The sequence below is a fragment of the Pangasianodon hypophthalmus genome, chromosome 1, assembly GCF_027358585.1.
Source record: "Pangasianodon hypophthalmus isolate fPanHyp1 chromosome 1, fPanHyp1.pri, whole genome shotgun sequence".
Lineage (NCBI taxonomy): Eukaryota > Metazoa > Chordata > Actinopteri > Siluriformes > Pangasiidae > Pangasianodon > Pangasianodon hypophthalmus.
In genome coordinates this window covers 3,578,544-3,650,632 of record NC_069710.1, presented here as the reverse complement: position 1 = coordinate 3,650,632, position 72,089 = coordinate 3,578,544, and the positions used below count along the sequence as shown (strand labels likewise).

Genomic DNA, 72,089 nt, shown 5'->3' with positions numbered 1-72,089 from the left:
TTTAAAGTTTGAAAAGCATAGAAGATATTAAATGCATACATAAATTGCGTAAAAAGTGCATAAAAGCTGCAGGCATGATTCCCATTCCTTGAAGGGATGGGTGGGGTTTATAGCTCCTCTGTAAAGATCTGCCTAATGGAATAGGGACTTTCCAGAACTTACCCAAAAGTAGAGCTTACAGGAACTGGACTCATCCAAATGACTCCTTATTACACATCAATAATACAACAACCATTGTAATAAAACACATAGTAATACAACAACCACGTAACTATGATTGTTCATCAGGGCTTCGTGTAACTTTATCTATCAGAAACTCTGTTTCTACCATGATCATTAGTTACACAACTGAGCTTCAGCATGAAATTTGTTTCTTATGTGGAGGTAAATACATATTGTACACTATATAAGAGGAAAGTCTACGTTACGTTATGATGGTGAAAAAAAATCACAGCTTTTGCTGAAGCAATTTGTTTGGTCAGTTGTTTAAAAAAAATCAACTCTGTTAACTTTCTATTCTCTTTGAGTGTGAATATATTTTCTCTCTTTTTTCTTGGCAGCAGCCATTCAAAACAAGCCTGGGGGCATAAACGAGCATAAGCATGGCAAACAATCAAAAGCCTTTAGGTAAATAAACAGCAACCATCTGGTGAAAGCAATAATTGAAACCTGTAAGGACACATTTCACTGGCATTTAAAAAATAATCAGAATCCACTGGACATTCCCAAGAAAGAAAAGAAAAAAAGCTAATAAACACACAAAAAAAGAGGATGGGCTAATAAAATAAGATTAAAAGAGAATAAAACACAGAATTAAAAATAAGCATGTTCTAAAATAGTAAATAGACTAAAATAAAATAAGAGAACTAAAATGAAATAAAACTCGCCAGCATGACACAATGGACCTATATTTACTCGAAAGCTTGAGAAAATAGAAATGTTTTCAAGTTGGATTTTAAAATCTCCATTGAGCTGGAGGTTTTAATTAAAAAGTGTAGGATATTGCACAGACGAGGAGCAGCGACAGAAAAGGACCGGTCACCCTCATGCCTCAAATGGGAGTGAGGAACAGTTAAAAGTAGCTAACATTAAAAGTAGCTAACAAGAGGGCCTTAGCATTCTGGAGGAAGACTGAGGGTAAATAAGGTATAAGATATAGCTCAGGCCAGCCTGTTTAGGGCATTAAAAAATTATTGTTTAAAAACAAAACATTATAAGTAAGGCCAGAGTCCTCAGTCCCCCTTTTTTCTAAATCCATAATCTTAGTGTTCTGTGTGTTAACCCCTACTATAGACAGCTGAGCTTCACCAAAGCACCTGCTATAAAATATTGCTGGGACCACCATTGTTCATTCTGACTGTTAGCACTCTACAAAACTTTATTAACTTTTTTATAACATTAAGAACCATTAATAATATACCACAACCTTCATTAATCCTCTTTAACCACTTTCAGGTTTATGGTGGATCTACAGCCGATCCCTAAAATTCTGAAAAGTTCTAACAGCAATTGAACAGTTGCATTGTTCCATGCTATTGTCCGGGTACAGTGGAATGTTATTTCATAAACAAACACACGTTACGAATAAAAAAACCACACTAACCTTCGCTGCCTCTCCGGATGGCAGAGACTTTGAAATGCAGGGTGAGACTGGTGGAGGAAGAGTGTGTGTCTACATGACAGTTCTGCAGTGAAAGATTGAAGGAGCCCTGGTGCTCAGTCAGCTGTGCCTCGCTCAGTTTTTTCACCATGGTCCTGCCATATAGCTGGTACTCCATTCGTGTATCTCTCGTATCACACCTGGGCACGGTGTAGTTCAGTATACGCACTGTTGAATAGTACTTGTATGGAACTTGGAAGGCCCATGTGATTAGGTCATCATCAGGAAAGCTCTCTGGGTAGTTTGGTGAAAAGAATTCCTGGGACGACGGCTCCTCCGGCAGAGTGACGTTGATAATCGCAGGTGCTGTTGAATAGTAACCATAATGATTATACTGCAGCAGTACAAGCCAGGTGAAAAATTAACTAAACATTCACATATAACCATCATATAAAAGGTTCTACTGGCTGTTCATTTGTACTACTACGTCAACAAAGTTCATTGTGTTTCATCAAAACTTATTTACATATTATTTCCAGTCCTGTTGATACACCAAAGCTCACTGCATTCAGCTGTTGTTTTCCAGGAACCTGCAAAGACACAATGCCTTCCCGAAGCACCTGCATGCTTCTGATGGTGCCCTGACGGCAAAACTTCCCAATTTTGACTGTGCCTGTAGACACTGTGTAGATGTGTTTGTCTTGACATTGCTCTGTAGGTTGAATCTGCCTTAAACCAGCTCTGGTAAAGTCCAAGCTGAAAGCCTTGTGACCCTGGACTTTCACGTTCCAGGTAAAGGTGCGGTTAAAGTTTTGAAGAGAAGGGTAGTCCTCTGGGGTGATCGTACCATTACACGTAGTGGTGCATACTGCAGGAAGAGATAAGGTCAGTGTTGGCCAACTGTAGAATTAAATATTTTATTGCAAAGTATAATATTTATACCTATAATACAGAATAAGCAGTACCTTCTAAGACCTAAATATAAACCTGCATCTTTAAAAAAGTGTAATAGTAATGTATGTAAAAAAAAAAAAAAAAAACCTGAAAAAAGATTTCATCCATTTTTGTATGCTTTTGAAGCTGTTTCTTGGTATGTTTTAAACAGTATTTGTAAGTATCAAACTGTGTAGTAAAAGAAGGAAAAACATGGTTTACCAATGTGTCTAACAATCTCCACCATGAAGACAGCTTCTGGCTGTGAACAGCTGAAGACTACATCCATGCGTCTACTGAGCATCAGAGAGGACTTGCATGAATTTCCAGTACAAACTTCACATTTTAACCTCGAAGCCGTACTCCTATTTATATGTATGATAGAATTACTGGAAACATTTATGGTAAATGCTGGACCTCCTGAAAAAAAATTAAAGGTGTAAGTGTTGATCAGAACCAAAATACCACTCTATGAGTACCTCTAAACCACTATGTAGATATTATCCATAATACCCCTTTAGATGTTTTATATGGACTTCGGTGGCAAGTAAAGTCATTCTCCACTAATATCCAATACAACTCATTGTGTGTTTTCAAGTCATTAGTCACAGCTGTCACATCCACAGCACTTCCCTGTTTTCTTAAATTCACAACGGGGTTTTAGCAATCAGGTTGTATGGCGCCAGACACCACCCAGAACTCCAAGTCAAAATACTTTTAAGTTCTCTGTATGCTTTTAACCTTAAAGCCCACAACATTTATGCAATACTTCTTTTCATATGTATTTAAATCTGTTTCCTTGTGACATATTTCATGGCCGTGAAAGGAATGGAGTTCAATTGTATTTATATATGTATTAATACTTTTTACAATGTTGCCAGACAGCAATTTTGGGTGACCTGATTTTTATCAGTCTCTGTAATACTACGGTTTGTCTAAACAAATTAAAAGGATGAATGAACAGTCTCATTACAAGTCTCTATCTGATTGGCACTGATTATATCATGCCTAAGTGTTTACACTACAGTAGTAACAGTACATTTGTGATAAACAATGATATGTCAAGCAGGGACGGACTTAGCACTAGGCAAAGGTAGGCAATTGCCTTGGGCCCCCAGAAAGTCAAGGGCCCCCTAAAAATGTAAATTATATATATTTTTAATTATTAATGCTAAAAAACATATGCTGAAAATTTAAATATCAATTTTAAAACACTGAAATGATTCATATTGCTGTTATCACAACAGAGAACGGAAGCTCAAGGATAATCGAGGCATGTTTGTGTAATTGAATAGGGCCCCATTCCTATATTTTGCCTTGGGCCCCCAAATAACTAAGTCCGCCCCTGAATATAGCCCACACCAAATACAACATATATAAATGAGTTACTAGCTATAGTAGCTCAGTGGTTAAGATGTTGGACTACTGATCGGAAGGTCATGAGTTCATTCCCCAGCACTGCCAAGCTGCCACTGCTGGGCCCTTGAGCAAGGCCCTTACCCTCAACTACTCAGTTGTATAAATGAGATAAATGTTAGTCGCCCTGGATAAGGGCGCCTGCCAAATGCCGTAAATGTAAATATCATCAGCACTTTCGTCCATTCCATTTCTATTCACAGTAAAAAGCAGCTGATTGAGCATGAAATTTTTCTGAACATAAACATTTCATTTTCCCTCCTTCACAGTTTTTAAATTGTTACCGATCAGGATTTGTTTAAAGATACAAATGCAAACAGTCTTTAATTTACTAAAAGGCCTATTTTACATCCTTGAAAGTGCAAGTACATTTTACACCAAAAAGAGTGAAATCAAATAATATGTATCTAATAAAACAATCTAGATATTATCAAAATTATACTTTTATTTAATATTATATAAAAATGACTAAACAAGTTTGGAAAGCTCAAACAGAGACTTACTAACACCATAAAAAAGATTTGTGTCAGGAGTACAGCAGGCTTTGCAAATGCCTTAAAGCAACTGAGATGATAACTGGGATGATAAGTTATAAAATCATATTTCTAAAGAATTTTTTGAGGTGGGGAAAAATATTATTTTAATTTTGTGACTCAAACTGATCTCAATTCAGGTTATTTGGTATTATTACAAGATCAAAATAATCTGCCTAGGAAATGAGAACCCAGGAAATCATATGATATAATTTATGGTAGAAATGAATCATATAAAGTGTAGTAGAACAACAGCAGGTTAGATATTACTCTAATACTGCTGTAGCCTAATAAACCCAGCCCCTCTGGTTTGACAATTCCTCGTTTTCTCTACAAGTTGCTCTGTTATTAAAATAACTTCTATAAAATATAGATATATCATTGAAACAGCTACTGTTAGGTTTTATAGGCTAAAGCATGTTTAGGCACGAGGATCAATGGAGACGCCAAATACGTACAGCACGAAGGTAGGCTAATTTACCTGAGACTGAGATGATCCACACCGACCACTGAAACACTCCAAAAAGAAACAGCATGTCGCCCAACAGCCCCATGACTTTCTCCTTCCGTGTGGGTTAGGCTAACTGAGTAAAACTTTAGCGTCTCTCCATCGACTCCAACTCCTTTTTCCCCTGAAAATGCGTTTGACTTCCTGGAATACAGCCGTTACTTCGGTGTAGTTCCCTCAGGTAGGCAGAGGGACCCGCCCTTTCACAGGCTCTATTAGCGTCAGGATTATGGTAACGTCCTAAACCACATTCTACCGTATTAACTAGGCTAGTGTGCTAAAAGAGTACGCTGCTATAGGTCACATCAAGTATTTTATTAAGGTGTTTTGGACCCAGCCCCTGTGAGGCAGATAAATTTAGGTGAGCGGTGAGCAATGGCTAGGTGGGCCTAGAAATAGCCCCTTTCTCTCTCTCTCTCTCTCTCTCTCTCTCTCTATATATATATATATATATATATATATATATATATATATATATAAACAAATACCTGTTGCACAAACGTTTTATGCAATAAACCTAATTAGTATTCGTATTTTCCACAAATGGACTTCCACATTTTATTAGCTCTTACAAATATAAATACAGTTAAGCCAATGAGGACAATGTTTTTTTTTAACGTTTCTGCAGTCTTGTTCTTAATAATATGAAGAAAGTTTAAGATAAAAACAATACAAACATTTTAAGACAGCTGAGTAAAACATTGGCTAATACTTAGGCCTACTCTCTATTAGATTTATAAAACCACATTCAGTCTAATATGCACATTTTACAGATTTTATAAAGACGTTTTTACTTTTAAACATCATACTATTAGGCCTACTATCTGACAAAATATCCTATATGCCAGTTCACTAAGCTGGCGCCGGGTGCAGTGAGAAAGCCAGTTTGGTTAGAGAAGGCTTTATCTGGGTCTCCGCTGCTCCATTCCGTTGGGCAGGAAGCCCGCGATGATGGGCACCGGCCATATGAGGGCAGCCACGCTCCATATGATTATGACCAGAGTCATGAAGCAGGCGACGAGCGTGGACTCGATGGGTTTACGATTCAGCCTCCAGCTCCGGTCCCCTTTGAGTTCGTCCAAGGCGAAGTCAAGGCAGCAGAAGTGCACGCTGTCCGCCGTGTCCGGTCTGGATCGGCCGAAGCGCCTGAACCGGGAGAGACCGCATCCGATGCACAGCCTGAACTCCTGCTGCGCGCCTGCGACGCCCACGTGCTCGATGAAAACGGGGGGACGCGGCGCGGTTGAAGGCGGCTGAGAAAAACGCCTTTCCGTGGCTGTTGGTGGTGTAGACGAGCACGTCGCAGCGCAAGCCCAAGTCTCCGTCCCAGCGTGCCACCAGCTTGGCCGGCAGCCTCTCCACGCTCACGTTGCACCTGGACGACGCGTCGTCATCCTCGCTTGCTGCCACCGATCTCTTCGAGTAGCCCACCTCCAAGCTGGCCAGAAAGCCGCTGGTGGAGTTGATGGGCGCTGCCACGAGCTTGTCATCGCTCCAGGCACCCGAGCGCGGCGCGAGACCCGCCACGGCGCTCAGAGTAAGCACGAGAGCGGCCGAGCGGCTCAGCATGATGGCGCGCGCCGTGAATCCGAGGGCATGGCGCTCCGGACCGGGTGCCAAGGCACAGTATTTAACTTTAACAGTTTTGAAGACGTCAGGTGCGCACAAGCGCAGAGACGTCAAATTTGAGCCACATCTCAAACGAGTTAGTTTTGCGGTTGATTTTGCGGGTGTCGTGTGTGCAGACCCAGTAAGAGCATCTGTTTCAGCCCCATTTGAACGCACCTCCGGTGTCCTCCAGCCTCCAACGGCAACTCCAGCGCGGTGGACCCAGAGTGTGTGTGAGTGTGTGTGTGAGTGTGTGGAGCGCGAATCAGAGAACACAGCCTACGAAGGGTGGAGGGAGGCGGAGGAATATAAAGAAGTGCTCAGCTACATACATCACAGTTCACCTCCTGACGAGTTCTCTCTCATTCTACACGAGTTCTCTCTCATTCTATACGAGTTCTCTCTCATTCTACACGAGTTCTCTCTCATTCTATACGAGTTCTATCTCATTCTATACGAGTTCTCTCTCATTCTATACGAGTTCTATCTCATTCTACACGAGTTCTCTCTCATTCTATACGAGTTCTCTCTCATTCTATACGAGTTCTATCTCATTCTACACGAGTTCTCTCTCATTCTACACGAGTTCTCTCTCATTCTATACGAGTTCTCTCTCATTCTATACGAGTTCTCTCTCATTCTATACGAGTTCTCTCTCATTCTACACGAGTTCTCTCTCATTCTATACGAGTTCTCTCTCATTCTATACGAGTTCTATCTCATTCTATACGAGTTCTATCTCATTCTATACGAGTTCTCTCTCATTCTACACGAGTTCTCTCTCATTCTATACGAGTTCTCTCTCATTCTATACGAGTTCTATCTCATTCTATACGAGTTCTATCTCATTCTATACGAGTTCTCTCTCATTCTACACGAGTTCTCTCTCATTCTACACGAGTTCTCTCTCATTCTATACGAGTTCTCTCTCATTCTACACGAGTTCTCTCTCATTCTACACGAGTTCTCTCTCATTCTATACGAGTTCTATCTCATTCTATACGAGTTCTCTCTCATTCTACACGAGTTCTCTCTCATTCTATACGAGTTCTATCTCATTCTATACGAGTTCTCTCTCATTCTACACGAGTTCTCTCTCATTCTACACGAGTTCTCTCTCATTCTATACGAGTTCTATCTCATTCTATACGAGTTCTCTCTCATTCTACACGAGTTCTCTCTCATTCTATACGAGTTCTCTCTCATTCTACACGAGTTCTCTCTCATTCTACACGAGTTCTCTCTCATTCTATACGAGTTCTATCTCATTCTATACGAGTTCTCTCTCATTCTACACGAGTTCTCTCTCTTATACTGTATGAGTTTTCTCTCATTCTCTACCAGTTTTCTCTTATTCTACATGAGTTTTCTGTTATTCTACATGAGTTCTCTCTTATTTCATGATACCGTCAAAGCCACTCCTCTTATATCCACAAATCCTGTTCAAAGCTGAATTTCTGAGTCGATTTTAACTCAGGAAACAAATAAGTGCAGCAGAAAGGTGCTGAATAAATACCTACAGAGTTACCTGTTAAGGTTTTCAGTGGTTTCCAGATGGAGTGGACATGCAGTGGATTCAAGCCTGTAAGTGTTAATCTAACACTGTGAATTTAGCTGAGAACGACTTTATTTACCAAAAGAGCTACTAATGATTCCTTTTGCTGAATTATTCAAGGAAAATTAAAAGAATAAATCATCAAATATTTATTTATTTATTTATTTTTGTTTACTAAACCTTAATACTTTAGGTCACTCTAGAATGTGTTTAAATGTCCACTAATAGCTGCATTTGTCCAATTTTCTGCAGCGGCATGAAAAGAATGGAATATAGTTTTTGTTGTTTGCATTAATAGTACTATGTCACTGGCTCTGAAGTTCAAGATGCCTATGTTTCTTGCGTTACATGCTACTTATTTTATTTATTTATTTATTTTACCATCGATAGCCTTTTTTTGTAATAATGGATTCATCTCAGATAATCTTGTGCATGCAGTAATGCTGATTTGTGGAAAAGACCTCAAATGCATTCACTTTTTTCCAATCTTGATGCCCATTCATTGCAGAAAATGTATTTCACTTGTTTCATTATAAAGAAATATTTGTGAGTGTACTTATATTACATCAGAAGCATTAGAGTAATGTCTGGTATTACCTCACAGAAAATCCACCATCTATCCTCAAAAATCACCACATTGTAAAGCCATGTGCAGACCAATTTGCCGCAATTACTGCACCAACAGTTTGTGAAGTCTCACAACAGGCCAGTGTCACTTCAAAGCAGGTGCTAAAAATGAATTTGTTTGTGCAGATGTCAGGTCAGATGACCTCAATTTTCTAAGTGAATTTGGTCTAAGTGTTCTCTATGTCACCAGAAGCAGGCTCTCTACGCCAAAACCCAATGAGTCTGGAGCAGGTGGCCACTTTGAAACACTTTCACATCAACTGCCTTTCAGAATTCCAGATCAGATACATCTGTACTATGTCAATATCCTCCACCTTAAGGCAAAATGAAACTAGATTTAAAACATAATTTAAATCGCAGCACCTTGAAGAAAGACCTTATTTTTTTATGCGGTGGCTTTTGAACCACAGAGGAGATATCTTTGTCTGGACAGATCACATCATTTCTTCAATGTTCTTTTTGTCTCAAGGTGAAATGCCTCCTGGGATCCCAATGTCTGGCTCAATATCTGAAACTCATCTCTTGACAACATCTAACCACCATCTGTGAAGAACTTTATTATCAACTGAAAGACTGAATCTTATGAAAGACCCAGAAATAAAAATATGAAATCGTAGCTCCTTTTAGATATTTTGACATATTTCTGATTTTAACGAAAGTTGAGTCAGAAGTCAAGTGGGTTTTTAATTGTCATGCCTGACAATTAAAAATACATTGGAACTAAATGTTGTTTCTTTAGGGCCATGGTGCAATACATAATACAGTAACACATTACACACGACTATATAAAGTACAGATACATGAGAATGGTGCAATATATAATATGTACACTGGAGAAAATCACTTTATGCAAACGTGAGAACAGTAAGCCCTAGCTTTCATGTTGCCTGAGGAATATGTATGACACCTGAATGAATTGTTTTTCTCAGTGCTGCTTAAATGGCTTAATTTGTGCTGGAGTCCTGCCTCCCATCGTTTGATGTTTAGGCCAACTGACGTGAAAGACATGGGTCACATTAGCTTTCCATTTACACCTGAAAGAAACTCTTTTCTATTTATCTCTGTTGTTTATCAAATTACTATTCATTATTCCTTATCTTAGCTCTTTACTCCCTGCCATCTTAACCTCTCCACTAAAAACTCACACACATTGTTCAAATTTTCAGTTTCTGATAGGTTCAGACACTGAGGCAGCCAGCAGAAGAAAAATGTAAATGACTTTCTTGTTCATTAATTATGCTATAAAAATGTAAATTGGTTCAGTGCCAAAAATGCTAATGGAACAGAGATAAAAAGTCTCTTGTGCCAAGAGAATATAAAAGATTCATTTTCCTAAATGTAGTTCTGCTTTCAAGAAAAAAAGACCTCATGGCTTCGGTGGGTTCCAGTGACTTTTAGAGCAAGGCCACCTCATTCTCAGCATAGCACACACAGACACCTGTCTTTATTAGATTCAGGAAACTGGAGGACTAAAAGCTTTTTGCTCCAGTGTAGATGAGGCTTTACAAGTTGACTGATTTTCTTCTAGAATTTGTTTTGTAGTGACAACTTCATTTCCAATACCATTTTCGGACTGACCACTCGACCACTCGGTCACACGAGTGGTTATACCTTTAATGCACGTATGTAGTTAAGAATTTTTGTTGTTCTTTAAAGTTTTTACAGCTTCATGGGAATTTGATGTACATTTATAAGAACTGATGTTTCAGACTTCTCTATGAAATGCTGTTAAAATGTCTATTCAGTGCAGTGTCTATTCAAGTATCAGAACGCTGCTTAGTTACATTAATTAGCAAAGCGGCCCTGTTGATGCGGACCGTCGGAAAGGATGGGGCAGGAAGAGAACAGGAAGAATTCAGAGCGCTGGGGAAGTGTTTATCTCTCTCAGGAGTCCTGCAGAGCTGTCAGCCGGATGAGTCATCACAGAACACACAAGTGACAAGTGGCATCAAAAACACTGATTACAAACAAACTACACTGACAAATGGCATGCTTTAGTCACGTAGGCATCCTTTAGATAAGAAAAAAAATTAAAAGATGTAAAGCAAATGAGCATCAGTGTTTAATAGAGAGCAATAACATTAAAAAACTATCATTTTCCATTAGATGAAGATAAGCCTTCAGTTGGGTCTTTCAATAACATTTTGGTTGAAACAACTTTTTACATTGAATATCAAAGCTGAAAAGCAAAACACAAGCATTTCTGAGCTTCAGGTAAGAGGCTTGTTAACGCCTCACCTGTTTAACCATAATCACCCTGTCAAAGTTTTATTTCTCATAGCAATAAACAATGATTGACTAAAATAAGTCTTTATCTTTCCTCCCACTTCCCTAAAACATGCTGATTGACTACTCTGAATTCTACTCTAAACACCTCAGCTGGTGTTTTATTCCATGCACAGTGCCTCTTGCATGGGCTCTGGATCTCCTGTAATCGGTTATCAGTGAAGCTGAAATAATAAATAAATAACAGTGTTTCTTGAAATATGGTTTCAAAAGGCATTGATACCTGTCAGGCTTTAATCAACGAGTCAATGTACTATGCCTGCCCCCGTCTGTGATTCTGTCTGTACAAGAGAGGAAAATGTAAAATGCTGGACATGACAGGTCAGGTCATGTCCATTTCCACAAAAATCCCACCTCTCCCTCCAACACGTTTGTGTCCCATGTGACTACCCACATCAGGTCTGCGCCACCCTTTAAAAACACAACGAACCTTTCGTGTGTGTGCGTGTGTGTGTGTGTGTTTAGATTTTTGACGTCGGAAATAGAGGCTGTTTACAATACATGCCCGAACAGATTTCAGGTCTATGAGATGTTGCGAATAGAAGCCTTTCAGAAAACATGCCTCAGCACAGATATTGGGAGAACAGTGTTTGATTAGATGAAGAGATGGCAGGCTGCAGCTCATTAAGAAGTCATCATAAGAAAGAAAAAGAAATGCTCATTTGCAGAGGATGCATGCTCATCAGAGGGAGTGTAATCATTAAGATGAGCATTGTAAAATGTTATTACTGTAAATACAATTTTGAAGAAGCTTAACAAGGTTAAAATAAAAGGGCCTGTCACTGCACCAGGCTAAGCTGATAATATGCTTCCATCACAGCACAAGATTTATGATGATATCCTTTATTTTCTAATTAGGCATTAGGAAACAGTTTTGCCCTCCTCTTTTTATTGACTGGAATCTTCTGGACACATCAGTCTGACCCTGAGGTAGTGTGTTGACTCACTGTGTATACGTGCCTTAGATCATGTGATGTGCTTCATGTTTCATCTGGAAAAGTCAATTATCATGTTGACTAAGTAAGATGCAAGGGTTCATAACTGATTACATCATTTTCATTTTATTTTTTTCACTTTGTTCTGCCACAACCTGATAAACCTGGAGTACAGCACAGCTGGATGCATTTTCCTTACACTTGATTCAGGCACATATCAACCTCAAATTTAGTATTGACTGACCACTGTCCCACACCATCGAACATTTTTCTATTTATAACCCAAAGGTGAACAGTCAGTAATAAAGACTGATACCAGAAATAGACTTTTGTTAGTGGCCTAGCTTGAATCCATTTGAATGCATGATGTCAATAATGCTGAAGAGCAATTTTCCAACCTTGGTATTTCAATTGTAGGTAGGAAAATGTCCTGGAAAAAATGACTATTAATTTTTTTTATTTCTGAAATTAACTAAATGAACATGATTGGATCAGATGGATAGGAATCTGAGGTGTATTGGAAGGAGGTTTGTGCTGTTATATACATGCAATTTTCATATATCAGTGTCAGGAAGGGTGCCTTTGATATTACATTATTTGCATGCATAAGTTAAAAACACTATGTCAGACATCATTCATGCTGTTACAGTATCATAAAATTACATTTTACCCTGTGGTTGTGACTGTTAGGACTGTAAATTCTGTAATAATAATGATTGTTGCATCAACATGGGGGACTATTTGGGCATAATTATGTCAGAGATCTAATTCCTTCCTCTAGCTGTCCTAAGTGCCATTTCATATTGAGCTATGGGTATCTGTGTGCTTTTTACTCTGATGTATGATATGTGAGCTGTGCCTCAGGTTCAGTAGGCTGATGTGCAAGCTGTAACTGTATTTGTGCCTTCATCTCCATCTTTTCTTCTCTGTTCATTTTTCCTGTTTAACTGTACCACGTGTTGTAGTTAGATGAAGATGGCAGGGCTGGGCTTTAATTCACATGAAAACAGGCAAACAGAGATTTCCCACTGAATACACTGAGTAAGCAACAGGGTGGCAGACACATAATCATAACTGCAAGGAAAAGCACAAATAGAAAATGAAAAATTCTGTTCATGGCCAAAGCCTACTCAAGATCTTACTGATGTTTTCAGTAGGCTTAGCTAGATGAAATACAGGATCACACCGAATACTGGCTTAGCTCTAATAAAAACTTTTATCTCAAAAGCATAGGTTTAGATTTGTGTGAGAATGGGGGCCTCATTGCTATGAGTATGCTGAATGTCTCTAGCTTTTGCTCTCATGTGGTTGCTTCTCTTCAGCTTTACAAATCTAAACCCTTCAACTGAAAACAGCCTGGTGTTGTACAGATAAAAGGGTTGCTAAGGTAACAGTCCAAATTGTCCAGTGTCAGATTTTCATGCCTGGCGGATATCACACTGAGCTGAACATGAAACAAACCTGACAAACTTCATGTTGAAGTATTTTGTGAGTTGTCAGTCATACATGCCTCACTACAGTGAGCATGATATAGTTGGATTTGTGGACAGTTGTTGCATGGAATCCAGTGATTATCACTGTAATCTATGCCATTATTTTCAGGCTGCTCTGCACTTAATGGCACTCTACAGCCTGCACATACTATTTGCTTGGGAAATTCTGAAGTTCTGGGTCATTTTATAATTAGGGGTATATTTGATCTGGAAAAAAGTGTGACAAAAATGTTTGGGTTTCACAGGATCATGGGCACCCAAGACTCACTGATGTGCGTGGAGAGCGAAGGCTAGCCCGTCTGGTCCAATCCCACAGAAGAGCTAACGTAGCAGAAATTGCTGAAAAGTTAATGCTGGCTATTATAGAAATCACGTTTTCTTTTACATCACATGGACGGCCAGGTGCATGTACTTCACTTACCTGGGGAAGAGATGGCACCAGGATGCACTGTGGGAAGAAGGCAAGCCGGTGGAGGCAGTGTGATGCTCTGGTCAATGTTCTGCTGGGAAACCTTGGGTCCTGGCATTCACGTGGACATTACTTTGACACGTACCACCTACCTAAACGTTGTTGCAGACCAAGTACACCCCTTCATGGCAACGGCATTCCCTAATGTCAGTGGCCTCTTTCTCAGGAATGGTTTGAGGGACATGACAAAGAGTACAAGGTGTTGACTTGGCCTCCAAATTCCCTAGATCTCAATCTGATCAAGTGTCTCTGGGATGTGCTGGACAAACAAGTCCGATCTATGGAGGCCCCACCTTGCAGTTGATTTGAAGGATCTGCTGCTAATATCTTGGTGCCAGATGCCACAGCACACCTTCAGAGGTCTTGTGGAGTCCATGCCTCGATGGGTTAGAGCTGTTTTGGCAGTACAAGAGGGACCTACACAATATTAGGCACCTGGTTTTAATGTTATGGCTGATCGGTGTATCACATATGACCATATTAATTCATTAATTCACATATGACACAATAATTCATAATAAATATTGTCTCAGATCTTTCTTAACCATCTAACTCTGTGGAGCTGGCCACGGTTGAGACCCAGGTGAGGAAATAAAAGCTTCAACCTGCTTATTCTTTACTGCACTCTCAGTAAAACTGCTTTATTTCTCCCTTCACTTAGAGTCTGTACTTCTGCACTATCTCTCAGCACTGCTGGCCTTTTAACAAAACTGACTGCCATTTTATAGGGTCAGCAGCTCTCCAAGTCCAGTAAAATTGTTGCTTTTCCCAGAAACGAAGGATAAAACTTGTGTGTGTGTGTGTGTATGTGTGTGTGTGTGTGCTTTTTTTACTCTGATATATGATGTTTGAGCTGTGCCTCAGGTTCAGTTAATGAAAGCTCTGATTCTGTTTGTGCTTGTAGTTATGTAAATGAAAATGTCAGACTGTGCTTTGATTCATATAAAAACAGTCAAGCAGAGAAACCTCACTTAATACAGTGAGCAAGCAACAGGGCTGCAAACACATTCTCTTAAGGATCTTCTTTTCTGCAGCAGACAATCATGTCCAATCTCATTTTTTGGGCACACAAATAAATTCCAATTAAAAACCAATTAAGATATTATGGAATGAAAGCTGCTGTTATTACTTGTAAATATATAAAATATATAATTTTAAACATACAGCATTTGTACTTACCAGATGATGTAGGAGGTAGTCATTTTTATATTTTTTGGGGAAAGTCGAAGACAGGACTTGATAAAAAAAAAAAAATATTGGACAGCTGAAAAATAAATGTTTTAGTTCTATCTATATTATTTTTCCGAAAGCTTATATTCATTTTCCTTCTGCTGTTACTGCTGGGGAACTTCTCAATGCCCAACAACAGATTCCAGCTCCTCCTGGGGGATCCGCAGTCGTTCCCAAGCCAACTGTGACATATAATCTCTCCAGCAGGTCCTGGGTCTGGCCGCAGGTCTCCGCTCAGTGGGAGATGCCTGGGAGCCAAGCGGGGGCATACTTGTAAGCTGCCCAAACCACCTCAACTGGCTTCATTTTTTACCACCTGTACTCGCAATTTTATTCCTTTGGTCAGTATCCATAGCTTGAGACTAAAGATGAAGTTAGAGAAACAAATGTCAAGGCACACAAACACATGACACACAACCCCTGACAAAGCTGTGCGAGAGTAAATAGCTGGTTGACTGTTCCACAGCCTCATTGTTCCTCCTGAAGTTTCCTCCTAGGTTCAACTATCAGATGGATTATCCTCTCCAGAATCCTGATATAGACTTTCCCGGGAGGCTGAGCAGAATTATTTTGCTATAATTGGAACACACCTTCTTGTCCCCCTTTTTAAAAATAGGGACCACCACCCAAGTTTGCCAGTCCAAGGGCATTTAACCACATATTTACGACCAACCTCGTCCAGTGCATCCAACATCTCGAGCCAAATCTTCTCTACCTCTGCAGCCTTGCCACTATGAGTCCAGAGATGGACTCCAAAACACAAGAGCTCTTGGGCTCTGTCTCCTGAAGGTCTCTCTGTCTCCATGTCCACTGGGTTAATGAGTTCCTCAAAATGATCCTTTCATCCCTCAAGAACATGCCCAGTATATTTCAACACTCCACCACTAGCTTGTGTGTGTGGTCTCTCCATCCCAAGGCACCAAGTAACATGATTTATCATGATTTATTGGCACTTCAGAAGAGTTTATAACATTTTGTTTTTATATGTAATCATGTTGTTACATGGTAAAATATCAAGTAGTAAGATTTATGCAGGTCCATCAAGAATGTGCCTCGTCTCCACTGCTATTTGTGGTTTTCAGAATCAAGGTGCAGCCAAGAATGGAGAGATGTCCAGTATGGAGGTAACATCACTATTGTTTACAGATGATGTTCTCATGGCACCATCCAGAGTGAACCTCCAACACACACTCGATTGGTTCACTGCTGTGTGTGAAGTGGCTGTACTGAAATTTACATTTACAGATCAACAAATCCTCTGCTTCAGAGATACCTCAAAATAACCGATCAAAATTCTGAGACATTTAAAAAGACATTTTTTGAACAAAGTCAGATCGAACCATTTCATTCTGTAAGATCAGATTCTGTTTTATAAGGTCGTGTCTGTGTCTTAAAAGAAATCCATTAACCTTATTAAATATCGAATAAATGGTAATAACCTCAGCAAAGGAAGACATTTTGAGACAAAAGACATTTTGCCTATTAAGACAAAAGTATGAGTATTTATGCTTATATCCTGGTAATGGAGTAATATAATAATAATAATAATAATAATAATAATAATAATAATAATAATAATAATAATATTCGAAGGTGTATTCCACAGAAAATATACATGATTTAGCCAGAGGTAACATTTAAAAGTAGAATAATAAAATAAATAAAAATACTATTAAACTATAAAATATATAGTTTATAGTTTATAAAATTTTGATAGTATAAAATACATTTCTTTACTATCCTTAGACAAATGTCTTAAAAAGACTTTTTTAATTAAACATAAGGTGTTACTCAATAGCTGAGTCAGATTTCCAGCATCTGAGACATTAAAAACAAGCTTCTTTGGAAGATAAGAAGGAACGCCCCACACTGCGGTTGTCTTTGTAACGCAACTAATAAAGTTTTATTTGAACAACATGGCGGCGCCCTGTTATCGGTGTGAGTACTGTCTGCTCAGCTGCTGAGAAAGATGAACCGAGCGTGACATGGACTGGACATGAATTAATATTGTCTACATGACTCAAGATATTCCTCGGTACTGCTGTTATTGTGAGTACGGAGGTCTGTTACCTTGCCTTGTTTATTTGAGGACTGTTTTGCACTTATGTAGCTAGCTCCAGTGGCTCCTACTCCTGATCCTGGAGTCTTCCTGCACTGCACTTGAGGGTTTATTTCTTTGTTTGTTTGTTTGTTTTTCTTCTGCAATTAAATGGGAAACCTGTCAAAAACAAATGGATGTGTTGAGAAGCAGGGAAACACCAAAACGTGCAGTATTTGTAGTATAATATCAGAATAAGAAAACAGTGACTTAAGCTATAAGCTATGTTTTTCATGCTTTATTTTAAAATGTCACTTTCAAATATGCAGTAATAAATTTATGCTTAGTTATCTGTGTGGTCCCTGCCATCAATGTAGCTGTCAAGCCATAAATGAAAATAAGAAAGCAGGAAGGCTTTCCATATTGAAATGCTGAGTAACCTTGAGCTTCTATCCAATGATAATACCTTCAAAAGTCAAGCAACTATGACAATTACAGTCCTTTTGTGTGTTACTGTGGAAGAGATTCATGTCCTGATGCTGCTAAGCTGTTGTGGCACATCATCAGTTCAATTTATTATCTTTTTAAAGATCTGTAACCATAGCAACTCACTCTCTCTCTCTCTCTCTCTCTCTCTCTCTCTCTCTCTCTCTCTCTCTGTATTTCTTTCTCTCGTTCTCTCTCTTTTATACACACACACACACACACACACACAGAGCAACACATTTTCTTTATTTTTTTTTCCCGTTTTGCTCTCTTCCTCCCGCCCTTTTTTCATGTTACAAAAACCGGCTGGATCACTCCACTGTGATGCAGAGCTGGGACTCAAAGCTTGTGGGCGTTTGGTTGAGAATCGTTGCTGCAAAACACCTTTATCCTCACTAATTCACTGCTGTCACAAACAATCCCAGTGAAGATCGCTGGCGTATGTAAAGGCAGCAGAGAATGTCTGTGTGTATAAAAGGAACCAGGTGTAGAGGATCTGGGAGTTACACTGTAAGAAACTACACCATGGGTCAGGCAGTTTGAACCTTATTTGGACAAACAGAAACAAAATGCTAAAACTGCATGTAGTGACCAATTGAAAAAAAGAAAATTAGTCACTACTGTGGTTCATTACTACCTTTGAAAATCTATTGTTTCTGCTTTATTATTTAATTTCTAGTTTCCAAGGTGATTGCTTAATAATCCCCTTACAGTATCTCATGTTGCCATAGTGACACACAGTGATGAGGCTGGGTTTGGTGCCTGTTGGTTTAGCGTGTTGATGTTTTTGTGATGGTGAAGGATTTACAGTGCAGTAGTTCTCTCTCCATGTGTTTCTTGTTGCTTTTGTAGAGTCTGACCATTAATTTTTGTAAAAACTTATTGGCTGTTTGGGTGACAAAGTGACAGACAGATGAGATCGTTAGAGACTATTTAACAGATCAGGCCAAAGTACGGGCTGATATCAATCTACCAATGCAATCTACCATCAACTCAGTTACTGATAAATTATGTATTTGCAAGTGTTGCTTGTAATATACAATGAAAAGCAATGAGACTTTTATACGATTAATTTATGAAAATGACTCTTTAATTTGAAGCTGATGAGCATGTTTAGTTCTGTGGTTTGCCAAATAACACTAATTCAATGTCCATCAACTCTGGATGTGTTGAAAAACTGGCACCATGTATAGATTATAAGAGCACCTTTTACTTCCTAGAAAGCACCACCTAGTCAGTTATACACTTTTGTACCTGTTTGGGATCCTCCATGGGTCCAAATAACACAACAGTCATCTACTACTACTTCTACCATAATGTAGAACTTCTACTTCTACTTCTACTGTAATGTCACTTTCTACTTTTCACTCTACGTTTCTACTTCTCCACTTATTTTTTATGTACTTCCTTATTTTTTACTAAAGTATCTCACTTTTTTGCTTTTCTATTACGCACTGTGGTTATTTTTACTACTTCATTCATTACTATAATGTCTTTTATTCCTACATTGTTGTGCTATATCTGTTTGAGCAACCTCTGGCACAAGAATTTCCCTCAGGATGAATAAAGTTATCTTATCTTAATAAAACATGATGGCATAAAACATGATGGAATGTGCTGTTATAGAAAAATAATCAACAGTGGGGTGGTGTGATATTGTGTCAATACAATAAGTGCTTTATACCACAGCAATTTGTTGTATAACAGTTGCATTTTTATTAATTAAAGTTTGACATGTCATACTCGTGTATCTGTTTGTAGTTATATTTAATGGTGTGCAACATTAGTAAGACAAAAATCCCCGCAGCTTGTCAGGTTATCGAGAAACCAGGAAGCGCAGAGTCCTCTGTTCTGAAGACTTTACTGAGACGGAAAACTTACTGACTGTTACAAAGTGCTGACACTAGAGACTCCTTCCATAAATGTTAAATAAGCATCTCCTTACAGAAAACTTCACCATCTCAGTGATAATACTTTTATTATTATCAGTGATAATAATTTTCCTTGATAAATAATAGCACATTGTAACCCATTTATAATTATAATTAGATTACATGTAATCTAATGATAATCTAATAAATTACCTGTAAACCTAATAATCTGTTCTAAGCCATCCTTCATATCCTTACGTATGTCCTAATGGCTTTTGTTTTCTCTTTTCTAGGTGCATGATGCATGAAACTTGTCAATTTGCTGTGTATTCTTTGGGACTGCTGAAGCGGGCGGGATGCCTACGTCCTTGGTTCGTCCAGGCCACACCCACCATCAGGTCTGGCATTCGGAGCGTGTTCAGCGAAAGCGGAGTGTGGGAGAGAGATTACAGGGCAGACACCAGACGTAGGGTGGAGGCATGGTGGCATCCCCGCATCCAGGAGCAATGGCACAAGGACATGAAGGAGCAGGTGAGATGCTGAATTGCATTATATCAGCAATTGTCCTGGTTATAATGGAAGGGAATTCAAAATGAAGCCTGTAAGTAATCAGGCAAAAACTAGCTTAATTCTCGAACGGATTTCTTCCTCAATCTGTCCTGCTTGCTCATGGATTTGTGCATGCACAACATTGTTCACACAAACTCAGCTACAGTTTTATAGTGTGAATTTGCACTTCCAGTGTTGGAAAAGTGTGTGCACATTACACTTTCACGGCCCGATTGCTTTCTCCTTACTCTTGTATTTTCAGTGCAACTACACTGACAAAACTCATTAACCAGTCAGAGTGGGTTGCAAGTTTTGACTGATAACAAGTGGGGAGTATGTTTGCTCATCCTGGAATCTACTGCTAGCCTTTTGGGTTGTGAAATGGGTTTAAGCATACACTGAAACAGGGGTTCTCAACCTGTTTTTGTAGCCAGGAACCCCTCTAGCTGTAAAATAAATACTACAGACCCCCTCACAGATTTACAATGGATTCAGAAAGTATTCAGACCCCTTCAGTTGTGCGCATTTCATTGTGTTATCGATTTAATTTAAAATGGATTCAATCAGATTTATTTGCCATTAATCTGTACACAATAATCCATAATGACAAAGTGAAAACATGTTCTTAATGTATCAGGGAGTTGACCAGGAACCCAATGGCTGCTCTAACAGAGCTTCAGAAGTCCTCAGCAGAAAACCTGCCAAAAGAATAACCATCTCAGAAATACTCCAGCAAATCAGGACTTTATGATAGAGTGGCTAGATGGAAGCCATTTCTGAGTAAAATGTATGTGACAGGCACTTAAAAGCAGGTGGAAAAAGATTCTCTGGTCTGAATAGAGAGGTCCTTGAAGAAAACTTTCATGAGACTGAAGACAAGGCTGGAGTGACTTCACGACAAGTCTCTGAATGTCCATGAGTGGCTCAGTCAAAGTCAAAGCCCAGAACCCCAGAGAATATCTGTGGAGAGACGTGATGATGTTCATAGTTCACAGACGCTTCCCATCGATTCTGATTGAACTTGAGAGGATCTGCCAGGAAGAATGGGAGAAACTGCCCAAATCTCGGTGTGCAAAGCTTGTAGAGGTTTACCCAAGAAGACTCAAAGCTGTTATTGCTGCCAAAGGTGGTTCTACAGCACTGAATAAAATACCTGAGAGACAAAGAAATTTCAGTTTTATTATTTTTAATAAATTAGCAAAAAAATGCTAAAAGCTTGTTTTTTTTGTCATTATGGGTTATTGTGTGTAGACCGATGGCAAAAAAGTAATTTATTTTAATTAAATCTATAACACAACAAAATGTGCTAAAACTGACGTGGTCAGAAAACCTTCCAAACCCACTGTATGTCATGGATATTATTAAATGTGTACAATAATATTTTGTCCATTTATTTGAGCCATAGATCTTTTTATTCCCAAACTTTCCACTGATGCATTACATCTAATTTGACTTTATTTATTGGCCTATTTGTTTTGCCAGTCAAAAGGCTAATAACTAGGTGGGTTGCGATTTCCACAAATGAGATCAAATGAATGAATTAAAAAAATCAGACTTGGCTATGCTTCACAGAACCCTGGGGATTCCCAGACCCCACTTTGAAAACCACTTCACAAGTGCATTTGAAATTCATTCATTCATCTTCAGTAACTGCGTCTACTGGGCTTGAGGCACTATTCACATACATTTATACTACATGAATACATGGAGAACATGGGAAAGTCCATAGAGATAGTTACCTGAGCTCAGTATTGAACAAGAGACCCTGGACCATGGACCTTCATTCAAATTTCAATCACTTAAAATATTTAATATTCGAATATTACACAGCCCAATTTTAAACAATTGCTACACTACGTCTTTGAAACATGTCTCAATATCAAACTCACAAGGACGAAGTATGATTTTTATCAAATTACCCACAGTAATGATCAAGGATTAGCTAGACATTGCATTTTTCTTGTGCTAAAAATCCTCTTTCTTCATCACACAGACAGGATAAGTCCCTCACTATATATTCTCGCTACATAGGGCATACCATAATGGTGTTCTAAAACTATATAAGGCATGCACTATATGCTCAAAAAAACAACAATTTGAGATTCTGTCACAGAAAAGGCATGACTCCCTGTTGGGGATTGCTGCTTATCTACAAACATATGCATCATTTATTCATGCATACTAGAAAATAAAGTATACTATAAATGGAAGGAATTTATTCAGGGCCCTTTTCTGACATCAGGCAAAACTTTTTCTCTTAAAGCATAGAAAAGTACTAAATATTATGACAATTCTAATTTATAGGATTAGACCTAGAAAGCACACTGGACAATACAAGCAAGCACCAAGTGTACGTAACATAAGCCATCTTCTGCCTAAGCTATACTGCTTACGTTCTGCAGTTCTGATCGGAAAAGTGTATACATAGAACAGTCTATAGTATGTGTCTGTAGTTTCTAGTATGTGAGGGTTGAGGACAAGTTCAGTGGCAGAGAACGTCTAGTGGTAAGTATAACACATTTAAAAATATCACATGAGACATACAGCATATTTGTGTTTATTCTGGTTCTCCATGCTGGTGTAATGAGTATCATTACCGTAAACACACTTTGCTCTGCAATTACAGGCTGCGTAATCAGAACTCTGTTGTAGATTATGATTGTAATGGGTTTTGGACGGATGAGGGCCTGCTTTTACATGTAACTCATGCATCTCACAGGCGCATGTTGGTTAAAATAAAAGCATATACGTTACATGAAATCCTTTTGGTGTAATAGATGTGGATGTAGATGGCCTTGATAGATGTGTATGTAGAAAGTAAACAGGTTCATGATCTGCTCTCATAAGGCATACCTTTACAAGAACAGCTAAAAAGGAGTAGAGCAATGGACAGTGAATATACCTTAAAATTCTGCCTTGATGATGTCCCTTTCCTTGTATTCATTTAATTCATCATTCATTTTTTAATACTTCACTCATCTTTCAAAAAAAATGTCCTAAACCTGTCTGTAAAAGATGAATAGATTTTCTGTAGTGTCAGTCTGTAATTAATGTTTATGGGCACTCCTTTTTTCTAAAAATACATTCTCCCTTAAAGCCATGTCCAGAGAAAGGCCTCTGACATATATAAATGGTTCTCTGGTCTACCTGTGCTGTTTCATTTATTTTGGGTAGTGCAGTGTGCTTTTCTCACTGCATGTGGAAAGGAGGGATTAATCTAAAATGTGTGATACTATACTACAAGATACTGAGCCATTATCTCTCAAATTCTGAATGAACCACTGTCAAATGGCTTAGTCACACTTTCAGCCCACATTTAATCCTAAATTGAAGTGTATTTTCCCCTATCACATGTAGCATTTTGCTGGGAATTTAGTGCAAATCTTTTGGAAAGGTTGTGCTGGAGCAGTTTTACTGTCGTTTTAGCAGTCTGTGAATAATTCAGGCTTCTCATGACCTGAGCTGATTAATGCTTCCTGAACCAGCAGCCTTCTTCAAGCCTTTATGAATCATTAAAAGTTCTTAAAGTGCGTGTGTGTGTGTGTGTGTGTGTGTGTGTGTGTGTGTGTGTGTGTGTGTGTGTGTGTGTGTGTGTGCCCGCCCATGCTTGTGTGCTCCTGTGTGTGTGTGTGTGTGTGTGTGCGTGTGCATGCACAGTGATGGTTGTATCTTGTGTAGGATAACATCTATGAGCATGATAACACTATTTTGCAGATTTGCATTATATAAACACGTTCATTTTTTTAGAAATGACAAGTTATCACATCACAGATTTAAATGAACAAGCTATGAATAAAGTGAAAGTAAAATTCAGGACACTTTTTTTGACAGGTTTTATGTATGTTGATGAAAAAAGTTTGTTAAATCTCCATTTGTTTGCATGACGTCTGCCTTCATTTCAACGACTTCATCCTATATCTCAGATACTCTTTAACAATTTCTAATAAAAATCCATGTCTAGGTTTGCTGTTTTGGCTTATTTTATTCACTATTCCTAAAGTAGTCAGGCAGTCAGTTTTCCTCTTTATGCTTTACTTTTGGAGTTTAATATAACATGTTTGCCAAAGCATGACATGGCTGCCGCCGGCAATATATAGGGGCTTTAAATTTGCTTGCCTGAATAATGAAAACACTGTTAGGCTTTAATATTTTTTATCTTTTGTTATTCAGTGCACCCAGAAGAAGAAGTTTTATGTCCTGTCCATGTTTCCTTACCCATCTGGACGTCTGCACATGGGCCATGTCAGGGTCTACACCATCAGTGACACCATCGCCCATTTCCAACGCATGAGAGGTCATAAGGTAGCTGCTTTACTGAGAATTTCTCCAAATCCTTATGTTATTTATACACCATGACTCACCTTTTAATGCTGGTCAAAGAGGTGTTGTTTCATCTTTGCGTCAGAAGAAATTTCATTATAAGCAATCAAAAACCATTTATACACTGTCAACAACCGACTTATCAACTAGCTCTAATCAATGTTTCAGCAGTTTATGGTTGTTTGTGTTTAGTAGACAATCTATGCACCCTATAAACTATTAACTTGTCCGTTTTTTCTTTTTCTTTATTTGGATAATTCAGTTAATGGTTTCTGATAGTCTATAGATGATCTACTAAACATCAGCTCATCCCTATTCCTCCTGCCATATCAATTTCACGTTTCGTGTTGACTCTATTGGTACATTTTCTTCCATGTTGAAAGATGGATAAACATCACTTCACTTGCTGGTCAATAACAGTTTAAACAGCTTGTAGAGTGTCTAAAGTGAACGAGCCAAATAAAATATTACCAGTTATAATTATGTACATCATGTCATTAGGTATTACTTCTTTGGAAAAATTACATAAGTAAGGAATAAAACACAACAGGGCATGATTTTATTGAAAATAGTTCATCACAGGATGGTGTGATACTGACACAACAGATTGTACTTTTTATTAGTTTATAGCTGCATCTAATGTTGTAGAACGTCTGTGTAACAAGGCAGTTCCTGTGATCACTTACATTATGGCAGCTCTGGTCTCTTTTTTTCTCTTTCTTGAAGTTAATAATGCAAAAATACACAGCTTGTCATGTTGCATAGAAACCAGAAACAGCAAACCCCTCCATCCTGAAGCCCTTCCTAAGGCAGATAACTTAAAGGAATTACACATGATCCTCCATACAAGTCCTTGTGAATGAGCCATTCCTATAGAAACACTAATGTATTAGAATGAGTGCATTAATATAAACCTGGGATTTTTTTTTTACTTGCAACTGGCACCAGTGTCTGAGCCACTCCGTTACAGAAAAATACTCTGTACCTTCTGACCAATCAGAATAAAGTATTCAACGGCATTGAGCATTGAATAAGTATAAGAAAGGAATAACACATCCTAAGTGCTGAATCGTCATTTAAATTAACATTTGCATTACAATTCTAACATCATACTAAAATTGCAAATTAATATCATTGGCGTATATTCTGCTGTAATTTCTTTAAACTGAGCTTGGAATTGACAGTCTATATTTTTGTGTAGATGTCTCCTTGGTCAATTTCTCCTCTTTATTATCATTGTGATTTCAAGTTAGAGGCATCTGAGTAGAGGGAAAAATGTGAACTCACATTGAATGACTGAGCTCTAAAATCTGTAGCAATCGTTAGTGTAATATACAGTCCCCTCCAAAAGTATTGGAACAGCATTTGAGCTTTATTTTCCTGATACTTATAACATACTTAGAACATGGCACATTTGTTTGAACCCAACCCATTTTTCAAGTGATTAAAAATATTGGAACATGTGACTTGTAGGTGTTTCTTGTTGCCCAGGTGTGCCCTGGTAGAATGATTGTTTAAATAATTAATAGCTCTGAATGTTTGCTTTTGGTTTGAGCCCTGGGATTTGCCTGTGAAGACTGCATTTGTTGTTAAAAAGGATAAACCAACATGAAGACCAGAGAGCTGTCTATAGGAGAAAAGCAAGCCATTCTGAAACTGGGAAAAATGGGGAAAATTGATCAGGGCCATTGCACAAGCATTGGACATAGCGTCCCCTTTTCTGTAACTCAGTCTGTTTTACCATCACATCCTCTGTGTGGCCTTTAAATGATCCCATTATCCAATGCTGTCCTCTCCATGCTCATGTCAGAGACATGCAGCAGCTGCTGGGTTTTGTAAACGCAGCTCTTTGTATAGGTGATGACTTAATGGACCTGGGCTGAGTGTCAGCACGGTCACAGTGGCAGCAGAAGCCCCAAAGCCACTGATCGAATTGGACTCTTACATTGCTCAATCAGATTTCCTTATTACGGTAGGTTAGCAAGGGAGCAAGAGAATGGCTGAAGGGCTTTATGAACTTAATCGTATGATTATGATCAAGCACAAACAGGGTTGTTTTGAGACCAGTGTTTGTGCTCTGCTGTAATGTCCCATGACTCCATTTGAAAAACAGGAATATAGTAACGTTGCTGTAATGCCAAACATATGCTGGTTTACACGGCTACCAGATAGCAAGCTGATGACACTTATTAAGTGATAAGTGTAACTTGTTAATGGAAAAATCCACACTAAATGACAATATTTCTAATTAATATGTGATCTGTATTTGTAAAAGATTTATTTTATGATTAAATTTTGAATTAAATTTTCTGGGTTTAAACTTATTTCATTGACATGTTGGTCTATTTTCACATTGGTTAAAAACAGTTTCCTACCTTACCCATATTGTCTGACTACCTGCTAATAGTGTTGTTACTGGGACTTCGCCTCAGCTAAAGAAAGAGATGCAGCAGCACTTTAGTCGTTTAGTCTATCCAGCTCTCTCACCTCCTTATCCATATACTCTGATCAAACAGATCCGTTTCAAAGCTTCAACTTTTATGCTAATCCTACTATCAACAGCATCATACTTGTCATCGCCTAGATCGCTAACTACCTGAGTCGAACCTGCGGTAACTCGGCACAGCTGTCGTACAGCTGCATTGCTGTATTGTGTCATTTATATTTATGTTAAATTTCATTGTAACTGTGTTAGCAATGTCCTCCTGTGACGTCAGTGCAGCACGCAACCACTAACTTCTCTCAGGAATAACGAATATACAGCACCAACCAAGAAATAAGCAACAAAATCGCTAAGCACATCACAAATATTTAATGTAGATATTAAATCTGTTCAGTCACCTGGAACCTGGAACTGTGTGATTCACAGCTGTCTTGTTTGCCTTGTCTCAGAGATTCAATTTGCATCACACACATTTACTCGCATGTATTAAAAGTTCCAGTAGTAGTACAATAAGGAAATTATTCTTGTTGAGACATGAAGGCCTTTCGCTCTGGTTCTAGCTCAGGCATTTTTATCTTTAATTTAATTTTCTGTTCTTTTGTCTTTCCTTATGCAACAGATGGTGTGGCTTTTTCTTTTTTTTTTTTAAACGAGTGTTATATAAAATGTGGTGTGAATACATGCGAAAGAATATAATGTGCAGACTGCTTAACTGATTCCATTTCTGGCTTAACAAACCCTCTGCTGCTGCTATCTCTTAACATGTTGGTGGTGTGTTTTGTTGCTGTGTGATCAAAAATTTGGCACATGGCCCATGACAGTGGGCCTGATGCTTTATGTGGAGTCCTGATGTGAGGGTGAGTCAACTAACAGACCCAGCAGGAAAAGTGGACCTGATGGAAGGTACCATCTCAGTAAAGAACAGTTTTGGAGGTCATGAATTTGGATGGATTAGCAGCATGTAGAGATCCCTTATCTTGATATAATGATGATGTAACTGGAAATTGCATTAGTATCAGTAGCAGTTGATGTGCTATGACCTGCAGCACACCACCAAGACAGCGAAGTCCAGATAAAGAGGCAAGAATCTCAGCGTGAACAAAATCAACTGCTTGATTTCCTTCAGCTCACACTTACCCTTCACACCCTGTAAAGGAAACTAAAGTCAGTCAGCAGAAAAAACAAAAGATGAAAGTAGCTGCAACGAAGCTAGGGAAAAAATACAGATGGCCCTGTCACATCACTGCATCACATACTGAGGAGTGTGTGTGTCTGTGTGTGTCTGTGTGTGTCTGTGTGTGTCTGTGTGTGTCTGTGTGTGTCTGTGTGTGTCTGTGTGTGTCTGTGTAACTGAACTTAGGGATGATTTCCAGCAATAAAGGCAACATCCTGATTTTTAATATTAGGCTTCCACTTCCACTCTTTATTTTTATTCTTTATTTGAATTCCATCATTTCATTTGTTCACTTTCGAGATTTTAATAATAATAAGTGAGACAAGTTAGCACCTGACTGCACGTTTGCTACAGGTTGTTAATTTGTTTGTCCTAATGACTTTGTCTTGTGGTGGTGTTGCCATCTCCACCCTAATCTAATTAGCAGGCTCATATTGCATTATATTTTTTCATGTTTGCCTGTCCTTCATACTTCTCGGTACAGTGGAGTTTTAGCACCCTCTTGGCTTCATAGCGAACAGCTTTGCTTAACAAATGAGGTGCAGGCAGTTACCAAGGATACTGATTCTCCTCCGCTTCAGCACGAGTGGCAAACCTTTCAGAGGCGAAGTCTCCTCTCTCTCTCCCTCCCTCCCTCTCTCTCTATATCTCTCTTTGCTTCTCTCCTTACCTTTTGCAAGCTTTCTGTTTTTTCTTTCCTCTTTCCCTCTCTTTCGGCTTCTCTCAGTCTCTCTGGATCAACACGATTAAAAATAGAGCTCTACTCTCATTGTCTACGTTTAATGGTAACAATACACAAAGAGGACATTTTATCTAATGGACAGAGAGAGAGAGAGAGAGAGACGGGGGAGAGGGGGATAAGATTTGATCATTGCAGGGATGAGACTAATGACATAGTGTTATATTAATGGAAAACATCAAGGATTTTTTTTTTTTTTTTTTTTTAAATGACGTTATTCATTTGCATTGTTCAGTACTCACTGACAGTTCTCATCCAACCTGCGCACCTTTTTTATGCTGTGCCTGACAGTGCCGCATTCTACAGATCGCAGTTTTACCTCAGGATTTCTAACGGGGAACAGTATTGTACACTGTATAAGACTTAGTACTGTGTGACATGACACTTGGCTCCTAATAGATATCTCCTATATTACACTATTACTTCATGTGTTAGTGACAAATGCCTTTCATAAGGGCTTTATTTCATTATGCAGAAGGTTACTCCTCTGAAACCCCATAACACAATAATAAGGCGTGAAGCTGCAGATTTATTGGCAGGATATACGGTAGCTGTTGTGAACCTTCTGCCTTTGGACAAATCCTCAGCTCTAGCACCAATAAAAACATGGCCTCAGATCAGAGTCATAGAAGGCAAATGAATCTGGATTTGCCTGATTTTTGGCTTAAGTGTGCTTGTGTTCTTATGGCAGGTTCTGAACCCGATGGGCTGGGATGCCTTCGGCCTTCCTGCTGAGAACGCTGCCATCGAGCGTGGCCTTGATCCTGAACAGTGGACTAAGAGGTAGCTGTGTACACTCTCTTTTCTCATCTGCTTTGTTTGTATTTTCATATCCTGTTTGTCATACCATGGATGCTTGTGCAGTGTCGTTTGCCTTGATAATATTTGTAACGTATTTGCGTGTGTGTATTTGTATGCTCGTGTACATAGAAAGAGGTCAAATATGAGACAGAGCCTGGTGTTACTGCTGATTGCTAATCTGTAACAATAGAAGTATTCACTATTCCCTGACCTTTTCTATCTCCATAGTCTCTCTCTCTCTCACACACACACACAAGCTGTCATTCTCTCAGACTGTTGTGTCTATGGCATGCCCAGGGATGTCATTTATGCTAGTGTAGTGAGTGGCACAGTCTTAGGAATGAACTGTGTATAAGCAAATGCTGATAATAACATAGACAAACACACAGTTACCATCAGAAATCATCCACCTACACACATCAAGCCATTAGGTCTTTGCTAGTCCCTGACCTTTACTTTATATTCTCTCTCCCTACAGTAACATCCAGTCCATGCGGGAGCAGCTGAACAGCCTGGGGCTGTGCTTTAATTGGGACAGGGTGAGTAGGGAGAAATCTGACACGTGTGTTTCTCCACAGGTGAGGAGCCACACTGCTTTCAGTACAGTCTGCTAATCTTGCATCATTTCATCATCCCATCTACTGACTCTGAAGCTCTGAGTTAATGTTGCCATGATGCTTCCTGAGGCACATGTTTGTGAAAGTGACTGGTTACCATGTGAACAGACAGCTGGTATTCCCAGTACTAACAGAAATAATGTCCCATTCCTCCAGAGCTGACACTTCGCTTTACCTGGCGCACGTAGGATCTAAATAAATCTGTTTATTTTAGTGATATTCATGCCAGCACTGTGTACTGACTGCACTGATTTACATTATTGTTTACATGTACAAAATACTCAGGCAACTACAAAAAAGATCAGGCTTTGTTATTAATTTGATCAATACTTGTACCTGCACTTAAATAATCTGATAATCTGATAATGGAAAAACTCTAATCAGATTCTGTAGTGTCACTGTAAGTAGCAAAGCTGTTTACTTTAACTACATTTCCCACTAGTGAGGTGATTCCATCACTGCTATGATACAATTATATACAAGCTCATACTAAGTAGCTTGTGAGTAGTTCAGTTATTTTATTGACCAAGTAAAGAAGCATTGTTGCTAATTGGGCTGCCAACAAATCAGCTGTCAAGTCAGATTAAAAAATAAGTATTTATTTGGACATGTTTTTGGTTGCAAATTGCACATAATGCTGTCTATTTTGATTCAAAGACAACCTTTTTTTCTTGGTTATTTTTGTCCATATGCACATATTTAGAAAAATGTAAGATTTGTGTTAATGCATTTCAAGTGGTGAACACTCTGCTTTTAAAAAATCAAATGTCTTGAAATCCGATAACAGCTTTAAACTAGTATAAGTTACTAAACTAAGCTGGTTACGTGATCATATGAATGATCTACTAACCTGCTAACTGCTGTTCCATGGATTGTACATGCACTCATTGTGTAAATGAAAACATAATCGAAGTTGCGCAGAAATAATTTTTTTAATTCCAATCTGTTGACAGGAAGTCACTACTTGCTTGCCTGACTATTACAAATGGACTCAGTACTTGTTTGTGAAGCTTTATGAAGCAGGACTGGCCTATCAGAAGGAGGTAAGATATGATAGCTCTTTGTCCGAACATGAAGTGTTACCAACACAGATGTATTAAATCTTTTGACTTTAAAGCATAAGTACAGTTTTGAAAAACAGACTGTACTCTAAACACACATGTATGAGTAATAGAGAGATGCCACAAAGGGGAGCTGGCACATACACTACCAGTTAAAATTTGGTCACATGGCTCATACTGGGGTTTTACTATTTTCTACTATTTTAGAATAATAAATAAATAAATAGTGATTTTTAAATTCTTAGCAGTATTGTAATCAGTAATCTTCTTAACCAGCTTCATGAGGGAGCTGCGCCCAAGAGGCTTTTTAAACTACTTGTTTATGGATCCAATTTAATATTTAGCAAAAAAAAATTCTTGTTTTAATTAAAGATTCATAATACATTTTGAGTCTGAAATATATTTATATATGGGTATTAACTTCACTATTTCATTTGTTTTAAAAACTAATTTCAACCATAAAACCTTTTTTTAATCTCTTTGACAAAAAGAATTATATATTCAATTGAGTATGTCTAAGTATAGTGTGTACATTGCTGGAAGAGAGAGAGATGGACACATGGTGAAAGTGTGAATTTCTATCCTCCGAGACGTAGTGTGTTGTTTACAAATTAAGAGAATGTGGTGGGAACATTGGACAGAACCTACCTACTAGAACATAAGGGACTATTGTCTGAAAAATAAACATGGAGTTTTTTTGTATATCGTCAAGCAAGATTTCCAGTGAATCTGTCCGTCCCTGGTGTGAGGTTCACGCAGGCCTGTGTGTGAAATTGTGCTTGTGTGGTATGGAGTGTGCCTGCATTAGTCAAGTAGCCTTTATTGTCATTCCTCTCACCACATACAGATGTAACGGTGTACATTATGTATATTAAATGTAGATGTGAAATCAGAGCCAGGAACCATGAGCTCTTCTAGTTTTTCTCCAGCGCAAAGGAAGAGTGAGAAGCTGTTCTCTCCTGCCAGGCTGCATTTACATCCTTCCTGTGTGCTGTGTTTCTGGCAGTTTTTCCCTGAGCACAGGCACACATCTAGCGTGTCTTTAGTTAGCGCACAGATCTTTGCTCACAGAGTGATGAAATATAATTAATACCAAAGTGTGTGTCTCTTTAGGCGCTGGTGAACTGGGACCCGGTGGATCAGACAGTCTTGGCTGATGAACAGGTGGATGAAAATGGCTGCTCGTGGCGGTCTGGTGCCCGTGTGGAGCAGAAGCTCCTCAGGCAGTGGTTCATCAAAACCACCAACTATGCCAAGGTGAGTTAATACACAACCTGGCCACTTTCAGCCCTAAAAGAAACCTCAACTCAAAGCACTGCCTGAGGACAAAACATTTGTAGTGCTTTAGGAAGCCTGCATTTAACAGTGTTTGTACGTCTGTAGTGTACGGGATGATCACAGACATGAATTTTTCCGAGAGGAAAAAATTATTTACTACGGGCATATTTTGGGCATATATCATCATTAAACATTTAAAATATGACTATGTGACAAACTATATAGTATGCATTTGTAGAAGAAGAATGTTTTTTATTCCTGCTATCTGGTGTCACCTAAAAGAACATGAAGAGAACAGAGTGTTCCTCTGTGATTTTTTTTTTTCCGTCCACCTTGCCCATGTCAGTGTTTTCTCTCTCTCTCTCTCTCTCTCTCTCTCCTCACCTGAGAGAATTACAGACCTGATTACTTACTTTTTTCCAACTTATTTCAGACACATTTAGACAGACCCTTCTGTGATTTTTCCAACAGATGCTATGTTTTGCATTGCGGGAAAAAAAAAAGTTTTTGACTGCTCCTACTTGCTGTATTTAGTTATCCAAGGCATGTACCTGTATTAAACACTTTCTGCATAGAGAAAGCAGAAGACTGTTCTCATAGGCTGATTAAAGGGGTTGTTATACACTTCATATTCACATATACCACAATATCTTGTCTTTTAGTTTTCTAGCAATAATAGAATGAGTAGTTGTATTGCTCTCAGCTCCTTAAAAATCTAACCTGAGATTCTGCCAAATTAATAAATATAGTCATGATTGTTCCTATAATTTGCTCTACATTCAACGCAGACAAATGCCTTGTGACCAGGCATCACAAATATCCATGTTCATAGGAAAACAACCATGTGGAAAGCTTGGTTGTCCCATAATTTATTTCCCATCCAGACCATTTTATATCAAAAGTGTTGTGTAAAAATATTATTATAGATGTACAAGTAATCACATCCAGATAGGGCTTAAGACAATGGGCCTCATTTATCAATCTTTTATTAAAGTTTTGTGTAAATGTTTGTGTAAGCCAAACTGAACTAACTGTTCTAACTGAACTAACTATTTTCTGGCAGATTTACAAAAAATTGTGGATTTTCTTAATCATGCTTGCACCCATAAAGTGCAAAGCACGTTCCTGAAACAGCTCATGTTCATGTAGTGACGCCCACAAAACTTCATAAAAATTCAAGTGCACAGACAGATGGGAGCACAAACTGAATGATCAGGGTAAAACCTGAAGGGCAGAAGTGGAAGTTATTTTGACTAACTTCCATGCCAATCAAAATATTTAATAATAATGTAATATTAGTATTAATAAGCGAGCACTAAATCTTCCTTCAGCTGAGGCATTACGGTTTACAGCTATGCGCACACAGACCGGCCCATCCTCTGTTTATACAGCACCACTTCTTTTTACTAATTGAATGATTAGTTTTATTTGTCTTAGTTTATGGGTTATTCTTTAATTAATGCCAATATGGTAGTCTACGTCCCTGTTTTGGTGAACTAGCTTGAGGATGTGTGATAGAGACTCCAAAGCACTTGTTTAAGTCGCTCTGGTTAAGGGCATCTGCTAAATGCTGTAAATGTAATGAAAATAAACTCGATAGTATATTCCATATGTAAATGTGCAGCACTTCATGTATATTATATGATTTGAAGTCGATCAAGTCAAGGTTTACATTAGTTAGTCTTCTTATATGTAAATTTACACACGCTTAAGAGCACGAGAAGGATACAAACGTTTTTTCCAAATTCACTGGATTTTCCTGAATACCAAATTTCTTGCGTAAATGAACAACTGATAAATAAATCCATCTGTATCCAGCTTGATAAATGAGGCCTAATGTTTGCTAAATCTGTTCTTATGTAATTTGTTTTTCCAACTTTCAAACACAATAAAAAATCTGATTATTCACACTTTATTTAAGGTTTTTCTGCATTCTACGTGTGATCAGATTCACTGTTAGTAATGCATAACCACAGATTTTGCCCTCTGAAAAAGTAATTCCATCTTTGAAAGGAGGACAGATACAGATTTAGAGCTTAATTTACAAATACGTTTGACTGAAGAATTCATGATAGTGTTCTACACTTTCTACAGAGACATATTTCACATAAACATTCAGGGATGCCCCTAAGTCTCCTTAGACTTCCACTGTATATTTCAAGTAAAAAATTTTTCTTCTTCTCTCAGTACAGAAAAAAATTTTAAATTCTTGTCTGTGGTAATTTGACATATACTGTTATTACATATACTGTTATTATTGCAATTTCAGCTCCTAAAGACTGTAGTTTAGGACAGATTATAATGATGCAGTGTTCTGTGCTTTGCATTAAAAAAAAAAAATCGAAGCCCGGGCACTTTGACGAAACTGCTGAAAGATTGTGAAGCATCCTGTTGGCCTGAGATCAATCTGGCTGTTACGGAGATCTGTCGTGTTATAGCTCTCTGTTCCTGCTATGCCTTTTAAATAGTTGTGGTGCCAAATTGGAACACATCCTTCGTGTGATTTTATTTATTTATTTATTTTCCTTTCTCTCTCTGTGGTCAAGCAGCCAGTTTCACACATCTTAATTGACCATGTCCATCCTTTGCCAATTTTAAATGAGGAAATGGACTTATGCTTCATGCTACTAATGTCACCTTTTTATGAAGTGGTTCCTCTGATGAACATTAAAAGCTGGAGCTGTGGGTGCAGTTTTTCTCCTCGGTATAAAAAGTGTGACTAGAACTCATTTTATTGTCTGTTATTTTAGACAGACAGACAGACAGACAGAAAAGCTCTGTGTGGCTTGCTTCAAGAGTAAAATATAAACTTGGTATCTGGCATATTCCTCTTTTGGCCTAGTTGCAGCGATCGAGGAAACTAACTCTAAAACCTTGAAAGGCCTCTTCTGTTCCTGGCCACCCTGAGTCATGTCTGTGTGAGCAGCTCTCTAGGGTTTACCTCTTTTGAGTTGCTGTTTGAGCATCATGCATGGGTCTTTCTCAAGATAGCCAAAGCCAGAAGGCAAAATCCTACCTTTATAAAATTCTGGATAAAGTTTTTCCAGAATTTTATGGCTTGTGTAACATAAATTTATCTAACGTGAATGCTACTAATTTAGTTTGTGTAGTAGTTGCTGTTGTTGATTTCCTTTCTATAGCCTAGGGAATATGTTAGAAGTCATTTTTGTTGCATGTAAAATCTAAGAGCATGAACGCTTGACTTATTTTTGGTTTTCTTTTGAAACTAAATTACTTGAAAATGAAATCTTGAATTTTTATGTTTGAGTCTTTCACACTTAGAGTAATAAAATAAAATCCAATGCATTAACCCCTAAATAGTTTTTAAGATACAATATATTTTTCATATGTTAATATTATTTACATTCACTGTAAATAAAATCGACTTGAATGAAATTCACATCATATCATTAAGATATAAATCATTACAGTTGAGATCTTTTTTTTGTTTTGTTTTATTTATTTATTTTTCTTACTTCTGCATGTGATGACTGTTGATGGGAATTTGTTGTGGGGCATTCATTCGGGGCGTCTTTGGGACGTGTTGCTTTCTGGTGTATTAGAAGTGTAAAATCCATTCCTGGCTCATCAATAGCAGTGTTTCTCCAGAAGTACTTGCACAGACTCGGCTTCTTCACTGAACTGAAATGACCATGCTCTGGCTGAATAATGGAGAAGTGGACTAGTGTGGATTTTATATTGCCAATCAGTACTTGTTCCTGCAATCACATACAGAACTGTGGCTCATGCAGGTCATCTCTCTTTCAAGCAGCACCGTTCGAGTTGTCCTGATTATAAGGTCTGGACATTTCCCTTTCCCTTTCTTTTGCGCCGTGTTAGATCGACCCTGCCCTTCTCAGCTCCAGATCTTTCCATCTGAAAGAGCCTGCGCAGCAGCCAGCTGATTTGACTGGGTCTTGCTCCCTGATTGCAAGTGTAGCAGGATGTCCTTGACGTGTAGATATGAGGCTGGGACTCCATAAATCTCAGCTAGGATCCTTTGTCGATGAGTGGCACCAGTTCTTTCACAATAAAAGGGTTCGAATTACATTAATGTCCCAGCCCTGCTACTCAGTATCATTTTGGGCCTGAAAAACTGAATCAATTTGGAATGGATGATTTATTTTCCAATCTGATCCACTGATGGTTTTTGTGCTGTAAATGGGTGTAATTTTATATTTAGATCGATTTTAATTTTTCTTTTAATGCATAGTAGTAGTAGTAGTAGTAGTAGTAATAATAATAATATTTATTTATTTATTTATTTATTTATTTATTTATTAAGTATGCTAAATATTATATCAAAGAGAATAACAGCAAAGGAGTCATCTGCCTATACCTACCTTTTAAACAGCTTCTGCATCAATTTAACCATCAGTATTTGATTAATGTTGGGTATTGTTAGTTTTTAATAAGATATTAATAATTAATTAATAATAATTGAGCAAATGGGATCAGTGCAACTGTAAATTGATCCTTTTCTTTCAGCAGTGTTTGGAGGCTTTCTTTGGCATTCTCTTCCACATGCTCAGATGGTAAACTTTTCATGGTGTAGGAGTGCTATTAGAATATAACTCTGCCTTTATTATGATGCTGACAGGTAGAGTCAGTTTTATTAGAGTAGACTGATGTTAATTTTTGTGGGACATATTTTCTGTGCCTGCTTTTGTTTTCCAAACACTACAACCGTGTCTGTGTTATGTGGATGTTTTTCTCTGTTGTCTCATTGTCAGATGTTTGGCAGGTCAAGGTGGATCAGTTTGTTCCTGTGATTTCACAGATCTTCTCATTTGCACAGCAGTAGAGCTCTGTGTGTGTGTGTGTGTGTGTGTGTGTGTGTGTGTGTGTGTGTGAGTGACAGAGTAAATATAGTTTGCAGGGTGAGGGAGAAATAAGGGAAGTATCATTACTCACTTAATGGTCTGAGCACTCATTATTGAACCACATTAATTAGTGTGTGTGTGTGTGCGTGTGCATGCTATTAAAGAGACACACATGCATGCAATGAGAGTGCGGCTTTAAAAAAAAAAAACCCAGTGGCCCTTGATGTACTAAAAGACACTGCTGATATGGATGTTGATAACTGAGGTTGAAAACTTACTATTTTATTGTCAGTTTTATACTCCACAGAATCAATAGATGAACCCAGCTCTCCATGAGCCTTACGCCCAACAGGACACTATCAACAGTTTTCTCCTTAAATATCTTTATTTAAAATTACACTCTAGCAGAGAGGAGAGAACAGAAAACCTGCTTACACAAGTCAAGTCAAAATAAATCTGCTTTGTCGTCACCGTGTGTCGTCATCACGGACAGATTAGGATTAAAGCCTCGCTCCAGGCTCTGTTTAACAGAAAACTGTAACAGACAGGGAGATTGGAAGCAGTGATACAGTGCATATTCAATAAATACAGACAATAAACTGTGCAAAAAACACTATAATAACAAATGTTCGCAAAGATGTAAACTGTGTAAGCAGCAGTAAGATCTTATAAAGTGACTTACCCATGTGGGCAATACTCAATAACAGAAGAACAGGTGATGAATTCCGTCAATAAAGGTTTAATAAAACACTAATTAAAGGTCATAATTATTATACAGTAACAATAAAAGTTTTAGAATGAAGCAAACATGCAAAAATGTCTGTTTGAATAAGGTTTTGTGGTATCCATGTAGAAAAAAAAGCACATGTGTCTATATCAGTAGCGCATAACCACACATTCATTCTTCTGCAAGAGTAATACCATCTCTGAAAGAGGAAAATATACAGAGTTAGATCTTAATTTGGCAACTGGCTTTGACTGAAGAATTTATGAAAGTGCTTTATAAAAACGCATTTCACATAAACATTAATTAAGTACCCAAGAATATTCCACTAGACGTCCACTGTAAGAGAATTGTAAGCGTTTTTCTGTTGTTTTCTCAGTAAAGGAAAATGTATTGAAATTATCGACTGTGGTAATTACACATACGCTATAGATGCAGTGGACGGAGCACACTTTCACTGTCTATTGCGTATTGATCCACTAAAATATGTACACTTCTCCTCCATCTGACATCCTAGATGAACTCCACTGCTCTGCAGTTCCATTCAGTTTATCCCTATAGTGCTTAATGGCTTTGTGTGTTTCCATAGAGACAGTTTGTGTTCTCAGATGTGTGTTGAAAATCCCACTTGAAACCGCTTTATAAGAAAGTGCGGATGTCTTTCATTTAGAGAAGGACATAGATCAAGATTGTACTTTGGGTTCAAGGCCACTGAGGCTGGCTTAATTTGTTTTTGACACTCGATGTGCAACTGAAGTGTCTGTTTGGCCACATGGCCAGATTCAGCTCTGACTGAAGAAGGTGTGAGAGGTCTACAGAGTTACTGAGCTCTTGTTTTCATTTTACATAACTTTCATTACCATTGGTGAGTCCAGGTTGCATAAGTGTGCATACCCTTTTATAATGGGGAATGTGACTGTGCTCAGAATGACCCAATCACATTCAAACTCGTGTTCAAAAGTAATTATTATACATCTGGCATCAATGAAGTGATTCTGATTAACCCCAAATAAAGATCAGCTTTATTTGGGGTTAAACATTGCAAAACATTAAATGTACAATGGAACACTGTGACAGTCATCATCCACAAGTGGAGAAAACGGGGCACCAACATGACCAAGAACAGGACGTCCCTCAAAAATTGACAAAAGAACAAGACAAAAAATTATCAGGGAGGCTGCCAAGAGATTCATGGCAACATTAAAGGAGCTGCAGGAATATCTGGCAAGTAACTGGTCTCTTTCTGCATGTGCCAACAATCTGTAGTATTCTTTAAATGTCTGGACTGTTGGGTAGAGTGGGTAGACAGAAGCCCTTCCTCATGAAAAAAAAATCCGAAATCATCCAAAACCATGTGGCAAAATGTGTTATGGTCTGATGAGACTAAGGTAGAACTTTTTGGGCATGATTCTAAAAGATATGTTTGGTGCAGAAACAAGACAGCTGATCACCCAAAGAACACCATCACCACGGTGAAGCATGATGGTGGCAGCTACTATGCCTCTCTTCAGTTGGGACTGGGGCTCTCAATCCTAAATCATCCCAAACCATGTGGCATAATGTGTGGTCTAATGTAGGACTTTCTGGGCAGAATTCTAAAAGATATCAAAAACATGACATCACCGAAAGAACACCATAACCACGGTGAAGCATGGTGGTGGCAGCATCATGCTATGCTTCTCTTCAGCTAGGACTAGGGCTCTAGTCAAGGTAGAGGGAATCATGGAGAGCTCCAAACGCAAATCTATTCTGGCACAAAAAATTCTGCAGGCCACTGTTACATAGCTGAAGACAAAAAATTTCACCTTCCAGCATGATGATAACTCAAAGCACACATCTAAGTCAACAAAGGAAAACCTGTCGAATGACTTCGAGAGGGCTGTGCACAGGAGATTTGGTAGGTCTGGAGCATTTTTGCAAGGAAGAGTAAAATAAAATTGCCAAATCAAGATGTGCTATGTTGTTAGACTCTTACTCAAACACTTGTGCATCTAGGTTATTGCAATTTTTTTCTTTTTTCCCCTTTAACTTCTCTGTTTAGTTGTCATTTGAATTTTATTGGTTGCTATATCACGTTAAAGGAGGAAAAAGATCAGACATGATTTATCTTTGTTTTATTTTTCTACAACACAAAACCCTGCCATTTTAACGGGGGTGTGTAAACTTTTTATATCCACTGTATATATTTTGGGATAAGCACAGCTGAGTGTTTTGTTAATTTTGTTGGAAATGATGAAACCAAAATATTCTGCTGTGAACTGAGGTTCGGTTGCATTTCGATAGATTTTCTAGTTTACTGGCAATATGAAGAGCAATATGATATCGATATTATGATCATCATGACAAAAACATCATGATACACTTTGAAGTGTTGCGCATGTTGTCAGGTGTCAATGCTCCTTTATTGCTTACTTTAAAATGTGTCACTTTAAAAACTGACTAGACAATGTTTTTTGTTTCTTGTGAAATGCTTTCATTTTTATCAGTGCTGGTCAAAGTCTCTGGACCTGTAGTTCGCTAGACTAAATTGCCCCTAATGAGTGGCAATCAAAAACGTGTATTCCTGTGTGTTCCTGTGTATTCTTGCCTCATGCCCATTATTCTCAGGATAGGCTCCAGATCCATCATGACCCTGACCTTGACCAGATGAATTATTGATATATTCAGCGTATAGTGCAGATATCTTCAAGTATTGATATTTTAGCCTTATTGCCTACCCCTAATCACTATGACTAATTATGCTGAGGAGTTAAGACTTAAGCATTAACTGTAGAAATGTTCACAAAAGAGACAAGGCTGTCTCGAGTACCCTACAAGAGCTTTGAAGTACCATCTTCTTGAGGTAAATGGCAAAAATGATAAGCGAATCTACAGCCACTTTCCCACTAAGACCAGACACCTGACCCTCTTCTCCCTCCTGCGAGAGTGCACGCAGTCTCCATTAACGAGAGAAAGGCGAAGCCGGGAGCAGCCGTAGGGTCTGAACAATTATTTTGTATTTGCCTTTCCTCTGGGGAGCCGAGCCCCTCAGGGTCCGTTGTGCTAATGGAGAGTGACAGAGAAGAGAGAGATATCACAACAGGCAGCGGTGACTGCTCATATCCTCTCTTTTCACTGCCTTTCAGCCCAGCTGAGCCACTTGGCCCCCATGATCGTTATTATGCATAGCTCCCTTTTTGTTATTCACCTGTGCCAGCGTTCACTTCCTCCCAATCCGTCGTCCCCTCCGCTTCTTCTGGGAGTCTTTTCTCTCGTCTGGGTCAGAGGTGTGTGTGTGTGTGTGTGTGTGTGTGTGTGTGTGTGTGTGTGTGTGTGTGTGTGTGTGTGTGGAGGGGGGGGGGTGTCTGAGGGGAGAGGTTGTGAGTTGGTGCATGCTTCTTTGTCTTTACTTTGAGACTGTGTGTGTGCTTGTGTGTTTGCACATTATTTTATGTTCGTGGACTGGAATGTGAGGTTTCAAGAACCTTTTATTTTCCTGTGTTATTGTAATGTCAGTGATACTATAACTACATTTTAATAAGGGTGAGTGATGATATTGAGATTGTTATTAAAGATCATTAGCTTTGCAATAAAACTGCAGCGAAAGCACATCATGCATTCTGACACAGAGCCATGAAGGTTTACTGAGATTAACTGAGCTCTGCAAATTGAGTGCTTTTATTTTTCTCTAAAGCTGCATGTATATTGCCATGGCTTATCTTGCAGCCTCTCCTGGATGCCTTGGCGGATCTCCCGGAGTGGTATGGTGTGAAAGCGATGCAGGCCAACTGGATTGGGGAATGCTCAGGCTGCTATTTCGACCATGTGCTGAGGGTGAGCCTGCTCTTTCTCCTGATTTGAAAAGCCTTTCTTTTATCCCTCTGTACTTTGTATTCATCTTTCCTCACTGTGTTTAACTGTCCAGAGTCTTTGTGCCCGTGAATTTGCATCACGACCTTTGAACGTTTTATTGCTTTTTGTGTATTTTATTACAGTTTGTGTCAGCTTGAGCTCAAGGCTCTATATGCTGCTCTGCCTCAACCTTGTTATGAGAGGAAATATGTTCGGTTATCAGTGGCCTTGCTTATTAAATCCTTAATTTCATTTCCAAAGGGTTGAGCAAGTACAGTGTGTAGGTGGGCTGAGACGGATGATATGGCCAGCGTCGTCGTGGCATCTCTCAAATAGCTTTCATGTACAAGTGACGTACTTTACAAGAGAAATTGAATTCTTGAAAACTGTACTGACATTACTCGTAATTACGTTTTTTGTCTCATAATCCAGGCAATTTGTTCTCTTCCGATCTGCCTTGATCTATATATTTTGATCTCCCTCTATATATATTTCTCTAATAATATATATTTTTTCCTTTCTCTTCTTCTTTCTCTGTTAGTTGAATGGCAAAGAGACAGGTGAGGTGCTGGCTGCTTACACATCTTCCCCTGAAGCTGTGTTTGGAGCAGCGTTTGTCTCCATCCTGCCTTCTCATCGGCTTTTGCACGGCTCCAGTCCTGTAGGACCTGCCCTGCACAAAGCACTTCAGCCTGGAAGAAGTGAGACACACACACCCCAAAATATATGGGCTTCCAGTTTATTAGGCACATCTAACTTTTTGCTGTGTTAGGGCCATTTTCTCAGATTTTCCCATAAAGGTGCATTTTGTGCATATAGACTTACTGTGTTTACTTACATTGTGCAGTTGTGCCAGCACTACGCATACTACCATGTCAGCATGTTACTGCTGTGCTGAGAATATCCCACCACACAAATATGATTCATTTAACATTCATTCCTAACAAGCAGGCATAGTTTGAGTCAAATATTTATAGATATGAAGTAATATAAGCATATAATGAACAATGTGTAAGAACAATAACATAGCAATAGCGATAACATTTTGAATAAATCTGATAAATAAGTATGATTTCAAAGTTATCATGCTTAATATTTTAGCCATTATTGTGCATTAGCACAAGTCTTTAATTTGTCAATAGTTTATTTGTGTACTTTAGTTCCCGATTGAATAGTTAGCTATTGTACGTGTTTCATTGTATATAAGTAAAACACTGCTATTATTTCTAATGAAAGCACTACAGTGAACATTGTAAAGAGTACAGATTTCTTCCTGCTTAATCTCATAAACCATACACACTATTTGGCAGAATAACACTCACTTGTGTGCATGTATTGAAACCATAAAAACAGGCATAGCATAACTTCATTTGCTATAAAATATATGCAATGACCAACATTTCAAGATGTATTTTAATAGGCATTATTAAACTTGAAGATGTTTTGCTGATGTGATGAAAAAAAAACATGCAGGGCTTGTAGAGGGTCTTGGGATGTAACATGGGTTGTACTGGGCTCTTCCTTTACTGTGCAGATTAATCTCACTGCTGCGAGTAAACACATTTATATAGAATCCAGTGCTATGTCCCAAGCCACGCAATGCATGCTAGGTTGTATGCCTAAATATAATAACACTAATGGTTTATTGGCATACTATTTAGAACAGTAGTATATAGTTTGAATGGAAAAGCGTTGCTCCACTGTAATCTCACAGTGCACACCATGCACTAAATACCGAAGCTTTTTCCAAAGCCCTGGGCTGGTGGATTTAGCTAGCATGCTAATGCTAGCTAGCTAGCTAAAGTGTAGGGTAGAGAGCAAAGTCTGGTTATTACCATTTTTTTTCTCTGTATTTTGTTCTCCTGCTTTTTAAATGTGCTCTGCACAAACTGGATAGTATTAGCACTCTAGTTAAACTCACCCCTGAGAATGAAAATGAATGTATTTGGATTTGGTGTTTGTTAAAACATGTTACTTCACTGTACCCACACCTGGATGTATTATAATTGGGAGTCCCACATGGAGCTGCTCCCTCTGTGGAGAGTTCATAGCTAATAAGCAGTCAGGAGTGCACACCCACACACACACAGTTAACACTTCTCTATTAGTTCTCATCTGCTGACTTCTGACCCACAGACTCACTCAGTGAGGTCACCGCGCTTAACGTGTTCACCGGGCGTGAGGTTCCGGTTGTCGTCTCTGCTAAGACTGAGTTTCTGGGACATCTCGACACTGTGATAGGTGAGAGTTTACATGTGTTAGAAGTTTCCTCTTCAACAGAGTGTTCCCTGCTGTGGCTGTTTGTGATCCACTATACACTGGTAAAGTTGCCACCATTTCCCAGCATGCTCTGTGTAATTTTCATTACCTGAATCCTGCTGTGTAAATTGTCGAGTGTGTGAGTGTGAAAGAGTGAATAGGTGGGGGGGTAAGTGAACATAAATGAGTGAGCCTGTGAGTGAAGGAGTGAGCCTGTGAGTGAAGGAGTGCGGGAGTAAGGACGTGAGTGAAGGAGTGAGGGAGTAAGGACGTGAGTGAGGGAGTAAGGACGTGAGTGAGGGAGTGAAGGAGTGAGGGAGTGAGGGAGTGAAGGAGTGAGGGAGTGAGGACATGAGTGAAGGAGTGAGGGAGTGAGGACGTGAGTGTAGGACGTGAGTGAAGGAGTGAGCCTGTGAGTGAAGGAGTGAGCCTGTGAGTGAAGAAGTGAGCCTCTGAATGAAGGAGTGAGACTGTGAGTGAGGGAGTGAGACTGTGAGTGAAGGAGTGAGACTGTGAATCTGTGTGTGAAGGAGTGAAGTGTGTCTGTGAGTGAGTGACTTAGGGTGTGAGTGAGTGAGTGAGTGAGTGAGTGGGATTTTAATATGGATCATAGTCCTTTGGTGTAATATGCTGATTCAAATGACACCATTAAAATGTGTGGGGATGTGTGTGTGTGTGTGTGTGTGTGTGTGTGTGTGTGTGTGTGTGTGTGTGTGTGTGTGGCAGGCATCCCTGACAGCAGTGAGGAGGATGTGTGTGTGGCCCAGGAGCTGGGTTTGAGCTGGGAATCGGTAGTGAAGAGTGAAGAAGATGGAAGTCACACTCTAATCAACTCTGCTGAGGTACACACTTCTCAAGTGCACCATGTTCCAAACAAACCTACTACAGACACACTGCTTCACTTCAGGTCTCCTTCACTTCCCAGCCTGTAATATTCTTGGAAATTACACAGTTGGTAACGAGATGTCATGCATACAGATGTGGTTCTGGAGAGATGAGAAAGTGGGATGGTTAGAAACAGACTATTTCATTCTTCATAACATGCCAGTCAGTTACAATGGGCATGTGGTGAAATGCTTGTCAAAGTTAGTGTCATGTTTTCTTGTTACTTACATAAAGGACTTGGAGGCAGATCTCACTTGCAGTGGAGAAGGAATAAAACCCAGTCAGTGTTTGACAAAGCCTAGAATTTCTATTTAACACTGCTGTAACACCAGATTCATGTCCAACAGCCTCAAGTCAAATATGCTATAAAGAGAGTTAGAGCTGCACAATTAATCCTATTTTAGAGTTAGAGTTATAATTAGAGCTGCACAATTAATTCTATTTTTGGAGTCCTTGATTAATTGCAAAATTATATATTTATGAGCATTCACAAGCTTCACATTCCTAGTTTTAACTGTATAGCTTAATAGATTTGTTGATTTGTTTTGATTGATTCAGTGATTCAGTCATTGACTGTGTATTATTTAGCATTTAAAAGATCCACTGAATCATTCACTAATAATTCACTCACACAGTCTATTTAATTCAAGGATTTGAAAGAACATAGTACTATAATACACTAATAAAAATACAATATAAATGAAAAATATTTTCAGTTGGTTTAAAATGATATTTAAAAAATTATTGATGTACAATTATGGTGAATAATCATGATTTCAACATTGAGCAAACAACTGTAATTATAATTTTATCATTCATAATCATTATCAGCATTATTGTAGTTCACAGGTCAGACCCGAGAGAAGGCCTTCAACTCAATTACCCAGAAAGCTCAGGAAAGAAATGTGGGTGGTTACCTGACAAGTTCAAAGCTGAGGGACTGGTTGATCTCAAGGCAGAGGTACTGGGGTACGCCTATTCCCATACTGCATTGCAGCTCTTGTGGTCCTGTCCCAGTTGCTGTGGAGGAGCTGCCCGTCATGCTTCCTAAAGTGGCTTCGCTTACAGGGAAAGGGGCATCACCGCTGCAGTCGGCCCCGGAATGGGTCAACTGCACATGTCCCAGGTAAAACTTCACTTCTCTGTGTCTCACTGTAGCCCAACTTTAACACCCAGCTCCATGGATGCCAGAAAATTACACTGCATGGTCTTTCTGTTTGCTTAACTGTCTTGCAGAGATGTGATTAGAGAAAGTGACTGGCCATTCAGCAAGTTGTGTGGTTAAAACATTGGACTGAGAAACTGAAAAGGTTATTCTATTCCCTTACCATCACTGACCTCCTCCTTGAGACTATAGATGCTGTCAGAGCTGAGTCACAAAGTCTATAAGGGTGACTGGAGATATGATTCTTCCTGAGGTTAGGCTGGTTTGAGTTTGAGTCTCGGACCGTAAAGCATAGTTATGCAATAAGTTTCAGAACTTTTGTAATGCTAGAATCATTGAAAATGACTTCCTCGGGCTAAATGCCAATTAGACTAAGAAAGAGATCAGAGCAAAATGTCCAGTCTGTGTAGAGCATGTTTTCTGACTCACCTGAGACACATTCCACGCCTTCGCAATAGTTTGACAGGTTAAAGAAAAAAACAAGACTTGCGCAATTCTCCTCTTAACACAAATACCGGTAAGCTACATCTGTTTTTAGCCATGTGTACTTTTGTCCATTTATATAGGTAAATATGTCATACAGTGTCAGAAACCACACACGTCTGTTTGATATTACTTAACATCCCAAAATCCCAAAATTATTTCAATTAAATTTTACATTTTTTGTATATTTTTTTAACAGACTATTCCTATACCAGTTCTCAGTTCCTTTCCTGTTTTAACTTGCATGACTGCTGAGCGTCGAGGACCTGTTAGTTTTTGGAATAAGACACTACAGTCCTTAAAGCCAGACGATTTTGTCTCGGCGAAAACTTTAGTCGTTGAGGTTGATTGATTCTTGTAATTATAGAGACTAGAAGACTTCTTATCTGTTGAGAATGTCATTGTGACAGTTTGAGGAAAATGACTTCCGTTTTTAACTGATCCTCTCACATCCAACAAGACAGGCTACGAAGTGAAGATCGAGTGCGAGATAAGGCTTATCGGCCTAGTCTCTGCAAAGCGCTAAAAAAAACTGCAAGTCATTTCCTTAGCAGCGATATTGTCTCTGTCTGGTCTTGCTGTTAGCAGCCAGAGGACTAATTGAAAGCCTGCTGCAGGCCAGCATTCATAAAAATCCAACTGTTATCCTGCCGGCACCCAAACTGGTGCTGAGGATGTTCATGAAAATTATTACATTTTCGAGTGATGAATATACAACCTGACGCCAAAAATCTCTACCCACTCCTGTTGAGTTGTAGCCACCAACATTTCAACAATTACAGTTAAGTAAACTTTTTCCTTCCAAATGAATGTCGAGCCAATTTGAAGCCTTCTTGGGCGTGCATGGTTAAAGCACTCTAAGAGCGTCTTATTACAGCAGATTGGCATAATGAGTTTGAAAATGATTCAAGCAAACCCGGAGCAGCTGAGTCTAGCTCACTTCAGCAAAGCACCACTCTATCCAAGAGCCAGTAGTGTGGGCAGACACAGCACACACACACACACCCACAGTTAGTCTCCTCTTCAACAAGCCTCAGCTGTTACTGTCTGTCTAATGGGGTCTCTCATCTCCTCAGTGGACAAATAGCTGCCATTATCTCGGTCAGGTACAGAGATATAATACTCCAACGCACACCCTTTTGTGCCATGAATCTATGCGAGACTGAGACCTGAATTACACATTTACGCATTCAGACTCATTTAACAAGAGACAAAATGGCTTAGGGATGCTGAAATCTACATTTTTTTTATATGCAGAAAATGACATCGCCTCTTTTGCCGCTATGGATCCTTCATCTCGCGCACACTTCAATTTCCGCAGGACACTTTATTATGGGTTGCATGAAGATTTTCATTCTTTAAAATAGCTTCTGGCTTTCAAAGAATTAACCTGCTACATCTTGAAGTAGTTGCTTAGCAATGTGGTGGCCTCTGGCTCTAACTGTAAGCGTCAGATCAGGCATAAGGGTTGGCGCTATAGCAAAAATATATCATTCTTGACTGTTTTGCAGTATTCAAAATATAGGAACTTGCACTATGCATGTTGTGTAAAGTATAATTTCTATTATCTTTGTATTTTAAAATATTATTTTAAAAAACTATTTAACAAAAGAAGAAAAGTTTCACAGAATATGTTGGAATGAATTTCGAAAAGAAAAGCAAATGGGCTGACAGCAAGTCAACTGCTTGTTACTATAGAGCAGCGATCGTCAGCTGGCAGACCGTGGTCCTGATGCAGACCCAGCAAAGTATTTCAGCAGACTGAACTGAGAAAAAAAAATACTGTAGCAGAGCCAATACATATATGAAGAAAAAAAAAACCTGACTATATTTCAGCATCAGACTACAGACTAGCTACAGGGCTAGAGACATTGGCTGAGAAAGGGGAGAGTTCTCACAGATTTTTCATTTTATTTACCCTCTCGGGGGTGATTACTGAAGTGAGGATGTGATGTGTTCAAAAAAGTTGATGATGACGTAATGTTTATAGCTGGTTAGACAGAGATCAGGGTGACGTTTTTCCAAGGTTTCTCAAGGTTTAACCTAGTGCATTGTGGGATGCATTTCTGCTCACCATGGATGTAAAGAGCGGTTATTTGAGTTACTGTAAACTTTCAGTCAACTTGAACCAGTCTGGCCATTCTCCTCTGCCCTCTTTTATCAAAAAGGTAAACTCTAAAGACTGTTGTGTATGAAAATTCAAAGAATTCAGCAGCTTATGAAATACGCAAACCAGCCCATCTGGCACCAACAACCATGCCATCACTGTCAAAGTCACTGAGATCACTTTTTTTTTCCCATTCTGATGTTTGATCGGAACATTAACTGAAGCTCTTGACATGTATCTGCATGATTTTATGCCCTGCGCTACTACCACATGATTGGCTGACCGGATAATTGCATGAGTGAGCATTCAGGGGTTCCTATTAAAGTGGCCAATGAGTGTATATCACTACATTTATGTTTACTAACAGAGCACCACCAAACATTAGTGGAATTTATCATAATATGGGTATCAACTTATTGTCCATGGATAAGCAGGCGAACATGGTACTGATTGGTACTGATGGACCAGTGGAGGTGTGTGTGTGCATGTGGGCGCTTTTTGTCTTGCGCTTGTTTGTTGTGTCTCCTCTGGTGGACAAGTTGTACTTCTGATTTTTGGGGTGAAAGAGTTTTGGGGGACATTCTGTTTGCTTTGGAGGAAAGAGATGGAAGGTTGTACTCCAACACAAACACACAACCACATATGCACTGCTCTGCTCTGGGGTTGGCTTGAAATTCCCAGTACTGTGTCCAGTAGCAGCTAGTCCCTTAATAACACACAGGGCTGAATGACAGGGCTGGAGTGGCTGCATAGCTGACATTTCCAATCTAGAGATCATGCATGGACTGCTGCTCATTAGAAACATTATTATACATTATTGGTATTTTGCATTTGCTGTGTTTTCGGTTATAGTGTCATGCTGGGCAGTGTAAACCAACAGGGAGGATTGCTTAGACGAAGCCTCGAATTTAATTTAATCTACTGGGAGAAGTTGTTCAGGGACTGTGGAGCATGGTTAAATATGTTATTTGATAACTTTTGTGATGTATACTTTCCATGAAGTGCAGTGCATTTACAATAGTTTCATTATTATTAAGTATAATGTATAATTATTGTTTGAAATAGTTTTTTTATTTGATGTTGTTACTGATTTTAGATTTATGTAGCCTGGCTAAAATGAGCAGCGTATCTTTATTAAGAAGACATTTTATAAAACTGAAAATAAAAGCAATGTGCTCCTTTTGTTTTGTTTTGTTTCCAAGTATTATACTCTGAACATACAGTGGATATAAAAAGTCTACACACCCCTGTTAAAATGTCAGGTTTTTGCCGTCATCAACAAACCGAGAAAATGGAGCACCACAGTGACATCACCAAGAACAGGACGTCCCTCCAAAATTTATAAAAGGACAAGAAAAAAACTTACCAGGGAGGCTGCCAAGACACCTACGGTAACATTAAAGAGCTGCAGGAATATCTGACAAGTACTGATTACTCTCTGCATGTGACAACAATCTCTCATATTCATCACATGTCTAGAGTGGCTAGACACAAGCCCTTTCTCACAAAAAACCATCCAAGCTCAAATAATCATCCCAAACCATGTGGCTAAATGTGTTGTGGTCTGATGAGACCAATTCCAAGAGGTAAATTAATTCCAAAAGGTATGTTTGGTGTGAAAAAAAAGCACATCACCAAAAGAACACCATACCCACAGTGCAGCAAGGTGGTGGCAGCATCATGCTTTAGGGCTGCTTTTCTTCAGCCAGAACTGGGGCTTTTATCAAGGTGCACAGAATCATGAATAGCTACACATTCCAGTCGCTTTTAGTGCACAACCTTCAGGCATCTGCTGTAAGCTGAAAAGGAATTTCACCTTTTAGTACGACAATGACCCAAAGCATACATCCATCAACAAAGGAATGCCTTAACCAAAAGTAGATCAATGTTTTTGAATGGCCGAGCCAGAGCCCAGACCTGAATCCAATTAAATATCCGTGGGGTGACCTGAAAGCAGGCTGTGTGCAGGAGATGCATTTACAATCTGATGGATCAAGAATGTTTTTGCAAGAAAGTGTGGGAAAATATTGCCAAATCAAGATGTGATAGACTCTTAGCCAAAAAGACTGAGTGGTGTAATATAATCAAAAGGTGCTACAACAAAGTATTAGTTATTATGCAACCAGGTTATTGCATAATTATAGGTTATAAATTTTTTATTTTTCCTATTTTTCCCTAAAATATTTCTGATTGTTTTTTTCCACTTAATTTTTATACGTTGTAATTTCATATTGAGAGCGGAAAAAGTTCTCACATGATTTATCTTGGTTTCATTTTTTTACATCACAAAAACAGGGGTGTGTAGACTTTTTATATCCACTGTACATTGATTTATTATTATTTCTTTTTTTTTACTGCTCTGTTATGTCTGCATCAACCTGTAGAAAAGACGGATGAAACACTAAGAGACTGCTAATATCAGTGCTGTTTCATTTCCGTGGTTCCTGATGACATTTTCCATTGTGGTTTGTTTTTTTGTCTGGCTTATTGCTATTTATTAATTTTTAATAACAATTTCAGGCTGGAAACTATAGTTGCTAGGCTGTTTACTGGAGTGTGTAATTCTAACTTGGAATAAAATATCTGTATGTAAAAAAAAGTCTGCATATTTGATGGGTACTGATGTGTTTTGTATTCAGGCTATAAGTCATGCTTTGGTGTTTGTCTGTATTGCAACCCTGCCTTTTCACACGCAGTTCTCTATCATGTCAGGTGTAAAGGTCCTGCTCAGAGAGAGACAGACACTATGGACACTTTTGTGGATTCTGCCTGGTACTATTTCAGATACACAGACCCACACAACTCAGAGAGGTAAGAAGAACGTTCATGAAGTTTCTTTTCATCCACATCACTTTCTTTCAACCTGTTATAACATTTAAGTAACAGGGTTGAGGTTAGCATCGAACTTGCAGATCCACAGTATATGGTTATCTAACTTCAGTGCTAATGGAGTGAGGACATTAAGGACATAATATAATGTCCTTAATAATAGTAATTTACTTTTCTTTTTCCCATTCCCATGATCTTCAGGAAATTCAGCTAATCTAGCTTCATAGTGAACATTCCAAATATTTCATGGGGTGAATGTGTTCAGGTAACACAGCCGAGTTAATGTTCTAGGGTACAAATAAAATGTAAATTACCTTTAATGGATGATGAGGTGTTATTTCTAGCTATAGATAGATAGATTTTCCCATAAACTCTGTGGGCAGAAATGCTGTTTCAGTGTTTAATATGCACATAGGTGGATGTGAAGAAACTTTGGATTTTTTTTCCCTTTACATATAAGTAATATAAGTGGGCCTCAAACTGCACCCCACTTGAGGAATTGCCATATGGCAGCTTGACTGAAAAATAGATCTATATAAATATATAATTTCCTCCACTCAGACACTCAGACAAGTCATCTTTCAATCTGTCACTTTCTCTGCGTTTTCTGTCTCTGCCACACATGCACATATATATTTGTGGTGATCATAAATTGTTAGCCATTACCCATTGGTGATATCAAGATCTTCACAAAAGAGGAGAATTGGCTAGCAGTGGAACATCATTTCCTGCTCTGACCTGCGCTGTTAGCTTTCTGACACTAATTTTTCAACCTCAATATTGTATAATTATGCATAGATCGATGAGGTCTGTTTGATTTCAAGTGTCTCATTGCAAAATATATGGATGTTAAAAGTATTGCTTTACATAGATCCACAGGAAATCAGTGTCAGTGTGATATTATCATCCATCTAAAGTTGTGCTCTCTCAAGTGTTTAGATGCACACCTAGACTGCACACAACTGCTCATCCAGTATAACATTCTCTTCTTTCTGAATTCTGTGGCTAGATGGCTATGCAAGGATGTCCTCTAGTGGTGGCCCGTATATGCATTCATTTTTACACACTAGTTTACAATGTAATGTCTAAAAATTGCAGGCAAATATCTTTGCAGACAATTTGTTCATATCCTGATCACACAATTTAACTGTGTCCTATCTGCTTCAGGCCTTTTGATCGCTCTCTGGCTGACCAGTGGATGCCTGTGGATGTGTATATAGGAGGAAAAGAGCATGCAGTCATGCACCTGTACTACGCCCGTTTCCTCAGTCACTTCTGCAAGGACCAGGGCTTGGTCTCACACAAGTACGTAGCACTTTGAGATTTCACATCAGTTGGATGGCAAAATAATAGCACTTTAGCAGTTAACTTCATGTCTAGCACTTTTAACGACAAACAGCTTAATGTAGGTATCTAATAAGCAAGACAATGACAGTGGCAAGGGAAAAACTCACTTAAGATGACATAAGAGAAGAGTCAGAAATGACCTCTGGTTAATGCATAGTAGTGGGACTCTGACGTTAAGTTTGATGAAGAATTTTACTATGATAATACTGAGGTCATACAGAGAATTGATGGAAAATAATGATTTAAATGTTACATATTGACAGTATTGGGCCTCATTTGTCAAACTGGATAGGAACGGATTTATTTATAAATCATTCGCAGAAGGATTTACGCAAGAAATGTTCGTTCAAAAGAACTGTCAGTCAAAAGTTCCTGAGTTTATGTAAATTTCCGTATAATGAGACTCACTAATGTGAATCTCAAATGACGGGCTTCAAATCATTTAATTGCCTTGGGTTTGTGCGATTTTATATATGGATTATGCTGTCAAATTTAATTAACTTGAATTTTTATGAAAATTTTTGTGAAACTTAGTTCTTTCATGTTAATGGCTTGAAACAGAAGTGTCCAGTCTTATCCACAAAGGGCCAGTGTGGGTGCAGGTTTTCATTCCAGTCAAGCAGAAACCACACCTGATTCCACCTGTTCAATCAGTTGATCTCAGCTATCAGTAGACTCAGGTGTGACTTCTGCTTTGTTGGAATGAAAACCTGCACCGGCCCTTTCCGGATAAGACTAGACACCCCTGGCTTGAAAGAAAGCAGTCTAAAGAAATCCATTTATTAAGACAAATATGACTAGCCATTAGGATGAATGAAATGCTGCCATATGATGAGAAAGAATTCATTTTGCTCGTGGAGGGCTAGTGGTTAGGCCATGGTGCTCTCACCGCCGCAGCCCGGGTTCGATTCCCGGCCAGGGAACCAACCCTAGCCACTGGGGTTGCACAAGACAGCTCCCAGTGCCAGTCCCAAGCCCGGATAAAATTGGGGAGGGTTGCGTCAGGAAGGGCGTCTGGCGTGAAAACTGTGTAACGGTCCACTGTGGTGACCCCTAATGGAAGCAGCCGAAAGAAGAAGAAGAACAGCAACAACTTTTAGCTCACTGTTAATATTGTTAGCTTTGTATGATATGGGCTTTTGTGGGCGTCACTAAATGCAAATCAGCTGTGCAGTAAATGCGCTGAATGGGATTTATCGACTCGCGTGTCTAAAGAAAATCAGCCCTACTGAAACTTTGTAAATCTGACAGGAATTTTTATTTTGTTTCGGTAAATATTATGAAAACATTTACCCACAGCTTTACTAAAGGATTGTTAAATGAGGCCCAAACTGTTGAGTGAGTAAGAGTCTCAATATCTCAATAAAGCATGGCATACAATAAATAATAAAGCATACAAGTTCAGTTGGACTGGAGCCACTTACAATCAATTTGTTTCTTCTAAAGGGAACCATTTAAGAAGCTGCTGGTGCAGGGCCTTATTAAGGGTCAGACCTTTCGATTGGCTGAGAGCGGGCAGTATCTGAAGAAGGAGGATGTTGATTTCACAGGTGTGTGTTTGTGTGTGTTTAGAGCTTTTACTCTGGTGCTCAGTGATCATTATATCTCAAGCTGCTGTTATCTCAGCCAGTTATGGTTTGCTTGTTGCTGTGGTCAAAAATAGATTATGCCTCACTGCAGCTCAACTCAACAGCAGTCGGCTTAGTCATGGAAACCACTCGAGACAAATGCTGTATAAATCTCCATCTTTCCACCTGTCTATCTCTCTGTACTTCTCTCTCTGTCTCTGGTGAGTATGGGATCGTACATGGCTGAACTGTTGCCAGGCAACCAAGTAAACAGGGAATTTCTGTATGGACTGTGTGTATTATTGGTATCAAAGGGATTTTGTTAAATAGCTTTCTGTGTCAGTAAGGACAGACATGATGACTGGTTTATGCTTTTGTTTAGAAGAGGTAATAGTTTACACATGTTTGGCCCTTTGGGTTGCACCCAATTTTTTAGAGAAGGGATTAAAAATCCTACAGTGAATAGAGTTTGCCTCATCTCAGCCTTTTTTTTTGTTTTACATGTGTTTTTGCCATCTTCTAGCCTCCGAGCCTGTCCAGCGAGAAAGCGGGAAGCAGCTGCAGGTGAGCTGGGAGAAGATGAGTAAGTCCAAACATAACGGTATAGACCCTGAGGAAGTGGTGCAGCAGTATGGCATCGACACCGTGCGCCTCTACATCCTCTACGCTGCTCCACCCGAGCAGGACATCCTGTGGGACGTGAAGAGTGAGCTGTCTCTAAGTTCTAATGCTCTGTTTTGATACGGGTAGACCTAGCTTCTCCCAGATCAGTTTAGTTGTTTTATTTATTAGAGGGTGAAAATCAGATGGATAGAAGCAGCCGTCCTGAATTTCCAGCTGAAATTGAGGCAGTCCCCCACTCTTGTGTTATCCATGTGTGAAAGCTTCCTTAAATCTAGATTAGGTTTCATGCTTTAAAGAGGCAGTTTCTATTTTTTAGAGTCCTCTGCTGGCAGCCAGGTGAATTGCATTTGCTATTAAAATGTTTACAAAGCTTTCTCCCTCCCCAAAGCAGTCCCATTTATTGACACAATGTATGCCTACCTGCTGGTTGGCTTTTGTTTACAGAAACATTTAATAAAGAAATTAGTCAGACTAATGACAATATTGGGTATCACTTTTTTAAGATAGCTTTGAAATTGTTTGATGATTATAGAAACACTGTTACATATATTCAGATATTGCATACTGTATATTTTTGAAAATTCATAACATATAATAACAAATGACAAATAATAACTTCAGCATGAATAAACCGTAAGTTATGTTAACAATATGTTAGCATGTAAATAAATATAAAAAGTGTAACAAAATACACCTGAATTGACTAATATTTTGTATTTAGGGTTCTGAATATTTAAATTCCAAAATCTTATTGTTCTGATTTTTTTAAATCTGAAATCTTACCCCTAACAATTTCAAAACAAAGGAAGAAATATGTGTGTGTGTGTGTGTGTGTGTATATATATATATATATATATATATATATATATATATATATATATATATATACACACACACACACACACATATTATATATATATGTAAAATCCAAATATATGAAATTATTCAAATACTTTTTTCTTTGTACGTCGCTTCCAAGCTCCATACAGCCTCAGTTTTGAATTCATTCATTCATTCATCTTCAGTGTTTTGTTAATTTTGTCAATTAGTAACTTTGTAATAATTTGTTAAGAAGAAGAACAAGAAGAAGAAGGAGAGAGAACACCAAAATTTTGATTTTCATTTCCTACATTCTTAGCACTGAAGCAAAACACAGGAATATACTGACATTTGTGAAAAAGAGCTTACAGTGCAAACGTAACAAATAGTGTAGTAATGTGACTGTGATTCAAAGAGAGGTATGTTGCACTGATTGTGTGTGTGTGTGTGTGTGTGTGTGTGTGTAGCTGACGCTCTCCCAGGTGTGCTGCGTTGGCAGTCTCGTCTCTGGGGGCTCATCACTAAGCTGAGAGAGGCTCGTGAGGGCAGCGACACCCCCAACCCCTCTGTCCTCAACAAGAAAGAGCGCTTAGAGGCCCGGAAGATCTGGGAAAACAAAAATCAATCCATTGCTCAGGTCAGAGGAAGTACTTATACTGATTATGATTATATGATTATAATGATAATTAATATAGTACATTCTACTATATCATAATATAGCACTGATACAATTCTTCTTTTGCTTGCACACTTTGACCACTTGGTGTCGCCAGTGTGAGGGTATATGTGGGTCTATGTGCGTTGAATGATTAAGAAGGGACGACAGAATCATTTAGCAGAAGACACAGACTGTCACCATTACCACCCTTTTTTTTTTTTTTTTTTGTTCATCTATGAAAAGCAACCTGATCCATCTTAATTCCTTAGAAATTAACAGAAAAGGTGTAGGGAAAGGATGTTAAATTGAGAAGATGATACTTTAGTGCAGTATAAATAGCTTCTGATAGCTCAGGCTGGGATTGATTCCTCCAGAGGCCCGGGTTGGTTGAGAGGCCTGGCCTGTGCTCGAACCAACCAGAGCCTCTAAGCCACACTGTCTCCCTTTCATTCTTGTTGTTGAAAATCCTCTGCCATCAATCACATGCTTTCTAGCATGAAGGACGTCTGTAAGTACCTGCAGCTCTCTACAGCTGATGTAGAATCAATTCCCCTAACCCAAACCTTAACCTTAATCAGCATAAGAGAAGACACCACACTGCTCTCAGATCATCATAAGATTCCTAACTTCTGGTGGAAAAAACATTCACCCTCAGGGCCCCATTCTTTCCAGCTGGATTAGAGGAATAATGTTCACATTCTCTGCGCCCTTTCATTAGCTGAAATATCTCTAGCAGAAGAACATCACTAGGACACAGAAATTATGTTATTCTTCTAGTCTGCCTTTCACTCTCCTTCAAATTTGCATTAATTTTTAACTGAAAGTCATTTTTATGTTTAAATCTGCTGAGCTTTGTTGGCTTAAATCCACACTTTAACAAATGTGCTGAAGAAGGTAGAAATTATCTGTCTCATAAGTCATAACTCGTATAAAACGAGACAAAAGAATAAGAGAACAAAAGATATGGGGTTGAAGTGAAACTAAAATAGATTTTTTGTGTACTAATGTGTTTGGTTGTCAGGTCACCACTCACTTGACAGAAGACTTCCTGTTGAATGCGGCAATCTCGCGGTTGATGGGCCTGACCAACACACTCTCAGTGAGTCTTCCATGCACATTCATCCTTTCTGTAGAGTTTTACACACATATTAAACTCATTTACTAAAAACATCATACAGAGTTATTTTATTAAGCCTGCTTTGGTGTGGTGTGATATTATAGCAATTGTTTCACAAACAGAACCATAAGAGAAATAATAGGTTTATACATTCTGACAGATGTTTGTGCCCATCCACAGACAAGCATGACCACATCTGGTAGTGCTCTATATATTGATTAATGATTTGATAATGATTAATTCCTTTCAGTGAAGAGACCAGTCAAAGTACACAAATCAGTTTTGTCAATTTTGTCAAAATCTATTAAGACACGCCTAAGCTAAAAAAACTGAAAGTATGACTGGGTTTATGGTTATATAGTTACAGAATATAAAGTTCTCTGTGCTGTTATAGAATTTTCCAGAACAGCACAGATCACTTTGAACTTCACAGTTTCTCTGTAAAATGAAAAAGGAAAAAGTGTGTTTAGGGTTTTTTTGGCTGATTAACCTCAAGAGAGTGGAAAACAGGGAAGGTTTTTTTCCACTCTCTTGAAGTTTTGACATAAGTGTCAACTGACTTGACTCGTGGATGTTTCACAACATTAAACATAACTGTAAACTGTTCAAAGTATGACAATTTGTTCATTATAAAAGAAAAGTTTGTAATTGTGGTACAAGATGATTAAAACACTTCATGACATGCCGTTATAGGAAAATAATCAACTTTGGACATCATATCACCATGTGATTTCTTTTTTTTTTCTATTCCATATATAAAATATGAGAGCCAGCATTTTTCAAAATGCAAAGGCAGACGATATAAAAAGTTACTTGTCTTCTGTTATTATATTTGTTTACCTCTGAGGGTTTGCAGATGTCTGATGGTATTTTTATTGCGATTACAATAGGCCATTCGGTATAGACAGAGGTGTATTAACATCGAAACAGATTTTAGGGAACTTGAGTGGTTTTCACTGCCATAAATTGCACATGATAGCTGATTTCACTGGCCGCATTCTAATTACAATATTTATTTTTTCTTGTTTGGTGGTAGTAAGTCCGGGTAACTGAGTCACTTATCCACTCATTATAGAGGCTAGAAAACACATGTAGATGAATCATATGCATATAAAGATACTCTGATGACATTTCTAAGTATATGGTGAGTTGCAGATCTCCCCTTTAATCAGCCATGGCTGTTCCATCTTAACAAAACCCTGTCCTGAAGAAATTAGGCTGTGCACATATGGGACGACTGCTGTGCATTCCTCACTGCATCATATGATGTGTATTATCTTATGTTTGCAAATATGGTCTTTCAAATCTATAAGTTTATGCCTTAGTGTGTCTCTTATTTGGGTTTACAATGCAAAGGAAGTGGTGCATGTTGATAATCCACAGCCACAAACGGATATAATGATGATGTTTCATCCTCCCTGCTTACACCTGTGAGTGTGTTTTTAATTTCATCTCTATTCTGTGCTATAGCAAGCGTCTCCTCGTGTGGTTCTGCACAGTGTGGAATTTGAGCAGGCCCTAGTCTCGCTGTGTGTGATGGCTGCACCCATGGCCCCTCACCTGACCTCTGAGCTTTGGGCAGGTACGTGGGAGCTGATTTGAGAGAAAGAGAGAAAAAAAAAAAGATTTTAGAAGTATTCATAAATTTATAAAAAGATTTTATTCATTACCGTTCTCTAAGAAATATGCATGCATTTTAATCCCAGGTATAATTTACATGGAACTTGCTAGCAGCCCTTGTTATTCTGAATGCCACATGGGTCAGTGGTTCATTTTAATACCAGATTTGCAAAGGATTAAACAGGGAAATTAAGTGTGGGTGGATTTAATCCTCCTGGGTGTGTGCTGATGTGGCAACTGATCTAATTCCAAAACATTCCAACGCCCTCAACTATGTTGGAAATACAACTGTGTGCGTGTGTGTGTTTTCATATTCCATTGTCAGATGTTCCCTGCTGACCTGCTTACATATATTGATACTGTGTACAATACATATATTGATATATTTTTTTAACATGACAAATTATTGGACAAAATGAACATTAGTAACATCTTCAATGTGCCTCAGTGTCAAATCTACAGATCTCTGGATGTACTGGAAGGATGAAAAGCATTCTTCCAAATTTTGACGTTTTGATGATACTGATAGAGAGCACTGTCTAACACATAAGTCCAAAACCTCCCACAGGTGTTCATCAGTTGAGATCTGGTAACTATGAAAGCCATAGCATGTGATTTACACCATTTTCACACTCATCAAACAATTCAGTGAGCTTTTTGTATTGGGACATTGTGGTCCTGCAAAACACTCCCATCAGGATAGAAATGTTTTATCATAGGATAAAGGTGATCAGTCAGAATAAATTTGTTGATTTGCAGTGACCGTTCCTTATGCAGTAAGTGGACAAGTGGACCCTAATCATGCAAGCAAAATGTCTCCAGAGCATAACAGAGCCACCGGATTCCCTCACTGTATGGGTCACACCTTCAGCCCTGTACGGTTCTCTTGTTGTACACCACACGTGCATTCACCCAGGTGTCAACAGTATGGAGAAAGATAACTCGTCTGACTATATCACTTTTTCCACGTGTCTGTAAAGAAGTGCCTGTGGTTTTTACACTACTTAACCTTTAAATCCTACTTTAATATCCCTCTTTTTGCAGTTGTGGACAGACTGTTCTTACTGAAGAACTTCTTGTTCTTGCTGAATGTAGATCATGCCCTGTATTGACATTCTCAGTCACCTGAAGAACAGTTGTTTTTCATTACATACTGCACAAGCATCACAGTCATTGAAGTGCACTTTTGACCACAATTTCCTGATGCCTTACCAATAGATCTAAATGCAGATGCCACTTTAGTCAGAGTTCCTATTGAAATCACGGGCAGGCTTTAAACTGGCGTCCTTGCAACAATATTGAACGCTGTTCCAAAGTCACTTAGACCATTTCCTTTCCATATTTTTGTCCAAAACTGAGGCCTGCTCAGCATTTTTATACCTGCCACATGGTAGTATGTTATAATAATAATAATAATAATAATAATAATAATTATAATAAGGATAAGAAGAAGAATCTTTATTTATATAGCACCTTTCATGCAAAAAGCAGTTCAAAGTGCTTTACAAAATGACAGTAGTAGGAAAAATGTCAGTAAAAGAATAAATGACAAAAGATGTAGCATTCAATTAAAAAAAACTTAAATGAAAAATTAGAACATTAAGAGATATACGATTAATAAATAGCTAAATATAATATGGAAATAGAGGAGAGGATACGGAGGGGTGACCTATTACAGGCTAATTGTTCATTGTTATATGTACTGTGTACAGACTGTATGCATGTTGTAAGTTGTTTAACACATCTAGTTGTAAATATCAGGAAATGAAAGTTGAAATTCTGATGTATCGACTCATTCACCTTTTGATCTCAAACCTAATTGTCTTCATTGTATAGCAAAAACAATACTTTCGGAGGGGATTGTATTGACACAAAACAGCCCACACTACTGAAGTGGGAGGAATTAATATAGTTTGCCAAATTATTTACAAATAAAAGCGTAAAAGTTGTGATTGCATAAGTTTTCACCCCCGTTGGTGTAAAATCCATTGGTTGCTTCTCTGACTAATGTTCTCCGTACCTGGTAAGTGACTTTTGCCGATTGTCCTCAGGAATGTGATTTTCTTTCCATTTTTAATAATGGATTTAATGGTGCTCCATGGGATGTGCGAAGTTTGGGATTTTTGTTATTACCAAACCCTGACTGATACTTTTCCAGAACATTGTTATGGGCTTGTTTTGGTAGCTCTTTGATCTTCATGCTGCTATTGTTTAACAAACTCTTTCGAGGAACAGGTGTGTATATAGAGAAGACATGACACTTTAACTGCTCACAGGTGAACTCCGTTGAACAATTTATCATAACAACTGGTTGCATGAGAACTACTTTAGGGGTTTCACAGCAACACTTTGAATACTTTTGCAATTACAACTTTTACGTTTTTATTTCAAAATAATTTTGCAAACCGTATTGATTTTCTCTCACTTCAGTTACAGGCTGTAACACAAACTATGGTAAAGTTCAGTGGGGTGATACTTATGCAAGTGTGTGTGTGTACCCAACATTAGTATTATGTAGAACTCAAGGAACATTTGTGGAGTCAGCCCAAATAACCCATTACACAAAAAACAGAAATGTGTAGATTGTTTGGCAAAGAGACAACCTGCTCAAGAGTTATGAGCTGTGGAAAACACCGGAAGAAAGAGGGGAAATAACTGTCCAGCACATCCAGCTATTGTCGCACATGTACATTGGACAGAAGGTTTGAGCTTCTCTGCGTGGACACATCCCCATTCCCTAGCTGATAACTCCAAGGAATGCTTGTAATGGAGAGACAGGAAGTATGTGGGGGGGAGATGATGTGCATGTATCTCAATGTTTATAAATGTTATGGGACCATGTAATAAAACTCAGAAAGACAAGCTGTGTAGTGAGAGCATCATTTCTCATTATTCCATTTAAAATAAAAAAGTTACATACGAGCACCATTTTCCCCCTAAAATGTAGTCGCACACAAACACACTAGGACAAAGTTTAGCGGAAACACATATCCTTCCTGGAGGAATGGTGTGGGTCATAGAGAGACTGCTAAATTTACCATGTCCCAGGAGAGAGGGCCTTGCCAACTGACCCCTGTGCTTCTCAGTGTAAATTGAATCACAGGCTGCATACACGAGAACTGAGTGCTATCACTCACCTTCTATCAGTACTGTCTTTCAAACCCATTCCAAAGCAGTGGAAGTTTTTTTTTTTTTTTTTTTTTTTTTTTTTTTTTTTTTACAGTGCCTTTCTCAACAGCCTGGATTTGAACAAAATAAACAGAAACACTAACCTTATTATATTACGTAGTACATTTTTATTTTTTGGACAAAGCTTGGGTTAGTGAGTGTGTCAATATAATATAAATACAGTGTAAAGACAATATAAAGTTTGTAAAAACTAAAGAAAGAAAATAAGAATAACCATTATTATTATTATTATTATTATTATTATTGTTATTATTATTATTATTGCCTCTTTGTAATAGACTAAATGTCTCTCTCTCTCTTTCTCTTGCTCTCAGGGTTGTCTCGGGTGAGAAACCCTCTCGACCCTGCACTCTTTGGGACTGGAGATGTGCTGCAGCAGCGCTGGCCCACTGTGGACCCAGAGTACCTGCAGACTCCTGACACACTCGAGGTGTCTGTACGGGTGAGACACACGGACATCACACACCCAGTGTCTGTAATGTTTCCGCACTGCGAATACTTAACTAAAATAAAATATCTATAAGTATGTTTACAGTATGATAGTTTACAGTAACAGACCTTGTTATAAAGTGAATTCCTGCTTATCAAGTCTCCTGTTCTGTAATATATACAATATATTACATATTACATATATTACAGAAAAGGAGACTTGATATATTACAGAACAGTGCGTACATTATATATATACGTTAAGCAGAACTGACAGGTGCAATCCCCAGGCTGCTCAGTATGAATGATCTTCTGTCTTCAAAAGCCTACTGAATCTCTCCGTGTTAACTTAGGAACATGAGTGTTTGTGATCCTCTAGAGAGTGTGCCGGAATGCAGGAAGTGAATCTGTCTCCCCCTAACGAGCCCAGTGTGTCTTCTTATAGCATGTCTGTAATTAATCTGGGTGGGAGGGTGGGTAGAAGGGCTTGGCCTTTGATTCACTTTGATGGTTGAACAGTAGCAATAGCTTGTTTTGTATACTCCAGAGACAGATAAATGAACTCCTATGCTGCAGTTTAAACCTAGAAGTCACATGATGATGTGTGCATAAACGAATTTTTACTGTGGAGGCTGAGTGAGTCAGAGATCAGAAGTTCTTCATAAATGCTCAGTAGGTATATCACCCAGTGGTTATATATGAACTTCTCAGCCTAATATTGACTTTACATAATTCACCAGCTTACATTTTCACGTGATTTTATTCAGCTAAGGTATTATTTCAGCTGTCAGTGATTGACAGGTGAGGTGAGTAAAGATGCCTCATTGTTCTGATTGGTTGAATGCTGTGCATTTTCCAGAGACACTGGAGGTTAAAGCTGCCAGGATATGAAAGAACTTCACTATGTATGCATGTGTGTATCACACACGCACATGCGTGCGCACACACACACACACACACACACACACACACACATACACATAAGGATCAGCCATAACATTAAAACCACCTGCCTAATATTGTGTAGCTTCCCTTGTGCTGCCAAAACGGCTCTGACCTATCGAGGCATGGACTCCAAAAGACCTTTGTAGATGTACTGTGGCATCTGGCACCGAGACATCTTGTACTGAAGTATTACTGAAGTCCTGTAAGTTGCGAGGTGGGGCCTCCATGGATTGGACTTGTTTGTCCAGCACATCCCACAGATGCTCAATCGGATTTAGATCTGAGGAATTAGGAACTCTTTGTCAAATTCCTCAGACCATTTTTGGTAGGTGCTAGCCACTGTATACTGGGAACACCCCACAAGACCTGTCGTTTGGGCCTGAAGTTTGGCCCTTGTCAAAGTTGCTCGGGTCCTTATGCTTGCTTTTTTCCTGCTTCCAACACATCAACTTTGAGAACTGACTGTTCAGTTGCTGCCTAATATATCCCACCCTTTGACAGGTGCCATTGTAACAAAATAATCAATGTTACTCACTTCACCTGTCAGTGGTTTTAATTTTATGGCTGATGGGTGTATATACACTCACTAAGCACTTTATTACGGCCTCCCTTTGCTCTCAAAATAGCCTTAATTCTTCGTGGTATGGATTCCACAAGATGTTGGAAACATTCCTTTGAGATTCTGGTCCATGTTGACATGAATGCATCACGCAATTCCTGCAGATTTTTCAGGTGCATTTTCATGCTGTGAATCTCCCGTTCTGCCACATCCCAACGGTGTTCTGCTGGATTCAGATCCGGTGACTGAGTTACTGGAGCCTTTCTGTCAGCTCGAACCAGTCTGGCCATTCTCTATTGAACTCTCATCAACGAGGCATTTCCGTTCGCAGAACTTACTCACTGAGTGTTTTTTCTTTATTGCTTCTTTCTAAGTAAACTCTAGAGACTGTTGTGCGTGAAAATCCCAGGAGATTTACTCAAACCAGCCTGTCTGGCACCAACAATCATGCCACGGTCACTGAGATCACATTTTTTTTCCCCATTCTGATGGTTGTTGTGAACATTACCCAGAGCTGCTGGCCCGTATCTGCATGGCTTTATGCATTGTAATGCTGCCACATGATGGCTGATTGCATGAATAAATTGATGTTCCTAATAAATGAGTGATTGTGAGTGTTGTATGTGTGTGTGTGTATATATATATATATATATATATATATATATATATATATATATATATATATATATATATATATATATATATACGCCACCCACATGTAACTTTAAATATGATAGATGTGTGGAATTTAGATGTCAGCTTTATTCAGTGAACCTGTTAGATGTTAGATCATAGCTGCACTTCTGCATGGAGCCACCCTGAATGGTGCAAATGTTGTCTTAGCAGACAGCAAGGAAAATAAATATTGAGAGAGCACCTGTCTTTCATCTTCACACACCATTAAGCAGATCAATGCTCTTTCTGGCTCCCTCTCAATCTCTCTCACATGCGCAGACACACACTCTTTCTCTCTCTCTGAGTTTCTATCTCTCTCCCTGCCACCCGTTTTCTCTCTCTCTCTCTCTCTCTCTCTCTCTCTCTCTCTCCCTGCCACCCTCTCTCTCTCTCTCTCTCTCTGAGTTTCTATCTCTCTCCCTGCCACCCATTCTCTCTCTCTCTCTCTCTCTCTCTCTCTCTCTCTCTCTCTCTCTGAGTTTCTATCTCTCTCCCTGCCACCCTCTCTCTCTCTCTCTCTCTCTCTCTCTCACACACACTCTCTCTCTAGCTCCATATTTATATAAGTGGGCCCTGCTTTATATAAAAGTTGTGTATCCAGGACTCTAGTTTATTAAAAGCCTACTGTAGTTTCTCACACTATCTTTTCTAATCCTGTGTGTGCATGTGGAAGTGTCCTCCACCCCCTGGCTCTGCCCTGTCGAAACTTACTGGTGAGGTGAGCTGGCTTTGTGGGCTTATGGGTGTGCATACTGCTATATTTTGGGAATCCCCTGCCTAGTTGCAGAAGTTAAAGAAGTTCATGCCCTTTAATGACAGGACTGGGTTTCTCCCACAGAGCGGGGTGGCTTCTGTGGCTGAATCGTACCCACACACACACGCGGGAAGATTTTATCAAAATTCAAGCGGTCTCACTTGATCTTGGCAGATGCAGGGACCATATGAGGAACAGAGGCTGATTGTTTGCTCATTCCTCTTCAACTTCAGGGGATTTTACTGAAAATGTTCCTTTTTTAAGAACTTTAGACTTGTACTAATCTAAAGAAACAAAAATTGACATTGCAAGAATTTGCATTTTGAGATCTTGATATTTTAAAGTTCTAAAATATTAATCAAAATGATGAGTGTCCAAACAAAAAACTCTATGGCTTATATCTGAAAATCACAAAATTGTCAGATAGAGAGATCTCAATATGATTACAAGATCGCGAACTGCCTATGAAGTTTTAGTCATCTATGTGATTTTGAATGTTTAGTAAGTCTACAGCCAGTTCCATAAGTATTTGAACAATGACTTAATTTTCGTACTTTTTTTCGCCTCTGTACACCACCACAATTTAAAATGAAGCAGTCAAGAAGTGGTTGAAGTGTAAAATTTCAGCTTTAATTCAAGGGGTTTAACAAAAAAATATTGCATTAACTGTTTAGGAATTACAGCCATTTTTACATAGTCCCTCCAATTTCACAGGTTCAAAAGTAATTGGACAAATGAAAAAGGAGATAAAAGATCTGGAGTTGACTCCAAGCGTTGAATTTGCATTTGGTAGCTGGTCATGGGAACTCTCAATATGCGGTCCAACAAGGTATCAATGCAAGTGAAGGAGACCATCATTAGGCTGAAAAAATAAAACAGACCTATCAGATAAAACAGAAGCAGAAAGCATCTAAAAAACCCTGCCCAGTTCTGGAACAAGATTCTTTGGACAGATGAAATCAAAACTAACTTGTATCAGAATTATGGAAAGAGAAGAATATGGAGATAGAAAGGAAAAGCTCATGATCCAAAGCAAACCACATCATCTGTCAGACATGTGGAGGCAGTGTTATGGCATGGGCATGTATGGCTGCCAGTGGAACTGGGTCACTGGTGTTTATTGATGATGTAACTGCTGATAGAAGGAGCAGGATGAATTCTGAAGTAGCTATACTTTGTGCTCTGATTCAGTCAAATGCTGCAAAACTTATAGGATGGCGCTTCATAGTACAGATGGATAATAACCCAAAACATACCGCAAAAGCAAATGAAAAGCTTCTTAAGGCAAAGAAATGGAATGTTCTTAAATGGCAGAGTCAGTCACTTGAACTCAACGCAACTGAGCTGCTTTTCACTTACTGAAGACAAAACTGAAGGCAGAAAGACCCACAAACAAACAGCAACTGAAGGCAGCTGAAGTAAAGGCCTGGCAAAGCTTCTCGAGGGAGGAAATTCAGCATTTGGTGATGTCTATGGGTTCCAGACTTCAGGCAGTTATTGACTGCAAAGGATTTGCATCCAAGTATTAAAAATAATCCTTATATTTATAACTGGTAGTTTGCCCAATTACTTTTGAGGCTGTAAAAATGGAGGGATTATGTGAAAAATGGCTATAATTCCTAAACGATTAATGCAATATTTTTAAATTATTTTTAAAGTATTTTTAAAATATTTTTTTTTTATATGTTAAACCCCTTGAATTAAAGCTGAGATTCTACACTTCAATCACATCTTGATTGCTTCATTTCAAATCCACTGTAGTGGTGTACAGAGGCAAAATTATGAAAATTGTGTCACTGTCTAAATACTGATGGACCTGACTGTAAGTAGATTCAAGCCTTTTTGATAAATGGCAAATCATCATTAAGATAATAATGCAAGCCAGCTTTATATACTGCTACTAGACATAGAATTACCAATGTATTTGTCATCAGAAATTATTTTTTTTATTATATCTGGCTTGCTGGGATTTGTTTATTCTCATTGATAACATTGTGCCCTGCTTTATAAGCACTTAAGTGTCTGTTGTTTCTTTAAATTCTTAATCTCAGGGCTCTCTTTTCTTCCCTCCTCAGATTAACAATAAGGCATGTGGGAGTGTTACTGTGCCTCGCCAGGTGGCTCAGGATGCTGAGAAGGTGCGAGAGCTAGTACTGGGCAGCCCATTGGGCGTGAAGCTCCTTGCTGACCGTGTCATTAAGAAAGCCATCCTCTCTCCCAGGACTGCTCTCATCAACTTCCTGGTAGAAGAATGAACTGTGTGTGAGAGAGAGAGAGAGAGAGAGACCATTGTGCTTTTCCTGTATGTAAATGGTCAAATGAGCTGTCATTCAAGATCTCCAGACAAACTGAGGAGACAAGGCCTTTGCACTTTGACAGAAGAGTGGATGGAGAATGATGCACCTATCTGTTTTTAAATAAAAGACACTGAATAAAGACTATTTTTTACAGATTATCCTCTTGGCCTGATAACCTTCTGTTGACTGAAAAAAAAGATGTCTGTCAACCTGATGAGAGATATTAAATTTCCACCCATTGTGCCTCCCCTTTTTTTTTCACCTTTAACTGTAACCCATAGATTTTTGGCAGCCATTTTCCAGGATATAGTTACACACGCCACCTAATGATGAAGGATGTCTAATAGAACTGCTAATCCCTAACAGACACCCAACCTTTCCACTATCCCATCCTTTCCCAATAATAGAAAGATGAAGAGATGGAGAGGCTGCTGTGCTCTTAGACTCCTGCTAGTGCTTGTGACTAGAGGCAATGACAGCTGAGCTCTAGGTGACTCATTCTGTCCTCTTTGGATCAATGAGTTATATTTGGTAGGTCTAGACTTGTTCTTTTCCCTTATTTTCTTTCAAAGAGATGGATACTGATCTGAGACTAAATGCTGATTCAGTTGTTTTTGTACTGTGGCCTAGAAGCCTGTGTTATGGAGGCAGTTTTGGGATCATCACAGTCTTTAATTTTATTAATGTTTTTCTGCCTGAGTGAAACACATTGCTTTATTAGCATACATACAGTTTTACATAAACCATTTTAATCAGGAGATATATATATATATATTTCAAAAATCTCTCAAGGTCTAACTCAAAAAAGCCTTGTCATCTTTGCAAGACAATACATATCTGATTTTATGTGTCAAATTATTTGAAACCCATAATGCATTTTTTTTTCCAGCATCATGCACCACATGAGCGGCATTTGCACAACAGATATTTGAACAGACACATGACGTTGGCTTGCAGGTCAGCTGGGTTCCTGTTTGTGTACTTTGTGAAAGTCCATCAGCAGTTCTTTTTGGAGAGAGCACAGTCATCACATTGCAGCAGCAATTTAACTCTGTGTCCCTATCTTCCCCTTCCTGTTGGCTCCAGTGGGCATTACCACCATGCCAAATGGGAGACAGCCGTCTCTCTTGAGTTTCCTAACTTCATCCACAGAATCAGGGAGTGATTTACTTGGCCTTTGAGCAACAAAAGAAGGACAAAATCTGAGTAAAGACATAAAGCCCCTCTTTCATGTTGCAAGAGGAGCTAGGCCTCCTGGGTATTGGAGTCCAGGGGGTGTTTCAGAATCAGACAGTATGTCTATTGTTTGGGTTTATTCTTTAACACAGCCAGATGTCGTTCTCAAACCGCACATTACTTATTCTGACAATCAGATCTACATGCTCTGAAAAATATTCCTTCCCCAGTGTTCCATGGGAACATCACAGTGACTCTCTGATTTATTGCTACTGAATAACATGAAGAAACTAAATAAAATAAACAGGCACTTTTCCATTCCTCATATCTGCTGGCTCTTGCCTTTGAATACTCTGACAAGACAGGAAATCTGAAATGACAATGACCAACACTTCTTGCAGAATTATATTTATTATATCCTAAGATATTTATACATGTATGCTCCCCTTTGTTGAATGTTATCACTTTCATTTCTGTAAAGGAAGCATTTTCATTCCCCTTTTCACCTTTTGCAGGTGTTCCCTGAATCTCAAGTTCCTATTTTAGTTTCTGTTTATCCTGTGTCCAAGTTAGTGACTGCTGTTTCTAGATCAGTTTTGCCTTTTGGTACTATGAGGTTTATCAGTATTTTCTGAGACTAGGAGCAGGATTCCAGTTTCTTTGGAAGTTCCAGTTATGTGCTAATGTTATTCTCGGAGGATTTCAGTACTCTAAAGGGGCAGGTTTCAAACTAGACGTCTGCCTCACTTGCTTCATTATCTTAAACTGGGTTTTAGGAGTTGAGGGAGCTCTATATCATTCATGGAAACCCACAATGTGGGAACTGTACACTTTTATTTATGACATTTATTAGGTGCTTTACATTGATTAGTTGCTTACATGTATATATGTTTATTTATGTGTGTGTGTGTGTGTGTGTGTGTGTTTATATGTGTGGTTAAGGCTGCGAGTTCGAGTCCTGGCTCCACTCTGACCCTGACCAGGATAAAACATGAATCAGTTTTCAGTATCTGTTTCTGTGTTAAGGATTTCATTTAGCCAACTTCTTTTCAATTGCTTGTTTTGCTTGTTTTGCTTTAATTATCAAATGCAGCAGTTAAAAATTGCCTTGAAGAAATGCATTTCATAGTGTTAAACTAAAAATATTTCTCTTTAAACCTGTTACATCATTATTGTAATCACTATTATGCCATGCTATCATTTCCATTTCCATCACATTGTCCTCTACCCATATGCTAAAGGTGTATACACTCGACTAATTAATACAGTCTTTGCGCTGAAGTAGGCATGTTGCAACAGGGAAATATTGATCTGTGCAAAACAGTGTAATTACCAGACTGGATTTTGGGAATGCTGTTATGTCTTTGGGTTTAGGCAATATTTTGACAAGTAGCAATTATGTCACTGATTGAACATATCACACTCTGTTTTCACAGATACCACTGGTTCATGTTCACACCTGTGCTAATTGGATTCCATAACAATATTATAGAGACATTTGTGTGGGGAAAGCAATTAATTAAAAAAAAAAAAATTTAATTACAGCAATATCATATGTGGTTTTTTTTAATTGATATGTGCAAAATATGTTTAGCAGTTTGACTCAGCCATCTTTGTTTTAGTTGGGAGGAGCGTAGTTTCCCTAATCCTTTCCATTGGCACTCTGTCCATCTCTTGTGTTTCACATTAGCACTCACAAGACCTGCTGTCATAGATCTTCCACAATCAGGACAACAGCGAGATAGAAAATCAAGACGTTTACATACTAAAAATATACATTTATAAGTATATATACTGTATGTAACCATAAAGCACATACCCATAAAGTAGTTACAGAATACATGTATGCAGTTTGGAGTAGCTAATTATGAATAGATTTTAGAAATAAACTTAAATGAATTAACCTAATAATGGCTGCTTTATAGCCTTATCTTTATGCTCTTACATATGCTCAGTCTGAAGGGGATCACTGAGTTTATAATTGTTTGGTCTGGTGTATCCATTAGTGTATTGGGCCACTCTAGAGTGTGTTTTTACCACGGACGAGCATTCCACTCCTTCACTCAGCAGATAGTGTAGCTGTGGTGGAATGTGTGGCTCGCAGCTGGAGCGGTGTGTGTTTTCTCACACACGGCACACGGGGCTGGGGTGAAACCAGGGACACGTGGACTGAAGCTGTTATTTGCCACCTGCCTCTCCTACTCACGCAGTCTTCCACTGTTTTGCTTGTATTTCTATCAATTCTTTTCATTTACAGAGCACAAATTCGGGCTTTTCCTGGACTTTTTCTCTTGTGTGGTGGTTTTGAAGTGAGATATGTAACCTTAGTAGCCTTTCTTATAATTTACTGCATTTAGCTTGATCATGAACCACGTTCTATAAAACCTTAAAGTTGTTGTGAGTTATACAACCAATAGCTGTAAGGTATCATTATATCCACTCAGTAGTTTTGAAACATTTCAGGCACAGTGTGCATAGCTGCGTGATTCATAGTCTGTAGGCTTCCTTGAAGTCTTTATAACAGAGTTTTCAGGCTACTGGGATAAAGGACAAGGCAGGGCCATTTTACTCAGTCACTATGTCATGGCTAGTCTTTTCCCACAGCTGGGTGTGGGGGAAAAAAAAACGCAAGGATT

The 72,089-nt window shown here is 38.7% G+C and overlaps 3 protein-coding genes across 4 annotated transcripts in view; 1 reads left to right on the top strand and 2 right to left on the bottom strand.

The window, feature by feature from the left end:
- The window catches only part of cdcp1a (CUB domain containing protein 1a), a 9,636-nt gene extending 4,299 nt beyond the window's left edge, over positions 1-5,337 (bottom strand). The window contains exons 1-4 of one of the 2 annotated variants that reach the window (XM_034306175.2): positions 4,964-5,337; positions 2,756-2,953; positions 2,127-2,468; positions 1,604-1,966 (exon numbers count right to left, since the gene is read on the bottom strand). In XM_034306175.2, the coding sequence (XP_034162066.2) occupies positions 1,604-1,966; positions 2,127-2,468; positions 2,756-2,953; positions 4,964-5,036 (976 nt within the window). In that variant the 5' untranslated portion in view covers positions 5,037-5,337. The remainder of the gene's footprint in view (positions 1-1,603; positions 1,967-2,126; positions 2,469-2,755; positions 2,954-4,963) is intronic. The other variant, XM_026913973.3, reaches the window with a different exon arrangement.
- A 168-nt stretch (positions 5,338-5,505) lies between these two features.
- On the bottom strand, positions 5,506-6,965 carry LOC113526849 (transmembrane protein 158). The gene is given in 2 exon segments (XM_026914250.3): positions 5,506-6,219; positions 6,221-6,965. Coding segments are annotated over 2 exon segments (666 nt in total). The 5' UTR covers positions 6,560-6,965; the 3' UTR covers positions 5,506-5,892.
- Positions 6,966-17,076: 10,111 nt separating this feature from the next.
- Positions 17,077-68,435, top strand: lars2 (leucyl-tRNA synthetase 2, mitochondrial). The gene is made up of 21 exons (XM_034307661.2): positions 17,077-17,242; positions 19,882-20,119; positions 24,308-24,439; positions 29,505-29,596; positions 30,093-30,153; positions 31,185-31,274; positions 32,406-32,549; positions 41,823-41,930; positions 42,490-42,649; positions 44,085-44,189; positions 44,934-45,049; positions 45,935-46,218; positions 51,560-51,658; positions 52,844-52,981; positions 54,470-54,573; positions 55,115-55,297; positions 56,502-56,671; positions 57,714-57,791; positions 59,280-59,391; positions 62,933-63,060; positions 68,056-68,435. The coding sequence occupies exons 2-21, from the start codon at positions 19,886-19,888 to the stop codon at positions 68,233-68,235; spliced, it is 2,718 nt and encodes a 905-aa protein (XP_034163552.2). The 5' UTR covers positions 17,077-17,242; positions 19,882-19,885; the 3' UTR covers positions 68,236-68,435.
- The last annotated feature ends 3,654 nt before the right edge of the window (positions 68,436-72,089 follow it).

Excerpts from the sequence above, each read along its gene's own strand:
- lars2 (XM_034307661.2), top strand. The coding sequence starts at position 19,886 with ATGATGCATGAAACTTGTCAATTTGCTGTGTATTCTTTGGGACTGCTG. Across the intron at positions 32,550-41,822 it reads AAACCACCAACTATGCCAAG|CCTCTCCTGGATGCCTTGGC; the intron begins GTGAGTTAATAC and ends CTTATCTTGCAG. Across the intron at positions 63,061-68,055 it reads CACTCGAGGTGTCTGTACGG|ATTAACAATAAGGCATGTGG; the intron begins GTGAGACACACG and ends TTCCCTCCTCAG.